The sequence below is a fragment of the Ylistrum balloti genome, unplaced genomic scaffold (genome assembly GCF_031769215.1).
Source record: "Ylistrum balloti isolate Yb309-2 unplaced genomic scaffold, AGI_CSIRO_Ybal_v1 Utg370406, whole genome shotgun sequence".
In the NCBI taxonomy this organism is placed as follows: Eukaryota; Metazoa; Mollusca; class Bivalvia; order Pectinida; family Pectinidae; genus Ylistrum; species Ylistrum balloti.
In genome coordinates, this window is record NW_026782277.1 from 579,598 (window position 1) to 651,686 (window position 72,089).

The 72,089-nt window shown below is 34.2% G+C and overlaps 4 protein-coding genes across 4 annotated transcripts; 2 read left to right on the forward strand and 2 right to left on the reverse strand.

Annotated features, from left to right (window-relative positions):
• Positions 1-2,758: 2,758 nt before the first annotated feature.
• Positions 2,759-7,482, reverse strand: LOC132554463 (procathepsin L-like). The gene is made up of 7 exons (XM_060218780.1): positions 7,340-7,482; positions 6,695-6,800; positions 6,257-6,403; positions 5,780-5,903; positions 4,435-4,535; positions 3,429-3,703; positions 2,759-2,858 (listed from the first exon to the last, which is right to left on the reverse strand). Exons 1-7 carry the CDS (start codon positions 7,480-7,482, stop codon positions 2,759-2,761), a joined length of 996 nt encoding a protein of 331 aa, XP_060074763.1.
• A 7,674-nt stretch (positions 7,483-15,156) lies between these two features.
• LOC132554468 (elastase-like) lies at positions 15,157-20,900 on the forward strand. Its single transcript, XM_060218786.1, has 2 exons — positions 15,157-15,221; positions 17,637-20,900. Exons 1-2 carry the CDS (start codon positions 15,167-15,169, stop codon positions 19,433-19,435), a joined length of 1,854 nt encoding a protein of 617 aa, XP_060074769.1. The 5' UTR covers positions 15,157-15,166; the 3' UTR covers positions 19,436-20,900.
• Positions 20,901-23,591: 2,691 nt separating this feature from the next.
• On the forward strand, positions 23,592-27,848 carry LOC132554464 (procathepsin L-like). The gene is made up of 7 exons (XM_060218781.1): positions 23,592-23,722; positions 24,132-24,237; positions 24,615-24,767; positions 25,083-25,206; positions 25,827-25,927; positions 26,975-27,246; positions 27,749-27,848. Exons 1-7 carry the CDS (start codon positions 23,592-23,594, stop codon positions 27,846-27,848), a joined length of 987 nt encoding a protein of 328 aa, XP_060074764.1.
• Positions 27,849-29,086: 1,238 nt separating this feature from the next.
• Positions 29,087-33,598, reverse strand: LOC132554459 (sulfotransferase 1C4-like). Its single transcript, XM_060218777.1, has 4 exons — positions 33,307-33,598; positions 32,486-32,595; positions 30,176-30,362; positions 29,087-29,202 (listed from the first exon to the last, which is right to left on the reverse strand). Exons 1-4 carry the CDS (start codon positions 33,596-33,598, stop codon positions 29,087-29,089), a joined length of 705 nt encoding a protein of 234 aa, XP_060074760.1.
• Positions 33,599-72,089: the final 38,491 nt, after the last annotated feature.

Here is a 72,089-nt window from a genome sequence, read left to right on the forward strand (position 1 = left end):
ACACATATTCTTAGTTGCTGTTATGGCTGTTTTATTAAGACAAAAACGAAAACATTAAAACTATATTCATATTGTGTTCGAGAAGAACACAAATAATTGATGTAATTTAACACATTGCTTGGCTCTACTGTGTCTAATTCTAAACTTGTATCAAAATGTGTTATGCTGTAACATCGCCTCAGTTAAACATAATGAACTTACTAAAACTGAATTTACATTTTAATGGTTTAGACATGATTTTTTTTATTTAGTGATATGGTTTTGGTATCATATGTAACATATAGAGGCTGTACTTAGCACAATCATTGCTAATGTTATTGCATACATCTGTAACGTAATGGCATGCAGAGTGCATTTGAACCAATGTTGGACTCTGTTGCATCTAACTCTAAACATGCATGAAATGTTGCTATTCACTATTGACGTTTGTAAAATCTTTGATAAGTATTCATAGGAACCAACAAAATGATATGATACACTTGCAAACATGTTCTATACGTGAATTTCTTTCGTAAAATGGTCGGGTAAAACAATGCAATTTAAAACATATCTAAATTCATATTTAAGACAGAATCCCACTCAAATAAGCATGTTTTCATATAGATGTGTAATCCTGAAATAATATTCTTCATCATAAATCAATGATTTACAATCATTTCTTTAATATGAAAAGAAGTAACAGCCCATGGTCGTCTTTTAAAGATTGCATGTCTGCAAAATATCTATAAAGGAAAATCCATTTCTCTGCATCAGAATTAGTTCCTTCCAAATGGTATCTAATTCGGGTATAAGTGTCCTACAATAAATACAAGCGTCAATGGAGGTCATTTCTTATCTCTGTTTCAACTTCACCTATATCTTAAAGATTAGTGGTGGACTTAAACTGTCAAGAATCTCAAGTAGGGAGATATGTTTATCAAAAACAAGTCTCCATATCTGCTGCGCCAGATGAACTTTCACAACAATGGGACTGATCATCCTTTTTATTAACCGTACTTGTCTTTTTTCAAACATGATTCATCCTATACAACCCACCAAAGAAAATAGAAAACAAAAATAAAAAAAATATAAATAAACGGGTGGATAAAATGTTAGCTCATATTTAATATTGACTAAGGACACCAAACGAAGACACAAAAACACTTCTTTGTTAAAGACAATCAAAGAAAAACTATAACAGAGTAAGACCACGCATTTCGAAAAATTATTTGTACTTTTGATCTATCCAAGGAATGTTATGACACTATCGAAATGTTAACAATGCAGTCATATAAATGAACCTAATACCAAAGTACATTCATTGTCTAAACATCCTTCACTCGTTGTTGTACTGCTTTGAAAAAACTGATATTCTGTACAATGGGTGGAACAAAAGACACATACGGGAACAACATATTTTCATAATTAAGAGTAATAGAGCCAAAAAATTAGTTAAACCGCATCATACGACTGGATCTTCCTTACAAGACTCGTCGTTGATGCTAATAGCCTAGGAGTTGACTAAGTTGACATAGGAAAATCCAAAATAATCAAAAGGAAAGTCACAGTCCAGACGGGGATAAGCAAAAGCATCATAGTTAAATAAATTTCGTCATTTTCATATATCAGATCATTTTAGAACAGCGTCAAGTACATGTGTATATTCTGAACCGTTTCACGCGCTAGGTAACTACATTAAATATTTTGGTTTGTAGGTCATTGCTTCGTCATTGCTTAGTGTTAAGGCATAACAACGTTGTCAACGTCCCGAGCGAAATCGGTCAAGATGAGGTAGAAATGATGTGTCTTGGATAATTCGCGTGTAAATAAATTATATGTTTTGAAAATATAACATAACAAATATTTGTGTTTAATGGCAAAATATAGAACGTGATACTGATAAGAACACTCTATCAGCATATTAAAACATACCCGCACATACCCGCACATACCCGCTGATTTTTGTCATAGTAACGATTGCTTTAATGGAACTGTACCCTTATAGTCTTCACTTTAAGTTAATGGCAAAATATAGAACATGATACTGATAAGAACACTCTATCAGCATATTAACTTCACCCTTGTATATCCTTCAATCTATCTTATTTAGAATTAATATATTCTTTAAACATTTAAGCAATCACATATAATGTATATTTTAACGAATTGTCATCAACGGAAGAACGTATCGGTCGTCAAATGATATTTTAGAAAGTATCTTTACAATACATCAGTTTAGATTTCAAAACTCACAGCTGGCATTTCCAACGAGTTAATCTAGGTAATGAATTAATGAAATTTGATAAAATATTTATCTTGTACTATAAAGAGTTATACCAATAATTGATAAATCAGATGTAACAAAAAATAAATAAAGAATAAAGATTATTTAAAATATTTATTTTAAGATATATTTACACTTTCTTACATATTCTTATGTTTTTTTCGCTTTTTGTATATGGACAGCACGAATTGTGTTTCACCTGTGTATATGTTACTCTTTTTCATACGATTAAAACCATTTATTCTGGATAAAAAATATTGAATTCAGAAAGTGTGTGAGGCTGAGGTATGTTCGCGTAAATCTCTATTTGATAGAACGGAAGAGTCATAGTTGTCAAATTCTCCAAACCGATATTTGTCAGAATTAAAAGTGATTGAAAAAAACATATCATGACGCAAACAATGAATATTTTATTTCAAAAATAAAAACAAAATGAAATTTTACTAACGACATTTGGAATGAAGAAAAAAATTCAGATGATAAACTTGAGTTTTTTTACACAGCTGGGTAGCTTGCTTGAGTAGCCAGTCCACACATGTTGCCTGCATTACGTGCTATTTTGAAATATCCTTCCATTCCCCATTTGGCTCCCCAACTGAAATGGATTGAAAATAATGGACATTTGAACATGATTATCACCAGTGAACAATATTATTTCAGTCTAAATCATAAGTTTTAATTGGACTTTTAACTACGTAGGAAACATTAAGGATCAAGCGATGGATAACACTGACGTATTGGTAGCAATGCTAAAGGCACACTTATTCGATTTATTATTACAATATAAGACTGATACTGTAATAGAAAGGAATGGAGTGAAGATATATTTAATAATATGTTATATAACATATCTAGATGATCCATCAAACGGAAAACGACCGATTTATATTATCAGAATATGTCGAATTTTCAAATATCAAAGCGACTGACTATTGCATAATATTAAACAACCAATGTATTCGCTCATAGCTTTACCAGGTGCAGTAAATATTAATTTTATTCATTTTGATGTAATATTTATATAAGTGTTATCTTTTTATGTTTAATTTGTAATTTCATCCACGTTTTCACGATTATTGATGGTGTGATCAATAAAAACAATACATAACATTAACATGTCATAGTAATGTGATTGATAACAACGTATAGAAGGGAGATAACTTGCCTGTTCTTCACCAGCCAGTAATCTTTGCCGTTGTCGGTACCGTATCCTACAGCTAGTACTCCGTGATCGAGTCTGGTAGAGCTACACTTCTTTTCTGTGTAGATCCCAGTTTTGTAAAGTTGGAATGAACTGTGACTAGCGTCCATTGCAACGGATATTGGTCCAACAGTTGCGACTGCGCTCTGGAGATCAGATTCACTCTTACTCTTAACATCGGTGTATCCGGTGTCTGTAGCTCCTACATCGCTTCTTTTGAATTTACAGAAAAATCCAGTCTGAAAAAAATCATACATTCTGATAACCATCAAACATTGAGAGTCAAACATTATCTGCAAGTACCATTCAAATATGCATATATAGTTCTCTGATAACATTATTCCGAAAAATAAAATCTTGTCTGTTTATCTTCGCCGTACAATAAAAAATAAATTCTAGAAATCTTGGGATCCGCCATTGTTTGATCTTAATGTGTACGGGTTTTTCTCCTTCTTTAACCTCCTTTCATCTTCATTTCGAAATCCCCGAAAATTCTGTAATAATCTATAATTGCAATATTCAAGATGGTCGTCTTTTGGACGTTTTGTTTTTCTGATCAACCCAGCACAGCAAGGGACAATAAAGAATCAAAATAAGACATTCGACAAAGATCCACGAAGTACTTCTAAAGGAAAAATGACAACAAACTTCCATTGTTTGATTTCAAAGTTTGCCCTCAGTCAGCCATTTCCTGTTTTCAGCCGTCTCAAAATCACATGGTCATAACCAGGGACCAAGAAAAAATAGCACATAAATTATAGAAAGACGTGGTGTTTTACTCACATGTTGTTTATGGAATAAATCTAAATCTTTTTTATAAACAAGAATGTCAAGATACCTTAGTTTTACAGGGGAGCTGAAATTTAAACAGGTAGTGTAAGGAAACTAGGGCGATGATGCACATTCCATGAATACCTTTCGATGACTTTATATCAGCCATGATTGTAAAAAATGGAGTATATGTAATTACCCTAGCAGTGTATGGGTACGATGACTCGGTATCAATTCCATTATTGATTTTAATATACTTGAATCCCTGGTCCATCAGTCCTCCCTTGCATCCATGGTTACCTGTCCAATGATACATATTTGAAATAAGTCACTTTTCATGTCAGATATTATTAGGATGACCAAAGAAAAGACAGGTAAATGGATCTTTTAGCCATCAAAGTTCTATTTTAAGTCAGAGAGTCATTCAAAGCTCAAAGTGAGTAATGAAAAAGGACATTTTTGTCTGATTACATACACGTATATAGATGTGTGTATACTTGTAACAACGGTTTTATACTCTTATAACTTTGTACAGGGAATACAGCAAATAACACAACTATTTGGAGAATAATTGAAGTATCCCATTTTTCAACAATTTAGATCATTAGCATTTCAAATAAATTATAGAAAGACGAAACAGCTGTGCGGTAAAGTAAAATTAAAGGTTTTAAATCTCTAGCGATTCTATACTTTTTAAAAACTTTTTTCTAATTACTTTTAAAACAGTTGTTAGTATCGAAATATCTCTCTTGTGGTCAATATGGGCCAAACCGACTAAATGTAGTGCATCGGAAATCCGGAAGTGAGAGGTCATTGGATTATATATTATATGTAGAGTGTGTATGATTTTGTCTTCAATTTCGTCTGGTGATATAACTGTCTTACTTTATTAAACTTATTTTCTGTTTTCATATTTTTAATAATTTACACAAACAATACATTCTGTTCGACTTATAAAAAGCAAACCTGTTATAACGCAATCAAGGCCAAGGGAACGTTTGGTATCTGATATAGCTATATTTGTAAAGAATTTCCACAAATTTAGTAAAATAAGTTTGCTTCAATCGTAAACTGAGGTACACGATTTCCACAGGACCATAAGTAGATCATTAGGTGTAATGTTCTTCAAACACACCCAATGACATCTTAACTTATGTGGATTGTCCCATTGCAGATTTCACCCCACTGCATCTGATTATAGATGCTGAAAATGGTTATTTAATTGCTTGTTTTGTACAATCATGGAGGAAATGATCCTTCTGGTGTCCCACCTCGATTTGATAAATAATTAAAATATGGTTTAATTTGGAAGTGTTTCCTTTGAACAACGAAGCAGGTAGAGAACTAGTAAAACAAATGATACGAGACATTTTCTATAATTCCATAACAAAATGACTGAATATGTACCTTGCCATATATGGTCTGGAAACATATTTTTCACGACACTTGAAAGATAATAATACACTGTATGTATATGGAAATGCAAATTAAATACTATCCGACTGCACACGTTAATAAACAGTAAATTAGAACGTTAAATGTACCTTCACGAGATGAGCAATCCACAAGATTCTGCTCAGAAAGTGACACCAATTTTCCGGTCTTCTTAAAGGTTTGTCCCTCGAGAGATCCAGTAGTGGAGAAAGCCCAGCAAGAACCACATTGTCCCTATCAGAAATAATTTTGCTCAGAATTATACCAATTGGAATTTGATTGAATTTATTTACTTTTTATAAAAAAGTCATATTTTAAACAAAAAAATAAGCGCAATCACCTTAACACCGTATATGATTTACATTATCTTTTTTTACCCTGTCATTGTGCGGAATGTAGAATTGTTTTATTCTATATTCTTACCTGAAACATCCATTGCAATATCTTTTTGTTCGAAAAATTATAGACGATAACATCTTGTACATTTTTTTTACCGAATATCTGTTGTTTACATTCTTTGCATTTTAAAAGTACCTTATTTCCATAAAAATCCCTTAACTTTAGATGACTGCATTTTCATCACTTACCTGATTCTTCACAGGTGTGACATAGCCCTTAGTTCTCCAGTCGACCGTATCAGGGATATCGACGTTGCTTGGAGGGAGGAAGAGGCTTCCTTCAGTAGTGTTTCTCATGATATAACCATTCATAGTTTGAACAAATTCCTCGTTTGTCTGTAAGAAAATTGCATGTGTTTATGTCATGTATTTACTTATTCTCAATCTATGTTTTGAATTATCATGATCGATCATGTGATTACTTGTAGATAATAAATTACATTTGCATAACTCACTAACACAGACCCTTGACAAAGAATTTTTTGTGTTGGTGTTTTTTGTACTCTAAAGGTCATTCTATAAGGATGGTCTCCTTGGTTTATTGTGGCGCTTGCAGTAACGTCTGTTATATATATATATATATATCAAAACGTAGAATTTCTGTTACTTCTTTTCATTAATACTTACCATGTCTCCATATTCGTTCATGCCCAAAGTGTAGGTGTGGAGACCTCGGTCATACTCCAGATTGTGTTTCTGGATCAAACGAATGTTACTTTCCCAGATCTGTCGTCTGAATTTTAAAAAATACATTCAAATTTTTCATTGGTTTTCAGACACTTGATTTTAAAAGCTAATGTTGCAAACTCCTTTTCAGAGGTGTCAATCACTTGTGTGACTATTTTAACCTATCATTCTTAGTAACTTTTCAACATTTTAGAGAAACGGCATCAATACGGCACAGGAAGAAGTTTTCCGTCGATGTTACTGAAAGTATTACATGTATTGGTTTGGTTTGAATATCCTTTTATTTTTATTTTGCCCTGAAAAGTATACCCAGGAAACATTATGTTACCCTTAGAATCATAACAAAAATTCCTCCATATCAAATGTTTATATTTCGAAGATCTACTTATTTATTTAAAACATTTTCACAATGATAATCATTGTTTTACGTTAAGTTGACAAGAAATTGTCTGTTCTGAAAGATTAAGCAACATTATATTGAAAAAAGTGAACTTAAGTGATAGTAAGGTAGAAATATATATCTGAATCAGAACCTGTCTTTGTACAGTTTACAAAACCCAAAGTTGATTTACAATTATAAATCACCTCATCATCGCCTCCCCTACAAGGTTATACTCCTTCTTGTACATGGACTTGAAGATGTCCCATTCGTCATCAAACCTGACGTCAGTGATGGGCACAGCAAGTGCTGCTACCAGCAGAGCGGCGATACAGACCAATCGGATCATCTATAGCATAACAAAGATATAACAGAGGTAATAACTCTTTGTAGCATGGAAAACATAAATCATTGATAATGTGACATAGAACAAAAAGAGAAAAGGAAAAAAAACATTCGTAGAGTAGCTGAAAAAAACCCAGTCAGTATTGATTTAGCATAGCCAAGCTAATGAGTTTCCTGTAAAATCATCAATTTTTGTGGAGACTTATTTTCGTTTAAAATCTTATTCTACGAATGCTCATGAACGGAAATAATTTATTAATTCGTGTGCACCCACCTATCGAATATTCAACAGTGACGTTTGAAGAAATAAAACAACATGAAAATAGATATTTCTACAGTTAGTAAGTTTATAAAAAGTTACTTTCTAATGATCATGTAATAGCAAAATATACCTCAGTCAGTCAGGAAAGAACGTAAGGTGCAATAATTCAAATCTAGATAAGACATATCTAGAGAAGACATATTTATTGAAGGCATATCTAGAGAAGACATATCTAGAAATGACATATTATTGAAGACATATCTAGAGAAGACATATATGGAGAAGACATTTCTAGAGAAGCGTATCTAGAGAAGACATATCTAGAAATGACATATTTATTGAAGACATATCTAGAGAAGACATATATGGAGAAGACATTTCTAGAGAAGCGTATCTAGAGAAGACATATCTAGAAATGACATATTTATTGAAGACATGTATGGAGAAGACATTTTTAGAGAAGCGTATCTAGAGAAGACATATCTAAGTACGACATATCTAGAGAAGACATATCTAAGTACGACATATCTAGAGAAGACATATCTAAGTACGACATATCTAGAGAAGACATATCTAAGTACGACATATCTAGAGAAGACATATCTAGAGAAGACATATCTAGAGAGGACATATTTAGAGAAGACATATCTAGAGAGGACATATTTAGAGAAGACATATCTAAGTACGACATATCTAGAGAAGACATATCTAGAGAAGACATATCTAAGTACGACATATCTAGAGAGGACATATTTAGAGAAGTAATACCTAAAGAGAACATATCTAGAGAAATATTATCAATGATCCTCAGTGGAGACAATATTTGACCACATCAGGAAATTATTGCGAAAATTGATCATCCTTTGCCACCGTTATGTTCTAAGTAAACTATGGTCAGTTGAACTAGTTCCCTTGATTCGATAAGTCGATATGACAGCCATATCAGTTCATTTTTATGTCGTAATAAGTAATTTTGAAATATATGGATGTCAAAAAGGGGAAAATACGTTTGTCATGTTCAGTAATGCGTTTTCGGGCTGCATTTATATCCCTGATGAACATATATCAAGTAAATTTTCGCTAATCTTTATATAGGTTCGAGCACATATCGAGCATACACTTTACGTTATCTGACTGATTACAGAGCCACATAATATTGACCTTCGGGTCAATGTATCTCTCGGCGGATAAAAAAGTACAATGTCGTTACAACGTATAGTATAACCTTTGTATGCAATATGATCACAACTAACAGTCAACACGTGATCGATTTAATAATGTTATGTTGAAAGTTTAAATTTATATTCATTTACAACCAAATAAAAAAAAACACTTTTACTTCGAGTCAATATAATCATAATTCATAATGTAAACTTGAATTCAATGAAACTAGGGCGAAATATGGATAAAGAAAGATTTAAGTGGAGACTCCTAAAAAAGTACAAGGCAAAATAAGACCAGATGCTCTGAAAGAGTAAGCATCTTATGTTTCATCGAAGGCACCCGCCATGTAAATCTTTGTCAATCCGGGAAGTATGGTCACGTTCTCATATGAGAACAAGGTATACAAGACCGGAACCAACTAGTAAATTAGCGGGCATCAAACACGTCCATTTTAATCTCGATTATGAAACATAACATTCTTTGAATGAGATCACTATGACTTCCGTAGACCGTAATAATTTTTTCATCAACCTGTAGCTTTCGTGTTACGGGTTTGTCCGTAAGTCTATGATTTCCTGAACGAAAATCGTTATAATGGAACAGACACTTTAATAACGAACCAACTGCGATTTGAAACCATCATATGTTATGGAAGACACAAGAATTCTGCTTTCAAGAAATGGAATATTCACAATAGGGAAGTTGAAAGATGTATAGTTTAATACATATCATTTATCCACTTGATATCGAATTGTATATTTAGATCGAATGCGATATGAAATATGCGATAAATGAAATAGTCTTCCTTGTAATCAATCCCTAGATATTGATAATTTTTACGGAATTACACTTCCAAGATGGCGACAATGACTAAATCGATCTGAACGAAATTTGATGCATTGAATAAATCCACTAATGAAATGCATTTGAAATAAAGAAATGCGGAGACTAGAACAGCTAACATGTAATAAAAAATGAATGGTTTCCCCAAAGGTACTCTAGATACACGAGGTATCTTAATGCTTCATTAACAACAATGCGGTTTATAAAGACCAGTAAGTATAAACAGTGTGACGTCGTAAAGGAGCAGGAAAGTGAAATATGGTCTTGTAATAGAGGTTTAACTATGTCTCTTTACAATAGCGAGAAAATATCACCGAGGTTGACAACGCATCAAATAGATCGATGTTACATTCACCAAAATCGTAATTTCGCAAAGCCGAAAAAGTAAACCAAGAATTTAAAGTCAGAAGAAGTACTGTTAAATGTACGTTACCAAAATTCACTATACATTATACATTTCAATATGTGCATAAGTGTAAAATTCACGATCTATACATGAGAACAACGATAAAAAAAATCAGTGATATTAATCAGTACAAAATCTACCTTCGTGTAATCTTCAAGTCAGGTTCAGGTCCAGAGTGAAGTGCCGTGACTACAGAGTGCAATTTATATGCATCCATATCATTTAGTGGATACACTGTGTGGGGGTTGTTCAACACGCCATTTGCTTTTGCGAGTACGCAGTCAGGTGGAAATTACAATAATGTAACAAAATTACCTAAGAAACCAAAGTATTCATGCCAGGTTTGAATAAATTCATCAACTTGAGTAGTTGTAAGGTTCAGAAGAAAAAAAAACAATGTTGGAAATTATTGACTTAGATCGTGAGTTAAGTTTTTTTCTGATTTTCTGATCAATTGTGATCATTAGTAACATCCTATGCTTCAAACGTAAGGCCTTTGGCATCAGGGACAAGTCCTAGAAGGTCGAAACAGCGGTATGTCTCAGCTTGAGATTTCTGTAAGATTGGAATTTTTAAAGGTATTTGTAAATGTTTGAGTCTTTTGTGCAGTCATTGTTTGAGAACAATATGACCTTTTGATGATGGTATACTGTCCAAAATAGTACTTCAATATTTAAAACCAAATATGAAAAGGTCATCTCCACAAAGGGATTCAATTAATAATTTTGAAAATTGTTTAGTATTTTTTTTCTTGTGTGAATATCTGAGTTTTGTTTTCGATTATAGGACCATCCAAAGACATTTCTATAGTGAATCATTTTGTAATGTTATCGCAACATAACAAAAATTTTGTGTCATGATTTATTTAACAAAATGCCAGGGAATGCCTTAGAAATAAATGCAAATTATATCAAAGACTGTATGCAAAATTAAATAGAAAAAATAATGAATACCAAAATTTTCTTCGAATGATTGCACTTATTCAATTCATACGTCAATTATCAGTTAGTGCATTGTTCATGGTGTGACATGTCATCTGTTTAAACACATGATTGACTCGGTCCTGTGACACTTCACGGGATCTCTTCCTGTTATATCTTGTGATTTGTATCATGTTGGGATCAATTGATATGCAGATATCATTATCACAAATCAACCACAAATGTTTACAATGTGCGCTCCGATATAGATAATATCACGACGGATTGAGATATTACTTATCATTATAATCATAATACTGCAAGTCACCCGGCCAAGCCAACAATCAAATGTTGTTAAGTAATTTATGTATCAATTATGATACTGAGTATCGTTGTTTACTATTGAAAAAAACGTGTTTACTAACCAGCTAGCCTGATACACACTTTATACTTTCTAGTATGAATAATATGGCGTTGAATTATTGATGTATGTTGTAACAAATTTTCCTATCTGAGCTTGAAAAGTTTTCCTACATCACATTTTTAACTTTAGCAAAATCACAACTTCATAAAAACACTTATTATAAATAAATCGGCGATTGCCTTATATGAAGCAGAAGACCTTTACTTTGTTTTAATAATTAACATGGCAGGAACATTTAGAGTCATCTATGACTGGTTAAAAAAAGTAAAAATGTGACGTAAAATAATAAAACAAACTTTCTCCCAATCCAGCTGGCTTCACAGTTTTAATGTATAGGGTGTATGTTTCTATATATATATATATGTTCATATGTTTGTTAAATTTAGAGACACACAAATCGTCTAACTCTGAGAGATCAAAGTTATTAGATAAAAAAAACATAATTAATTTGCTTCTTTTAGATATTAGCTTTTACATTGGAGGCTCACTTAAACTTAAACACAGTTCTTATTAACAACAAGAAAACATAACAACATCATTTCACCCATAATTTTTGAAGCTAGGTAAATGTATGAATAAACTACAGATTCGTGCAGAGACCACTTCAAATGTACAACTTGAATAAGAACAGGTGTTCGGCAAAGGTAAGCATCTTCTGCTTCACCGACGACACCCACTGATGTAGTTACTACAGTAGCAATACCAGCTCGTTCCTGTCACTTAACACTTAAAGTTATGTTGGGATATTTTTCCTGCTGTTGAGATATTATATAAATTCTACCGATGTCTTAATGACAAATAATTGTAATTATTTTGTTTGAAAATATAATCTCTCAAAAGGGACCCTGGTAAAGTATTTTACACATGTCACAAAGTATCTGCAAATGGATTCTGATAATTTATTTTTAACATATTTGCGTCAAATGATACTACCAACCTTATCTTAACATTATAAGGATGTAATTTATTAAGTCTAATTTACCTCTTTATCATAGTATGATATCATCATATATTAAATTTGATTTTTAAATTACATAAAAAAACCTTAACTATCAGTTTCTATCATCATTACAACTGTTCCATTTGATATCATTACTGTTAATATTTATCGATTTCCGTGATTATTTAATGTTTCTGGAGAACCTAGCTAAAACTAGGCTACAATCAAATGTCCGTGAATTGACATAAACATTGTTGTTCACATAAAAACATTTGGGTCATGTTTTCTTTTCCAATAAAATAAATTTAATTTTGAATTAAAATAATACATGGAAGAAACACCCTTGGTTCTGCAAGGGAATCAAACATATCTACCACCTACGATCATGTAGTGGCATGAAACAGTCCACATACTTTGGTTTTTCCGAAAACAAAAGATAAATACTAATCTAGCCTAAATTGACAAGAGAGTGCCAGATTGAGTTGTCTTTATGACAGTCAGAGAGATACAGCGGACATTTGATTCAATAAAAAGTTAGAGACAGAGGGAGCAGTGGGGTAATAACTGTACCGGACGACATTTTTACAGTTTCAATCATAGACTTTCCCTCTAGTATATAAATTGGTGTGAAATGAGATAGTGTGTATATGACAAATCGAATTCCCGTGTGTTTATCATAGATAAAAGGCATATAAATTATTTCCTGTAGTTTGTCTAAGATGCAATATTATGTGGATAACCGTATGTTAAGGAGTCCACTTGTGGTCACCTTCCTGATATGATAACACTTATTACTAGAAAGAAAACCCCACATGAAGCCTTGCCTTGTTTTTGGTCTTTCTAATAAGAATTTAGTTTATCTTAATCACACCCACCAAAAGATGAAGTCTTCATATTCTGAAGCATTGTACACATCTATTATTAGCTATGATCTGATATGTAGGGGGATATAGTGTTTTATGTTGGCGATTGTTATATCCTGAAGTGATGGCTCAAATTAATGTAGATAATGCCGACACTAGACTTATCTATTTAATCGTATGATTGCTAAACGGGCATGCTGTCAATGATGCTTTTTTATCTTTTCTTTTTTTCTCTTTTTCACAAATGCCGAAACAAAATTATAAAAAAAAACAAATAAAAGCAAAATACAAAACAACCAACCCCAAAAAGAAGGAAGAAAAACGAAAAAAAAAAAAACAAAAAAACAACAAAAAAAGACAAATGAAAAAAAAAATAATAGAAAAAAATCAATATCTCATTTTCTGATGCCAAGGACTTCATGTTTTATTTCAATATCTTTACTTTTGGCATTTTCCTTCAGTCAACAGGCAGTCCCTCAAAAATTATAAACATAATCACCTAATGGGCGACCTGCGAGGTTTATGGTCGTCTGATTGAAATAAACTATACATGTTGTTATTAGTGTCATGTTCGTGCAGTGGTTCAGAAATATCTCTTATTAAACCCTCATTATCCTGAAAGCATGTTTCTGTACAATTTGTTGTCAACATATGGTGTTAGTACAATTTCAAAGCTTATCATCTGTAAATAGATTGAATATAATCACAGTAATTTGTATAAGCAATTGTACCATACCTCAAACAGAAAGGCGTAAGACTTCAATACGACAGTATAGCTCTGATAAAATCGAATAGATGATTCTGTTTATCGAAACCTAAACATCACTATCCTTATACAAAGCATGGATGATCTTACATAAGATTAGATGCATATGAAATATATGAAATATGTCTTCAATTCATTTTTATTTCATAGAACCTCCATAATCTTGTATAAGATGGAACTAATGCAAAGGTATCTTTATCATATACAGCAGATATTTTTGTAAACATTAGAAAAAAGTATTCGAATGATGAAAAATCTAATTAAGAGATATGCTCACTGTGTATTTGTGTTTTGTGATGACAATATTCAAATGATGCAATGAAGCTATGACGTCGCAATGGAAACAAACGGGTCTTCATCAGATGACAGCTATGCTAAGTGTGTTAACACGTGTGTAATATTACCGAAACTTACATAATGTATGCTATTACACTAAATATAGGATCGTTAAGAGATCATCGATTTATCGTTGTCTTCTCTAAAACATCACAAATGCCTCCAACAGAGTAGTTGGTACATCTGTAGTTGTTTAGAAGATTATAAAAAGAGACTAACGTGAATAGCATCTATCAATACAAATGTATAATTAGATACAGAACAATCAAACAATAAAGCTGCACCATTGAGCTGTTGCAAAGTTAAAAGACTCATCAGTCATGCTAAGGGCCTATGTTTTGGGAATAAGAATTGAACTAACGAGAGTTATCGTTATTGTCTTGATAAAAGTTGGAGTAACGTTTCTATAACACCTTACAATTCTTATCGCACGTATTAAAGACTTAAACGTAACAAATGATATTTTAAGTAATTAAACTATCAGATAATTTCATTATCATTTCATAATGTCAAGATTGAATACAAAATTGTAAAAAATTACAATGGTTACAGCAAATCTTACTGTTTTTGTTCTCCATAAACTACATTGGCTAATAATTGACTATGTAATTGGTTTGACATTCCGGAAATATGAGTTCCTCCGGACGTTGATTAGGCATAATGATGTCGTACCACGATAATTTGTGTAATTCACTACATTTTAAAACGGCATACACATGCATGTCCCACTGTCATCTTTAGTGCTGTACCCAGCAGGCATCATCATGGGTCTCTCCGCATACTGTGTAGTGACGTCCTTAACTGTCTTTGTATTAAGAGGTAAGTCTTGTCATCATGACTCGAGTGATTATATATCATACACTGTCGTATTTGCAGCACTGAAAAATAATTTTTCGTCGGGCTGAATTTCCATGGCTTTTTTTTCAAAATATTTATTCCATGGACATTTGATTTAGTGGATAAATAAAAATATAAACAAATCTACTGAAGTAATATTTAACAGATCCTCAACGAATGAATTTATACATTAAAAATATCAACGAAAGTAAAACAACAAGGACATGTAAATTCAATTGATTCTATATTCAAGGGTATATTCCCATTATCACGATTTAGTGAAAGAACTCGTCAACAGACGGAAAACCTCGTAAAACTGGGGTTCAAAAGATGCAAGATGATGAGAATTATTCGGAAGTTTTTTGGTCGTCAAAGTGATGTTATTGAGAGAAATTGTATTTCTCTGTGCGGTGTGGAGGTAGACGTGATTCATGCTCGTTAGTTTGCCAGTTGGATATATTGTTATACCATGTTCTTTTTTGGGAACGTGACATTACTTACTTTGATTAACCAAGACTCACATGGCGGGTGTCGTCCATGAAGCAGAAGACGCTACTCTTCCAGAACACCATGTCTTTTTACTTGTACTTTTTTCAGGAGCTTCCGAGTAAACATCATTGTATATCTTGTCCTAGGGTTTTTAATCTAGGTTTGGATTTTTGTTATATTGACATTTTGGTATTTTTTTAGATGTTTCATACACTACACAATTTAATCGTGTTTCGTTTATGGGGATTCATTAACTTATACTGTTAAGTTATCCATTAAAATACTATCATAAAACAACATAAGATTCTTCATTTAATTACAGAAATGAAGATAGGTCGTGATATCAGTATGCTTTGGCCTAGATATATATATATATGTGTGTGTGTGTGTGTGTGTATGTAATTGATAGATCAAAACAATCCTTATGAATATAATATATACGGAACTGAACTGTATCTAATGCATAATTAGATGCCAAATGTCAAAAGTCATTTAAGTATACTAATCTACGGCTACTTTTTACATATGAGAGCTATGATAATTGTGAGGCATTAAGAGTTCATACCCTTTTGAACTCTTAATTCTTTTGCAGTTTAGTTTTTTGTCCGGTATTTTGTTTGTTAACGTTTCAACTTTGGATCCAGAGTCCATTTCGTTTATTACATCAAAGATGAAAATAAAAAAATACCAACATGTCGACGTAATTATGATTCAAGGTCAAATTTGATAATACTGCGGCGAAAAATGAATAAAACAAACAGACACAGACACACTCCTGAAAAAGTACAAGGAAAATAAGACAAAGTGTTCCGGAAGAGTAAACGACAAGACACTGTAAAATTGCAAGGCGTCTGTATGATGCTGTCATAAATACAAACAACTTTCTAATTGCAATCAAATAGTTGTTGGTGGATATCAGGTTTTGATATTTATGAGTTATTAATTCTATATCAGCAATAAAATCAAAACTAACTGATCTGAAGCAAATTTCGTGAGGTGGTAAAATTGAGAAAACAAGCTGCATCCCTTTCATAGCTATCTGTTGTCTTTGTTTGATGTATATAGATTTGCAATATGACGGTAACATGCGACATTTGATCAACCTTTTTCCAATGGTTTTACAAAATATCCAATAATCTTTGTCGAATGGATGTTCTTGAATAGCACTTAGTATCATTATGAACATACATGCAAGTCTCTCTTTAATAGAAAATAAAAACCCGTAGTTGATCGTAAAGCATAAATCAGTTCTAAAGACATTTCTGTGTGTTTGTGGGAGATAGGGTTGGGGATAGGGGAGAGGATTATCAGCTGTTTTGTTTATTTTATGTGTACTTGTAATCTACGAATTGTCCGCGAACTGTTATAATTGTATGGTCATACTGATTGTGCTATATTTTAATCACGAAAGGAATTGATCATAGATTAGAGATCTATTGAAAATTCAACCACATATGAGGCCAACGAAACTATCTAATTTTACAGTAATCTGTAGTACAAACTAAAACATCTAATTTTACAGGAAATTTGTAGTACAAACGAAAATATCTAACTTTACAATTTTCAGGACAAACAAAAATTTCTTTATTTACAGTAATCTGTAGTACAAACTAAAACATCTAATTTTACAGGAAATGTTGTGCAACCATGTTCTGAACTGGGATGTTTCGTCTTTGTTTGGTTTCAGGTAGACATTAGACAAATGAAAATAGATCTGCTTTACTTGAATTCATATATGTCGCTTCGTTTCTGTTGACACTATCCTTCTATCCGTTTCGGTGGACACCAGCTATAATGCATGTATGACACTGGCTATTACGAGTTCTTACACACTCTAACAAACTATTACTTTCCATTTAGAGTAAGCAGTCCCTCTCCCTATAATATCATATTGATATTTCGTTGTAGTTGAAGGCGCGAGATGGATGAACGTTGATGAGGCAGTTAGCAGATCCATCAGACACCTGGAGTTGATGAATGAGAAACGATCCATACTGGATACAACTCCAGGGGAAGTTATCAACATAGAACAGGAAACTGACCTCATAGAAAGTGACGCGGTCAACACCATAGAAGGGTCAAAGGTCATGCGATATTTTGAAACATTCCACGGGATTCCAGTTTACGATTCCATTGCTTCCATAGAGGTCGACAGTGAACACGGTACGTACACCGGACAAGCATCCGGGCAACTGCTTCAAGACATTCACAATGACGTCACATCCGTAATACCAACTCTGAAGAAAGCTGAGGCTCTGGTACTTGCAAAAATGTACTTTGGTGGCGACAGCAACGAGTACAGTAACGAAAAAGTGGAACTAGTGATATATCCTGTAGGACATGTGGCAGCATTAGCTTACAAAATATCATTTATCGCATTCAGGAATGACAATATAGCTAGACGTCGTTTCTTTCTCAATGCAAATACTGGAAAACTCTTGAAAGAAGTGAATTTACTTCCGTCATTTCAGGCAAAAACTACAGGAGGTAATACCAAGATTGGTAAATTAGAATACGGTAAATCTATGCCCTTTCTGAAAGTAAGAAAAACAGGAACAAATTGTACGTTAGCCAACGATAAAGTGAAAGTCTATGATCTTCACCATGGTAAAAGATTGAATAAGGGGGACCGTCCATTTTCCTTTGACTGTAATGAAGGAATTTCAGACGAGGGCAATGGGGCATTTTCTCCACTCAGCGATGCTTATTTCTACGCGAACAGAGTTTTCAAAATGTACGAGGAACTAGTGCATGCGCCTGCAATTAAAGAACAGCCAATTCAAATATGGGTTCACTACGGTGAAAATGCTATCGTAGCCCAGTTTTCTGGTCCAATGCTCCTGTTTGGGGATGGCCGGAAGGATATTTTCTACCCGATGGTTTCTGCAGACGTCCTAGGTCACGAAATGACACATGGATTCGTAGAAGAACATTCAGATCTTGAGTACAGTGGTCAGTCTGGAGCAGTAGATGAGTCGTTTGCGGACGTTGCCGGAGAGGCGGCCGAAGAATTTATCTTTGGAAGTCACGACTTCAAATCTGGTGAAGACATCTCCATGGGTTACACAGTTCGGGATATGTGTAATCCAGAAACAGACAGTAGGTCCATTGACCATGTTAATGACTTCAATGACGATTTAGATGTCCACTACACTAGTGGTATTTTCAACAAAGCGGCGTGCTTGCTGGTAACATCGGACGAATTCGATATATTTAAAGTGTTTCAGATCTTTGCGCATGCCAATCGTTTTTATTGGCATCCAACATCGAATTTCAGCGGGGCCGCTTGTGGTATTGCAAAAGCCGCTTATGACCTAGGACATAATACCGACGAGATAGCAGCTGCGTTTGAAAACGTTGGTGTTGAAATCTGCTCAATGGAGAAATATACAAGAACAATTCACACAGATATCACTATAAAAAGTCTCCAGGCAAAGGGTGACGAAAAAATAGTATTTAAATTCAATATCAGGTCCGGAAAAAGCTTCTTGATCTATACTATGAATGGGGATGGAGATATCGATGTAACTATAGATTCGAAACGCAAATTAAGAGGTGCAGCCCCGCTGTATTCATCGGATTCAAAGGGAAACCTAGAAATGATCAACGTTGATTTAAAACTGATTCGAAAAGGCTACATCACTTTAAAACCAAAGAAGAAAGGAATGTTTTCAGGCGTGAAATTTGACTTACGTATCCAACACTGAAAAATACTGTACATATAATTGCTATTGGTTAACTTTTATATTTTGAAGATCTCTCCGGGAAATACAATTGCTATTTACCTAATATGCTACGTCCTGTTTTAAGTACCTTGTACCAATGTGTTTGTGTGTGTGTATGTTTTTTTTTTTTTTTTTTTTTGAGTGATTTGTATTTTCGCTATATTCGCGAATATTAGAATAATATTTTTACGTATATTAATAGCTTCATATTTTTGCACTTCTGACAGTTGAATGCGAACGACCCTGAAAAGGTATAGGATCACCTGCCCGACCCTTTGATTTTCCCCGGGTACTACGGTCTTCACCCACAGAAAGACCCCACGAGCGTTTCAATCCGTGCCAACAATAGTGCTTTATATAAGTAGAAAAAATGGTCTCGCAATTAATGTAAAATAGCGAAAGTTTACTCTTTAAATAGATTAATACATATGTGAAAAAAGGAACCAAACAGAAATCACACAGTTTGCGGGATCGGCACATTCATCAACTAATACAATCAGATATACCTTCACTTGGCGGATATTAGTAATTGAAGACTTAACCCTCAAGTACGTTTCACATCTATAGCCTTATAAGCGATAAACATTTCGAAGCGGCCAATGTAGTAATTTTATGTTCATTTTTTAATATTATTGACAACTTATATTCAACACAGACATAATGCAGGGGAGATAAATCTCGTCTGAAATCCTACATCGTAATATCAACGAAGGGTTTTATCGGAGATAAATAATACCACATACGATTAGTGTTTATATTGTCGACAGTCCGCTAGCCATTTGTGTTTTCATACAATGATGCACTTTTGTAATGTTCGCATTTCAATAACTAAATCATGTTTACAGTGACTTGTGAACTCTAAATAATACTGTTTTTAAAATATTGTTTGTGTATGGTAATTTGTAGTGATACAAATATCAATCGGCGACAAGACCTCTTTTTTCGAAGTGTATCAATATATCTCTGATGTCATGATTTCAAAGGATTTGCCTTTCATGTCAGTTTCCCCGGAAATAAACTAGTTTTAAACATATAACGAATACTTAACACAATCAACTCATCGAATTTCAACTTAATTACTTAAGCCAACTCAACCCAAAAAGTAACTACCGAATTCTTTCACATTTACTTAGCTCCCTGATTTTCTTATATCTTTCGCACAGACGACGTCCTTTGCATCTGACATTTCTCCTAATTCTATATCTCTTCACTGTCCCTTTAAGCTGCCTTTATAATTATGTTATTGTATAATACATTTATTAATATTTCTGTCTGTGGAAGTTACAAAATATATGTCACCATGCGTAGATTAATGATATATTTAATAAGAAACAGAATAATATAATGATATATGTCTGTAGCCCTGAGCTGTTTCCAGGTCCAGTTCCATTCTATTCATCTGGACAGGCGTGTTCCTTATAGACAATGGAATAAAGTTTATATCAAATACACGCTCGAACTAATGATGTAAAAGAAAAATGGATGCAGTAATAATATTGCTCAGAATAAAATCTATGTCGAAAAATCTTTTTCCCGGGTGCGTGTGTCTTTATATGACACGTGATGGAAAATTGAATAAAGTTTGTATTATATAAACGGCCGTACTCTTATAATGTAAAAAGACATAAAGTGGAAGCAGCAATGACCCAGAAAAAATCTATGTCAGCAAAACGTTTACCGTGCCCATGTTTGCCACGTGATAGAAAATGCATTTAATATAAAGATAAAAAGTGAAAGCAGTTTTTAAATCCACCGGATATTATGAAAAAATGTGTTTATTACGTGAAAACGTGAATAAACCAGGCTGACAGGGATATGATTTGTAACTCTCGTTCACGTGGAGACAACGACTTTTAATTTCATACGTATAGCCTTGTGTGTATGAGACAGTTTTTATTTAAATTTAACTGTAAACCAAGCATAAGTTACATTGTTTTGAAATCAAACAGAGGATATCGTAAATCTGATATTAACTTGGCATCTATTGCAAGGCGCTATGCATTTACATTACATTGCTATTCATAAAAAAACAACATGACGAAAGAGAATGACGATTAATTGTTAATCGTTGTACAATGCAGCGATAATGGGACCAGGTGTTCAAGAATAGTTAGAGTCTTCTTTTTCATCGACGACACATGACATGTAAATCATGATTAGTCCAAGTCATCAAATTTGCGTTCGTCGCAAATGAGAACAAGGCATAAGTATCAATTCACTGAATGTATTGTGGAAAGACAATTTGTTAAAATCTCCAGGATCTCAGGATTGAAAGAGATGTGTCCGCAACAAAACGTCAGGATTTCTGAATAGCCCGGTGTATCCATTTCGGAATCACTCTCAAAAGGAGACATGCGAGGTGACACATTTTTCCTCGTTCAATTACCAAGGGCGTTTTTTAAACCAAGTCTGAAAGAAAGGTCTCCACATCAGCATGTTGGTGCTCGTACTGATCGTTCTCTCAGAGCTGTATTTTAAACCTTTAGGTATTGACAGTGAACAAGTTGAACGTCTATCGTCAAATGCTTGATTTATCTCAATGCAGGTGTAGTTGAATCGCTAATAAACAGTCTTCTAAATAACAACAACAAAAATACAACTGTTTTTCTTAATAACTTTAGCTATTTTGTTGTTTGTCTTTTTATGATTCAATTGAGCGTTGATTTTATTATCTTAAAAAAAAGATTATTAGGTTAAAACTCACGTGGTAGATATTTTAATATCACGTGACTCACACACCCTGTTATCGACTATAAAGATAGTTGGAAGTCTAAGGCCCGGTATCGCAGGCAGGATCTCCATTGGACAAGGTAAGAGACCTGAACACTTTACACATAACAACTTTGTATAGTAGTAGTATTAGAGCATTATTTAACAAAATCATCAAATCATAAAGAATAATTTAAGAGCATCTTTCCAAAAAAATAAATAAACTTAAAGGTGTTAGCCATTTCAAGTTTTATCATATCTACAATGATATTCATCAGAGAAAAAATGTATTTCATTCTATCTAAGCTTAGACCAAAAACAGTTGTTTGTTGAAAGGGATAATTATGGAAGAAACCACTTCAGGGATTTTATTAGATGGAACAATAAACGTATTTCAACATCTATTAAATTTAATGATGAATTTCATACCACACAAGAAAGCAATTCAAGTGAGTTACTTTTTTTCATGGTAAAATTTCATCTATCAGTAGACAGTAAAACGGAATGTATTCCTTAGCTCTTTAATATGAACTAAATATTACTAAACCTCTGTGCCAGAGATTATTTATCAGTTTTAAATTTCAAAAACATCTAAGAAAATAAAATGCATTCAGATTTTACAAAATATCATAGAAGAGATTTTATGTGTTTAAACAAAGTAAGCGGATATAATATTAAATAGCAATTAGTGTTTACTTTGCTAATATCACGTTTATCCTCAAAAAACACAGAATAAACAAAAACAACAACAAGACCTGTTTCGTCGTAGTTGCTAATGTAACCGCAAATCTAATACGATCTCTGGATGTGTACCAAGTTGACAACGGAGACATTTCAAAAGTTAGGTTTGACCCAGTTCACAATACCAAACATGTTGTGCAAACCCCGCAAATGATAACAGGAGATAGGTCAAACAAGTTCAATAGCATTTCTCTCGTGACCTCTTTATCTGTGACGAGAAGATAACGTTTGACAAAGTATCTTGACCTTGTTTCAGTAATATTCCATAGGTTAAACAGCATATTTTCCCCTGGGGGATTAACTAGAACATGGCAACGGTCTGAAAATTAATTGATCTTATAGTTGCAACTCCTTCCGTCTTTGAAAAAAGGCGTTGTCATAAGCTTTCTTTTTATGTTTTTGTCATTATACATCAGCGATATTTTAAGATAATAAATGTGGACATCAGTTGGAAGAATTGGAAGAGATAGCATTTTAATACAAATTGCTGTGACCATCGTGATTATCATACATAGACAGAGAAAAAATACAATTGAAAAAAAAAAAATATGTTCTTCTTCTTCTTTATATATAGATATATAAGGATGTATTTTTTGGTGTATACTTAATGTTTTTAACCACTGTGAATCTCTTCATAAACATTTGATTTGGTTTTGTATTAAGCTATTTAATTTCGTTCCCCGAACAGATGTACAAACTTCTACTAGTAGCGGCTCTAGTGGTCTTATCCACGGCCTTCCGGGCAGAGCTGGACGGAGAATGGGAGACGTACAAGACAGAGTTCAACAAACCCTATGGAGCTGAGGAAGAAGCTAAGAGGTCAGATACCACATAGCTCTTACTCAGCACTCATCAGATACGTAACGATATCAGTAAAATATCGCCAGCTTTAGAATCTTAATTATATACGTACACGTTAAGATTTATTATCATGGGTTAACATTGAATTGCCTTTATAGAATATCTTTAAGTGACAAGCATAGAAAATGATAAAGCATAATCACCAATTACGATTAAGGAAATAAAATAGTCATGTTGTTAACCAATTATAACATGAAACAAAAACAAAAAAATATTATTGAAAAAATTGACATGTTTGACTTTGTCTTTTTGGGGGATGGAAAAAGGACGGGAAAATATAACCAATGATTCGTCGCAGGCTACATTTCAACACAAATTTACTGCTTATAGTTTATGTATTGAAACTAACTAGTCTGTCCGTTTACAGGAGAGTGATCTGGGAGAACCACCTCGACTACATTCAAAAGCACAACCTGGCAGCTGATAGAGGGGAACACACATTCTGGTTGGGCATGAACGAGTATGGAGACATGGTAAGACATCTGGGGCTACGTTATAAGTCACACATCGAGATCGCCAGGTTTTTTTAATGCAACAAGGTTTCGAAAACTTGTCGATGCCTAGTTATAATGATTTTTTTGTTCTGTGAGAGGTCTTATAGGAATGACAGATCCGCAGATACACCAGTTTCTTATTCTTGTCAATCAGCATTTGAATTTGTAGAGGAACCTACAACACAAAAATACCTTCGGAAATGTATTATAGATAGACTGAAAATTAATTAAAATTAAAGTGAATGTTCAGTATTATAATGTACTTTTCCACCGTGAAATGTCGTGTCATGTTTTGCCTGATTTACGATCTGTTGGTCTATTTTACTTACTTTTATCCACTCTGTCTTCACTACCAGACAAATGAGGAGTTTGTGAAGACAATGAACGGTTACCACATGAGGACCGAATCTGTCAATGCCCCGACCTACATGCCTCCCTCAAATGTTGGAGATCCACCAGCCTCCATGGATTGGCGTACACAGGGCTACGTAACAGCCGTTAAGAACCAGGTATGGTTTCTAGAGTGTGAATCGGTACACCTTTACTTGATATGTGTATGAGTTTATCCTATATAAGAGATAGGATAGTTTCTGTTCCTATTTACATGCTATGCATCCTAAATAACATTACTGTGATAATTTTGCAATTTATTCATTTATTTTTTTCATGTTGACTCGACATTGAAAATTTTCCTTAGTACATATCATGTAATGTCATGTGCTCCTATTCCGGATAAGCGAAAAAGCAATGTTCGTTTTCTATGGTTTTAGGGAAGACAATTTGTGTACATAGAAACATTTCGATATTCTGTTTGTCCACTATAGGGCCAGTGCGGTTCATGTTGGGCCTTCTCCACAACTGGTTCTCTAGAGGGTCAACATTTCAAGGCTAATAAGTCACTGACATCTCTGTCCGAGCAGAACCTGGTCGACTGCTCCAGGAAACAGGGTAAGGGTCGACTATGTACAAACAACAATACAGTATATACTACTTTTTATACAACTTTTAGGAAAAGTATTTTCCTGGAGAAAAAAACGAACATTGTTTGTTGAAAAATGACAAGTTATTAACCTGGAAAAAAAATAATCAACGATATTTCACAGTAAACATAGAAATCAACCTTTCAACCAGGAATAAGTAGAACTTTATAACATAGAATTAAACAGCAAACTGCATCATGTAGTTACTTTGTTATTTGAGGACTAGTCACTGATGTTCAGAGTGGGAGAGTGGAAACATAGTAAGCGACTAACAAATATTATATGACAGATTTAGAAGAAAAACAACATAGTATATATCACTATGGTTACTGTAGTATTTAAAAGAGTCCAGAAGAAAGGACACAATAAAGTAATATATATTTATAAGTCAAATATCTAATTAATCATTATAGGAAATGATGATCAATTGCCAATAGTAAACATCACTTTATTACCATAATTATTCATGATTATATGACAAAGTGAATATCCACATAAATGATGTAACTGGACATTATCAAGGGAAGTTTCTATGGCAGAAATTATTAAATTTTAGTGTATGAAGTCATGTTTAATTTTCCACTACAGGTAACCAGGGCTGTGAAGGAGGATTAATGGACCAAGGATTCAAATACATTAAGGAAAATAACGGAATCGACACCGAGGAATCCTATCCATACAAGGGCGTGGTCAGTAATATAAGTAAATTATACTGTTGGTGTAATTTGATAGAATATAATTACAACCTAAAACAAAATACACCAGGGAGCAAGTGCGCTACTTACCAGCAAATTGTCAATCTTTATAATATCTCCGTATGATTAACAAGTCTTTATCCATAAACTAGAAATCAAAACTTACCATCTGATTGAGGAGCAGAGAAATATTACCATTTAGGAACACCTGGTCTTATTCTCATTGTGTTTTGTCAGGAATCGCCTTGTAAATTTCAGTTGTTCCTATTTGCCCCAGTTTCGCTGAGGTCATGCTTTATTTAATACGCTCCTAACATGTCCGTGATTTCCTTGTTGTGTAAGTTTGCAGGAGCCAATTATCTTTCCTCTTTGGTCTACATACTAATAATGTTGTTATCATATATTCTTGCTTTCAGCGGTTTTGAGACAAAATTTCGATCGAGTTGCTGTTGTTTCATATGATACTATTATGCATAATCTACCCATGGTACTATTATAAAATGATACATATATGTAAGTCATATACTAATTTGTTTATCATACACGGGATATGATTCCTGAAGATTGGCTATACAGTATTTCTATGACAGTGTATGCTTTCACTCAGGGAATATCAGGCTTCGGCACACATCCCATGTTATGATATCTGTTCAGTGGTATCAATCTATGGTTTTTGCAGTGCCATACAGACAAAATCTTAATACAAAGAGTCTGAAGACTTTTTTTCTATGTACTATATTTTAAAACTCAGAATATACTGGTTAAAGTCAACTAAGAGAAATATCGAATCATAATTTTGTGTAGCCAGAACTGAAGTCTAACCTTGAACTAAATATGAACTTATCTGGGACTTAATTAAGGTATGTAAATAAAACAAAGAGTATATTTAAATAATGACTATTCTTTATTTTTGTCGTTGTAGGCCGCGGGGAAATCATTCTATGCAAGATGATTCTTAGGATCATTTCTTGAATCTCTTTCGCAATCTTCTATATTGTCTTTCAAACACTAAGTATTAGACATTTGATCTTATTCATACAGAACGGTCAGTGCAAGTTCACACCAGCTAATGTTGGAGCGACAGACACCGGGTTTGTTGATATCAAGAGCAAGAGCGAGTCAGATCTCCAAAGCGCTGTTGCTACGGTGGGACCCATCAGTGTTGCCATAGACGCCAGTCACATGAGTTTCCAGCTGTACAGAACAGGAGTGTATCACTCATTCTTCTGCAGCGAGACCAGATTAGACCATGGTGTTCTTGCGGTTGGCTACGGAACTGAAAGTGGCAAGGACTACTGGCTGGTTAAAAACAGGTAAGCAATGCCGATGACATCGGAGTTTTAAACTTAAAGTCAAATATTTGCTGAGACATCAATACTACATAATGCTTAAAGCAAATCCGAAACATCTTTCACGGAGATCATGGATTGGTCTCAGATTTTGTCAAATACTTAAATTGTCCAGCTAAAATATTTTTCGCGAATTCATTCAATCCTCGAAAAGGGCCGAAAGTGTAAACATAAGGTATGCAATGACCAGATGTTAAATACAATGGTTTACATAAAATGTGTGCTTTCGACATTTCTCTCCACTTACACACCCTCAGATTATTGCGACAATATCTGACCGACCAAAGATAAACAAGCCATACCATGCAGTGTTTTACAAAGAATCTATATAATGCAAGGTTGCTATCTACCGTAAAGTCACTAAACGTCCCAGTGTATTTTTTCTGTAGTCTTCAAGCAAATTAGGATGAATTTGAAAAATGTTTACTATTATATAAAATAATATTGTTACTTGTTCCCCTTTCAGTTGGGGAGAATCATGGGGCGAGAAGGGATACATCAAAATGTCTAGGAACAGGCACAACAACTGTGGAATTGCCACTCAGGCGAGCTACCCAACTGTATAGAGTGTGAAACAGATGATGACAGAACAAAATTGAATGTAATTGTGACAAATATTAAGATTTTTTTATACAAAATAATAAATAATGTTATACTTAATCTGTGTTGTGTTCTATCTTCCTGTAGTGTCTTTTTATTGTGCATAAGACATACAGCTCTATAACAACCCTTAATTAACAATAATTATCTTCATTAACATGTGTGTTAGACTTCGTAGATTAACAAAATAAACCAAATTGCATCATATAACGATTATATCTTTTAGCTTCCCGATGTTCATTTAAATAGGTAAGTTATTAACATTGAACTTATAAGGGGAGCATTTTTATCTGTTCTGGGTAGGTAACCCAGTGCTTCAGTTGTGGGTCAGTTTTCACTTTTTATGTATCGGTATACATGTATATAAAGATGTCCATATATTTAATTAGGCTACATGTAACGTAATGGAGCATTTTTCTTTAAAACAAGTGGCCCATCTGATTTGCATGGCTTCTCTCGTTACGTAAAGCTTTGTCCCTCTATCTTATCCTACTATTATTATTGCATTCTTAACACATAAAAGTTCATTAGAAACATCAATAGGTAAAACACTCAGCGATCCAAAAGAAAATAACATTAAACAAACCAAAAAGTAAACGACAAATGCTAAATCTTTTAATGGGTATAATAACACAAAGATAAAAATGGTACGTCATAGTCTATTATATAGACCAACATCTTTCAGGTAATGTAGAATTTTACAAATCTCAACAGCTTCAAAAAGGGATTTTAGACATGTAATGTTACGATAAAAACATTCTAGAGTAAACAGCAGGTCAACGCAGTCCAACAAAAAATGTTTAACGGTGAATGGCTCATAACATCCTATGCACCGAGGTTTATCTTCGTCTTTCAATATATGCGAATGCGTAACTTATACGATATAAAAGTTTGGTTCAATCGGAGTTTAGATAAAAGTCATTGGCAGAAAGAAAATATTTTTTAAAATTACTATTTCTCCCCTTTTAGGCCCCATTTATGAGGCTCTATAGCCTTCATTTATACACAATTGGTTCCCTTTTCCCCAATGATATCACAGTTTCTTCGGACCAGATGTAGTAGAGTGTTGGATACTGACACAATTGTCACATATGTACAGCAAACTGTATGTGAAAAAAATAAGATGACTACTAATTAGGTTAAACGATTTATTTGAACAAATTTCATTATGTTTAATTTTACACTACAAAAATGGGTTTGTCCTTCATTCATATACAAAACTGAGATCGAATGGCATGCCAGCCATCTTCTCCAAATAAGCTTCATCAAACAACTCATTTTGTTTTACTGTCAGTTTTTGTTTCCAATCACCGATAACCCCTGTAATTAAAAAAGACAAGTAACTTCTAAATCAGGTAAAGCTATGAACAGTAACAATGGAACAAAAAGGAACAGTTTAATATACATTAGCTTATCTTGGTCGGGGGAATATACCTGCATCACAGAACATTAGGACAAAATGTTATATAAATATATTAAACCTTTATATCTATTCAACATTGACAGGAAATATATTCCCTATACACCCTTGTACATCATAGAAACAAACTGAATTTATAGATAATAATACGAGGTTTTATAACGTGTTACAATATCCTATATCAGGAATCGTTAACTATACTGATATTTAATATCAAATGAAAGAAGACTGCCAAAAGTACATGAAAAACCTGTAGGTGATCAACGAATTTCAAATAGAAGTCAATTTTGTAGGAAATTAAGTAAATTCGAGTAACTATAAAGCATGGCTTTAATTGGCCAAACTACGAACATTACATATCACTGCTTTTACTTCTAGATTAATCAATTCATATCGTTTTTAACCAAAATATAGAGTACACCCAGATCATTTTATAATACATTCGCCACGTTTCTTACACATACTAATTTGATATCTAATAGTCAACATTAAAACATAACAGTTCGCCAAATATCTAATAATTTAAAAATTAATATATTTTCCACCTCTTAAGCTCCCTGTTGTTATGTAAATGTGTGAGGATTATGGGTGTAAATAAAATTAAAAAGAATTAATCCTGCTTCAATAAGGATATCAATAACTTTATGTGGATGTGTATGTATATACGCGTGTGTGAGAGAGGTGTATGTGTATGTGTGAATCATGGTGAGAATGCAGTATATAGCATTGTATATGTTCTTATTACATGTATTTATATGTTCAAAATAATTCCAAAATGAACAAAGAATTAAACGAGACATTTAGCTAAACATATTATACCTGATTTCAAAGGAGCTAATATAGCAAGAGACAAAACATGTTCATATTAATAACCTTTTCGATAAATTGGCAATCTTCCATCGGTGACCCATGTCAAATATTTTGATGTTTTCCCTTTTTGTGTATTGTGTTCCTTCCTCATATTCTCAAATGTTAGGGTCTGCTCCACTTTCCTCAAGAAGTTTTCATCGTAGTCTGCTTCCAGGAACTTTGCCAATTTCAAAATACTTGAAAACGGATTCTAAAATGAAAGAAAAAGAATTAATAAATATATTTTAAAAAATGACACTCATGTTTATTATAAAACGTAATATATTCATATTTACGCCATTGTCGGAACACACTTGCCACATATATCCAGCAGTGAGAGAAAACAGCTGTATTTCAACACGTAGTTCGACAGAATTACTTTCTGAATATACTTGAATATTTTATTTAACATTATTACAGCTGTTGACAAAACTGATTTTATATGTTGTAATGAAAGAATTTATTTAATAAAATTCTTTAAATCGCTGTCATATCCATTAAAGTTCAGAGCTATAATTCAGCGTACCATCAATGTCAAGTAAACGAAGATTGAATCACAAAACTGTTGAAGTTTTGATAACATGATTTTCATTCAACATTACAGAAAAAAAAGTCGGGAGCGGAATACAACATGGGTTCACCAGAGACTCGCCACTTTTGTCTTTGTTCACTGTCACCAAAATACAGCTCATAGTTTAGGATACTGACCATGTAATCTTTATGTACTGCACGTGTGTATAGCCCTGATAAGAACAATATGTGTTGAAACTTTAAGATAGTAACAAACACATCCACCTTTAATGAATCTCAAATAAAAGGGAGGTATGAACAAACGAAAATTGGTACGGAGGCCTTTAGAGAAGTACAAATAGAACAATATTAGATGTTCCGGAAGAGTAAGCGTCTTCTACTAACAAGCATCAAACACGCCAACTTCATCTCGCTCATGGAAACAGAATATTTCCTAATCACATAATAATGACCATCAAACCTCCCCTATAATCTTGATCAACTTGTATTACTCGAACCCCCGTGCTGTATGTTTGCTTTCGCCGACTTATTTCAAGTTCATTTCGCAAAGAATATTTCATGTTGTATACTACAGATCAAAACATTACGTATTGTATTCTTTCATTTTTACCAGTTGTTCTCTATTTACCTGACGTAATTTTCGTAATAACTGAGTGTTTAGATGCTTTCATTTCTTTATCAGAAATGATTAAGTTTAGATTTTAGTTTAGATTAAATAATTTTATTTATTGTTGTACGTCGGAACGATTTGCTTTAACAAATTCCAAGTTATGTTAACATAGCTGCTAAGTGAAACTATAAATGAATAATATTGCTTATTTAGCAAAGTGTCCTGAAATAGACAGTATTTGAATCGAGTTATCGCCCTTAGTCCACATACACCTTGGTAACAAGATTTAAAAGACTTACATTATAAGTTCAGTAATTCATATTTTTTATTTAATAATTGGTATTCAAATGTTATCTACCCTTTAAGGTTATATAAAAACGACGTCCTTGAACGCAATGGTTAGTGACTACATGAAAGGAGCATACAAGAAAAAACGCCATGTCAACATAATCAAAATCCAAACTCGAGTTCAATAAAACTAGGAACAATGGAACTCTTTACATTGTGACTGTCTGCCTTTAATGTTGAATTAATGTGTGACTAGGGATGCGACTAGATATTATTTCAAAGATATATTTTTTGTCCAGTACTATACATACATGATTTTGTTTTCCAGTGGTTTTAGAATTATCTGTCTACAATACTTAGGAGTGACTGTATATCACACACTACGTCGCAAATCCATGCATCGATAACTACGTGAAAATGTGCTGCAATCTTCACTACGTCATTATTTTATGTTGCATAAAAACAAGAAAATACCAACTTGTCTACAGAATCGTAATCCAATTTGAATTTAATTAAACTAGCGTAAAGTAGGGAAAATTGCAAGTGGACTTCTGAGAAGTTCAAGGAGAACAACACCAGGTGTTTCGGAATAGAAAGCGTTTTCTGATTCATCGCCGACAACCACCATGTAAATATTGGCCAGTGCAAGTGAGTAATATCAAAATATCAAATGAGAAAAAAGGTATAAAAAACGGAACCAACAGGCAAACCAACGACCATCAAACACGTCATACTAAATAACGCAGACAGAAAGATAAATTTATCCTTAAATATAATTGATTACTAGACATGGAGTGTGATGTCAAAATAGTTTAGCATGAATTATTTCGCGTCATATTAAATTCATTATTAAAAATGAAAAGTTAAATTTGGTCAACATACAGAAAGAGACAAACAGTTCATACCCGTATTAAGTCTTCATATCGTAAGCTTAGACATCGCATGCGCGGATTTGACTTCTTGGCAATTTCCCATTCTTTAACGTGGGTGAACCAGGAGGCTCCGCAGGTCGGCACTGAGTATCAATATGATGAGTTCAATATGAAAATATTGTTTCTGATTAACAACACTGAGTCATGCATAAGATTTCCTGCTTTGCTTTATGTGTTAGAAATACTATACCATTAGTGTTTTCGGTAGTCAATTAATGCAATCATACGAACATTTGCAATATTTTGTTTTTGTTTTTGTCACGAAATTCTCTTAATGCTTTCTATCAACAATCAAACGGTTACAGTGAAGTATACACACACGCAAAAACATGTTTTCTCTTCTCGAAGGCGCATCACCCAAAGTACATGTATATTCCTTCTTATATTTTATAAATTATACATCAACTTTTAACCCCACACTAAATCGGGTGTTGATAAAAATACGTATGTACTCATTTGTTAATAATAGGTATATACATTTTTAAAACATATATTAGATTCCAACACTAGTGCTGCTTGATTTCAAAAGACTCATTGAACAAGAGAAAACCCCATATACCGCATACATCAGAATTTTCGTCCATATTTAACTTTTGCCCTTTCACAAATGGCATGAAATAACAAGACTAATATTTGAAGTAACAGATGAAATTTATACATTTTATTTTTCAATGTTACCACTGAAGAAAATAGAAGTTTAGTGCAAATGTGAGAAAATCCCAGGGGCGAGTATTCTCAATATTAAGATACAAATATATACACATATAATAACAACATGAAAATATTTTACTTACATCCGTCTGACACGAACTGGTGAAAAAATCCGTTGAAACTTCCCTGAAATAACCTGTTGTTGAGTCTAGATTGATATTCGAACAAGGAACAGAACACGTCCTTTGGATTTCTGGTAACGTTGATAACTTTGATATTGCCCTGCTTTGCTTCTTCCGGAATAAATGGGTAGGTTAGATGGGTGGCATACGTACGTACCGAACCCAGTGTATTCATTTGTGATAAATTTTCAAATTCAAGCAGAAAAGGTGAGCCTGCATATTCGAGAGAACGATGTTGTAGCTGACAGATCATGTTGTACACCCAATGAGTACCTGAAGTTAAATAAATAACTGAAGTGTATTAAACATGTTTCCTTTTTTCATTTGTTTTTCTTATACCAGACGTCATATGTCATAGCGTAAGGTCTGTCGCCAAACATGTTGTCGGTCGTCCAATGGTTTCTCGTTGCAACGTTTTCCCGAGAGCATCTTTGAGAAAGGGAACCAACTTGGTATATAAGGTCGTTCTGCTTCACATGGGGTCTGTTGTGCATAAATGAGTCACTGCTTCAGATTGGTTGGTGTAGAATCCTATGTGCAGGACAGCTACAAATTTATTCAGAATTATTTTATGTTAGTTTTTCTAAGTTAATGTATATGTAGGTATTCTAACCATGATAAGTAAGAACAAGGCTTAGTGAACAACTTCCCATAAATGGTGGGTTTTGAGTCCCACCTTCCCCAAGACTAAGGGAGAAGGATTACAAGTCTTTTTATCCGCGTACAAAATGGATCAATTGATCATCTTTGGTTAAAGGATGCTCAATTCTGTACAAAGGTTGCTCCCGATAGGTGTTACAGAGAACAATCTTTATAATGGTTTTCTTCTCTTGGGATGAAAGTCTCATGACTACATCGAGTTAGAACCGGATTGTTTTCAACTTTTCTTCCGTAGGTCAGGTTTGATTAATATTGTATAACGTCCTATCAAAGCTTTTGTCATTTAAGTACAGCCTCGAGATGTATGTGAGTTGCATGTGATGCGTGTGCGTTTCAGAGGCCACAGTATGTTGCTGTAAGCCTTTTTCCTGATGGCGCGGAACCGAAGCCGATTTTATGCTGCTTACCACCTGAAGTTTACTGTCGAAGTCCCATGAAGTCATCACAATCGGTCGCATTACAAAATGACCAACCTGTCGTTGCTCTATTACATTGACTAACGCTAAACAGTAAGTAGTAACTACCACTATTATAGACTTTGATATGTCTCGACAAATAAACTGAAAACAAAGCCTTATTCTTAGGTATAAATTGCATGTTTTTGAAACTTCATCGTCTATTTTAACACTCAGTGGAATAGAGATTTTTGTCAAAATAGCGGTTCACACTATGTCACATATTAAAATAAAACATGTTAGATGGTAAAGCAAACCCCGAAAGTCCATAGGCTGTATAGATGCCATACCCAAACTAGCACACTACACATATAGATTACCTTCGTGCTAATTTTTCAATATTGCAAACATTCGTGGATATATAAATAAGTATTTGTTTGAATTAAGTTGTTCAAGTCATGTACATGCACATGATATCAATAGAAATAACATGTCTAAGTGACATTTTACAGTGTACCGCAGGCTACATAACTTTATCAATCACACTTACTATAGTATTTATCATGTTTGCGCAAAACTTTAACACATGAAGATAATTCAGTTTCATTCGTATGTATCTCGCTTGTTTATATATGTATATATAAGGCCTTCATGATATTGCTGTATTTTTCATAATATCATGTATTGTGGATCCTACTAAAATCAAACATGATTTTGTACAGTCAAACCTGTCGTAAAGTTCATCTTTATACAAAGGTCTATAAAGATCACATTTTGGTTCACTGTGTAAGGCAATTCATATTACTTTTCTCTGCTCCTTTGACTGCCATTTGTAGACAGGATTGACTGTTTATTTGAAATCTAGGGCTAGTACACTTCTCAATTTGATTTTGGTGTTTCATTCGATAGATTAACGGTCTTATTAGTCGTCTTCAGCATTTCAAACTTAAGGCCATATTTGTCGCTGATAAATCCTTAACGGACGAAATAGCTGTATGATGGAGTTTAGTCTAATTTTGAATTTGTATTCAAGCTATTATTTTTTTCGTATATCAAATACACATAAGGATAGCTAATAAGGATTCATTTTAATGACAAGGGACTGATTATACTGACAAATAACTCGTTACAATGACAAATAACTCATCATACTGACAAAATGACAAATTATACTGACAAAAATATTGTTACACTGACAAATAGCTCGTCATACTGACAAAATGACCAATGACACGGGGAAAATGACTCTTTACACAGACAAATGACTCATCATACTGACAAAATGACCAATTATACTGACAAATGACTCATCATACTGACAAAATGACCAATTATACTGACAAATGACTCATCATACTGACAAAATGACCAATTATACTGACAAATAACTCGTTACACTGATAAATGACTCCTTATACTGACATGACAAGCTTGTATTCTGTAACGAATGATGAACCTGCGAGCATGTATTACATGTATCACCCTCTTACCTGATTTAGGATATGAACACAATAGGACGTCGTCTTCATGGAACTGCAGGGAAGATATTTCAGCTAGTGTGTCACTTATATTTCCAGACATCTCTGGATGAAATCGCCTACCTTTGTGTTGCTTAAAACCTATTGTGTTTCCATCGTTATCTACCACAGTTATTACATCCATCTTCTGTGCGCTTCCACATGAAATAACAACTTTAGATTAATCTAAGGTAAGAATAGTACACCTCAAGTTGATGAATATAATTGGTAATTTAAACGCAGCAGATGTCTCACTTTATTATCATGTATGTATGTCCGTTAAACAGCTTTTAGTAAAGCAGTTGTTGTACATCGATATGGCATTTGCAATTCAATATACATTTTTACAGCATTTACACAGTATTAACTATTTGATATATCTATATGGCTACATTATTACCTATCTTATATATACATAATCGCAGTATTTAATATTTCATATATCTATCATAACAGTATTTACTATTTTAATATATCTATATTGCTACCGTATAATATACTATTTTATATACTATTTTATATAACAACTGTCTTTTTCGAATCCATGTAGTTAGATTTATTCAATTATGTTTCGATAATACTTAAAATATACATATATAAATGAAAAAAATACTCTCACGCATACATAAAACACCCTTAAACAATTATAATTAACATATGTAACGTCTTAAACAATTTAACTTACTTGATGGTATGAAAATCTTAGGATTAGATTTAGAATACCCAGTTTTCCGTCGGACATGTAGATACTGCTGTTTATCATGAACGTATTAAGATCAGTTAAAGATGTTGACCCTTTCAATGAAGTAACTCTAAGGACAGTGTTAAATAGCTCTATCACTGAAATAATCCAGGTAACATCGGTACGATAACGTCTTGCTGTTGATTGGACAAGACGTTGTAAGGGTCCAGTCGGAGTTTTACACATTTGCAAGTAAATTATGAGTGTGTACAGTTTTGGTGACGACAGCAGCCGAACGTTTGTGAAAAAGAGTTCGAGTGGTCGGTAACGATAATGTGAAATAAGCTCATAGCGAGGACACAATATTTGTGGAAAATTGGGAAAAAAAAAGAAACAAAAATATCACATTCAATCACTTGTAGATGGTAGAGATATTTATTCTGAAATATATAAACTGTATGTGATAATAAATACTTAAAATAAAATTCCATCACAGAAGTTTCTAGTCATGTTAAAGTTGTAATACTGTAATGTAAGAGCAAGCAAATTATCAAATATTCACCACATTTTCATTAACAGGTGTTTTGACTTACCCTCTCTCAATAACCGTGTATCTACAGAACGTTGCACTGTTACTTTAAAAGACTTTATTACTTCTGCTGAAGATAACTAAGTCATAAGCTGAATAAATATTCTTGTCATTGACCTTGAGGTAAAGGTCAAAGTGACCCAAAAGAACGGTACTGCATATCACATTCAAGTGATAAAGGTGTTCATCAACTTTCATTAAGATATTTGAAAATAGTATAGATGTAATTGCCTGAACAAGAAACTAACAAAAGATCCAGGATTACTTTTACTAAAACAATATTTTCCCTTCACTGATTTCAAGAGAAGACATAATCAAAAATATCCAGAGAGTGAAAATAAACTATATGAAACTAAGTATCATAGAAAGCAAAAGGTCAAAGAGCGTAATGGTCATCTTAGTATAGTCATACCAAAATATATGAAACTGTTCTGTAATTCTATTGTGGTTTAGATAATACAAATTTTCAGTTCAAATTAATCACAGCAATATCAATGTTTTGCAGATGGCTTGTGGTACAAGATAAAGGATCACAAATGCAGTTGCAAGCTGGCCAGGATCAGTCCATAATGCCAGAATCTTCAGGGGTCGAATATATGTTTCAATTTGAAAAATGGTAAATCCAGTAAATCAAATGATTTAGTTCTTCATAATAAATCCATAATGCCAGAATCTTCAGGGGTCGAATATATGTTTCAATTTGAAAAATGGTAAGTAAATCCAGTTCATAAACGATACAAATGATTTACCGTTCTCGTACATAATAAATCTTAAGTTAAAAGTTATTTTTGATGTAAAATCGAGATTATCAAAAACTGCATTGGTGATTACTAGGAATGACAATCTGAGACGTAGTGTAACGGTATATCTACAACATGGTTAGCATATTTTTTATTCATTCTTTATTTAAATACTACAAAGTTGTTCATTCTGGCATCTTCACTCAAATCCACTCATCTAACTGCTGATACTGCAATGTTATTCTATTGGTTGACGAGTTGAGCCTATTAAAGATGTCACAGTAACATTGGCCTGTGCTGTTTTGCACAATATTGGGATTGCCAGAAATGACATTGAAGGCCTTCCTGAAGAAGATGAGAGTGGATTGTATTCCCATTGTCCCTCGCGTTTTGAAAATTTAAGGGAAAAATATGTAAGAACATACCGTTGAGTGTAAATTAATCTTTTCATCCTAGTGCACTACTAGCGCACGCGATAAAGACTAAAAGTTCACACGAAAAAGATTACAGGTGCACAAAACCAACACAGGTGATACCACAATTTCCCGTACAGATGAATGGGCCGTTCCAGAGCTACTTCAGCAACCAGAATACCTCATCTGATGAAACCCAACAGGTAAAGTAGCCATTTCATCAGCAGGGGTCTTAGTGCACTTCTAGTTTACATGTAGTCTATTTTTCATGCACTTGTCTTAACCGTGTGCACTACAAGTGAACTTTGTGTTGATTCAACGATTAGTCTATTCAACTCTTATAGCGTTATTTACCTTCTTCATAAAGGAATTCTCAATCGGGTCGCTTAAGCCGTCGCAAAAATCCCTCAGCTTAAGGAATATTTATACAAGGCAAATTTGAGGAAATCTCAAGGATGGGAACCTTAACCTGAGGAAATCTCAAGTTGAGATTGTTGAATACAAGCGGGGCCAGGCAACCTTTAGTAATGCAAAAGTAGTTTCCAACTTAATGAATATGTAGGCGATACGTGTCTGGCGTTATTGAAGTAGTGACGTATAGAGTATTACTTCCAAGTCTCCCAAACTCTACGTTTGCAAGACCTGAGCAGACGCCTCTGAATGCTGGAATTCAATAGCGTATATTTCGGTAAGTAACCCTTGTACAATGTCATCGTTGGCAACATATAATCAGATAATTGTTATATAGATTCGATCAGTAACATAAAAGTAGTAACATTATATAAACAATATTATTCAATAGTTTTTTACATACGTTTCTAAAAAAACTAATGGGATTTATTCAATAATCGTCATCGGATTTGTTTCAAATAGCTTGATTTTCAAGAATCTTCCTTAAATTATACGTTGCATATTGCAAGGCTTAGAAGAATTAATCTTCAACTAAATGTAAATTTATGTTCCGATTTCTACAGTCGAACCTCGTTATCTCGAAGTCCGCGGTATCAAGGGAAAACTTCGAGATAACCGAATTCGATTTAATCGAGTTCGAATGTGCTGTGTCAAGTAAAGCAGCGACCAACGAAATGTTTTAAATTATTATGATTATTATTATGATAATCTTAACAGCCCGTCAACCCATAAACGATCAACAGGGCCACCAAACGGTAAAACACAAGGTAAAAGACAACTGTTAAAAATCTTAAATGGGTATGTTAACACAAAATATCAAAATGGTACATCATAGTCTATTATATAGACCAACATCTTTCAGGTAATATAGAATTTTTAAAATCTCAACAGTTTCAAAAAGGGTTTTAGACATGTAATGTTACGATAAAACATTCTCGAATAGACAGAAGGTCGATGCGGTCCAATAAAAATATTTAGCGGTGAATGGCTCATCACATCCTATGAGTCGAGGATTAACTTCGCCTTTCAACAAATAGGAATGTGTAAGGTATGTATGACCAATCCGAAGACGGGCCAGGACAACTTCGTCTCGGTGGTTGTCTCTATAGCCTGGAGACCATTCACCGATAAAAGGTGTAACGGAGTGCAAATTGTTATTGGGATATGTATTCCATTGCTCCTGCCACTAAGCTTTTAAAATTTGTTCAATAGATGGTTTAAAATCGGTAAAATGAAGTTTGAAAACAACAGGTGGTAGCGATAAAGCTTCCTTTGCGGCACGATCTGCTTTCTCGTTGCCTGGTATTCCCATGTGCCCAGGAACCCAGCAAAAAACAATACAAACGTTAAAGGCAAGATCATGATATAGAATTAATGTATTACGAATGGAAATATTTTCTTTTATTTGTAGCTAAACGTGGGTGTATAGTGTATATACGTCTTTTATGTAATATTTTATCTTCTCACAGTATGACATTGATACAATCAAAATCCACGATCACGTGATGGCTTAGAGGACAGGTGTGTTTGTACGTCGGGGATTGTATTCTGTTGATTATATTTCTCAATTTGTGTCTATTGTCAAAAATTTTTGTCAGTAAGTACTTGGAACTCTTGGTGCATAGATATACGGAACATTGTGTCTGTTCTTCTGTTTATCGTTGATATATTTGGTTTTCTTTGGAGGACAATGGATAAGCCTACGCACGGACTCACCGTAGACGGAGCGCCGACACGTACATGTACCTCTCAGGTGAGCGGTGTTGAAACTATTTTGATTACTGAAGACCAAGCTAACATTTATTCATCCCCCGTTCATACTGGAATGAAACGAAATACTCCAGATACTTCCCCTAGTCCTCATTTTGTGGATAGCGTTTCTAAAAAAGCGCAATTTTCTGATACACCGCCCGGTCACGCCCAGTCTCCCTGGCATTTGGGACACACAGCAGGGCAGTCTTCTCCACAACCTGATCTCTCTATTAAAACTGATGTGATTAAACGTTTGATTGATGAACTTGTTGGTCCCGTGTCACAATCAGTTGCCCAGGTGTTGAAGACTACCTTGATAGATGAGTTTCGTCCGATGATCGAGAGCGCTGTAAAAGTGGTTCTGGAATCAAACGACAGTATAGGTCGTTTCATAACTAATTGTGTGGACAGCAAAATCCAATCTGATCCGCATCTTGTAGACAGGGAAGCAGAGGTAAAGAAAATAGAGGTACACGAAAAGGAAATCGAGACTGAAAAAAAGCGATTGATCTGCTTGAAAAGAAAGTTGCAAATCAAACTAGCATTATGGATGAACATGAACAGTACTCGAGAAGAACGTGTTTAAAATTTCTTAATGTTCCTGTACCTGAAGGACAAACGAGCTCCACATTCGATCCATTAAAAGCTGTACTAAACATATTAAGCAAACTTGATATCGACATGCCTTCTCATGCTATATCTAGGTGTCACATCTTAGGTCAAATTACTGATGCCAGAGTAACAATCATCGCCAGGTTTGTTCGTTACTATGACCGGCAGATGGTGTTCGAGAGGAAGAAAAAGTTAAAAGGCAACGCCCACCGGACTATGATCGTAGAGTCACCGACAAATGATCGTCAGCGAGTTGAACAAACTTCGACGCGACAATAAAATTCATTCGTTTTGGACAAGAGACGGAATAATTTTTGGAAGGAAGAGAGATCTGCAAAGACACTGGTGTTAAGTGTTCTTCAATCAGCCGTCTAGTTCCAGACTATGTGTATGTACCGCGCGTAAACTCGAGACATTCTTAACTAAACAAAAAAAATATTTTGTGAAATTCAATGTTTATTATGAATTCTCAATATATATATATTAAGTAATACTTTCTATATCTCATAAAGCTGGTGAATTGAATTCAATGCTCTGGTAACACGTGGCTATTTGGCGTAACACGTGGCTTTTGTTATTGTTGTCAATGAGCCGCACGCGGGCTAGAGGGGCGTGGCCTTAGCTTGTTTACCTTTTTCTATAGTTGTTCAGCGTGGTGTGAATAAAATATATAAAGTTACATGCAGAGCATTAATATACAAGTGTATATATATATATTAGTAGTAACGCTAGGGTGAATATACAGCCCAAGCTAACCCTACGCTTTTAGCACTTTTTTTTCAACCAGGGTACGTATGTTGGCCTGAATCTGTATGCAAATGAATACATTTCAAGGGTCACACTTCGGGTACCAGCCCAAGCACATGATATATGTATATATAACTAGAAAACTATATATATATATATATTGTATTATTATAAGTACATATGCAAATAGCGTACATGGGCTACACATCAATTCTAGTATAAAATATTGGGACCAGTCCAAAAGTATAGTATGATTTTATTATGTTAAATACTCGGGGTAAACATTGAAGCTCTATATGCAAATCAAGTTTTTGACTCACTGATGTGTCGTATGCGCATGCTTAATGGGTACCAGCCCCAGTGCATAACTTGTGTTTATACTTTTTTGTTTTGTATTATTATAAATACATATGAACATAGCTTACACTTCAGTTTTAGTATAAAGTGTTGGGACCAGCCCAAATGTAGAGTATAATCTTATTATGTTAAATATCCAGGGTAAAAATCGTAGCTCTATATGCAAATCAAGAATTTAGACACACGTGTCGTATACTAATATATGATGGGTACCAGCCCAAGTGTATACTTTTTTGATTTGTTAAAAAACCTGTCTAGTGCCGACTTTTACTTGATACGTCACCTACTGAGTGGTGGTTTACGATACATCTAGCGTCTGTCATGGCTATTATTATTGTAAGGGTCATATTAGATAGATTTATAATGATATTTGTAGTCAATTATTGAAATTTAGGACAAAATGTCAAAGGTCAGAGGTGTAAACGAGTACATGTTTCGTGGATAATGTGGTCCAGCTGCTATACGTTAGTATATTAATAATTAATGTATAAGGCACTTTAATACGTATACTCGTTACAAAATATATTAAATCTATTGTCTGGTATTTAGTGTATTATGTAGTCAATTCGAAAATAATACCAAGTTGTTTGCTATTACGCGTACGTGAAACCAGTAAAATGTTTTGGTTGACAATTTATTTACTTATCAGTCATTCATATACTCTGAAATTTGGTATGTATCCAAAATTAATATACTGGCAAAATTTTGTGTTGAATTTTGATATTCGAATTTTGCTTTTGTTGATCCTCGATAAACAATACATGTCTTTAGTACTATATATATGATACCTGGACAGCAAACATATTTTAAGGTTGATAAACGGATTTAAAAAATTGAATAATAAATGAGCACGAGTGTTAAATTCTTTTATTTATATGAAGTGAATGTCTTAAATTATTCATAAACATATCAGAGTTCTGTCTTCATGGAGAAGGAGAAACCACGTGGTCTAACTTATAAAATTTTATCCTAAATTTTCACTGAGAAAAGTAAATTTTTAAAACCAGCTTAATCCTTTTGAATGAATAAAATGAGTACAAAATGTTCCTCGATACATATTTTTTGAAGTTCGAAATCCTGTATTTTGATTATATTACGTCATTTGACATCTAAATTTCCCCGACGTTCATATTTTGAACATTTTAGAACTGTATTTGATGCAGTCATCTTTAACCATGTTTGTGTTTTACGTTTGTTTGTTTGTACATAGTGTTTTTGTGTATAGTTCTTTGTTATCTAGAAAAACTGTGTTGCTGGTTTGTTGTACTTACACACCGAAATCTTGCTGTGTCTTACAAGCTAATTTTATGTTTGCTGATCGCCTTTTTGGAAGTAATTTTGTGTTTGATACTGGTTAATGACATAATGAGCTATAGGTCGGCGATTGGCACCTTTTATTCTAAATTCTATGGTGGCTACTTGGTCAAAAAAGTATGTACGTTATTGTATTTTAACTTAAAGTCCTTTTTCGATTTTATTTTTGTCTTTTCGTCTAGATTTTTTTCAATGATACACTCTCTTGTCCGAGTCCTGAACTCATGTTTTCTTAATTTCGAATTTACCTTAGTTTTGTTAATTTTAATGCTATCTCATATGGATGTTGAGTCAAATCCTGGTCCGAAAGAATTAACTATTTTCCATTTGAATATTAGAAGTGTTCGAAATAAAATTGAGGAATTGATGGATCTGACTGATGAATATGATATCATTTGTCTAACTGAAACCCATTTGGACGAGCATGTTTCTTCTGATAATTTGATACTTGAAGGTTTTCACGATCCAATTCGTTTAGATCGTAACTTTGCGGGCGGCGGGATTCTTGTCGATCTCAACGACAGACTCAAATTTAAACGTTTACGTGAGTTAGAATTTCCGGTTTGTGAAATTCTCTGGACCCAGATAGAATTTCAGCAATCATCCATTATCATATGCACTATTTACCGACCAGAAAACTCCGGTAATCTATTTTGGAATAATTAATCAGTAAGCAAGGCACTAGATATTTCTCCAAACTTGGTAATCAATGGTGATTTGAATGTAGATTTCTTAACAATTCAACCTAGACATGTTTTGTCAGAGTTATTAATAAATTATGGACTTACAAATGTAATAAACGTACCTACCCGAGTTGGTAATACTAGGGCCAGTCTACTTGATCCTGTTTTATTAACTGATCAAGTCACATGTATCGAGGCATATGTTTTAGCAGTCGATAGATCCTTAACTGATCACGACGGTAGTTTAGTATCTATTGAAATACCTTTAAATATGAAACCCGTGTATAAGCGCAAAATTTGGCTATATAAACATGCAGACTTTGTTCAGTTTAATAACTTGATTTCAGAAAATAACTGGGAAGATTTATTTTCAAACTTTGATTCAGTTCATTTGGTTTGTGATGATGGTTCTACTGATTTTTTTCTTAGTTTTGCTAACACCTGTATACCGACCAAGGAAATTACGGTTAGACCCAGGGATAAGCCTTAGATGTCATCTGAATTGAGAAGAAATATAAGAATCAGGGATAGGATACGTAAAAAAAGCAAGGTTATCTCGTAAGCCTGTTGATATTATGATATTTAAAGACCAGCGTAATAGGGTCAATAATATGAAGAAGCATGCTCGCCTAATTTTTTATGAAAATGTTAACGGTATTGTTGAACAATATTCATCTACTGATCCAAAATCGTATTGGAGATTAATTAAACGTCTTTTGAAAAATACTGGATCATCTCATGAGATTCCTGCTATCATAAGTGCTCCTGATGGAAATATTGTTATTGATAATGCCGAAAAATCTAATATTTTAAATACCTACTTCTGTTCTATTATTGATGTTGCGGATGAAAATGTTGAAATTCCTATAGTTCAGGACAGGACAGAGAGTCGTCTCCACACTGTTAGGATAGAAGCTTCAGAGATCAAAGACATTTTACGAATATTGAAACTTGGAAAAGCTTCAGGAAGTGATGGCATTAGTCATCACATGTTGAGATTCACTGCAAATACTGTCTGTAAACCGCTAATGCTACTTTTTAATCTCTCCCTTACTAATGGAGTTTACCCTAAGGCTTGGAAAAAAGCCAATGTTATGCCTCGTTATAAAAATAAAGGAGACAAACACGACGTTACAAATTAAAGACCGATTTCATTATTATCTGCTGTTGGTAAAGTTTTTGAAAGAATCATTTTTAAAAATGTTCATAATCATTTGTTAAATAACTCTCTTTTTTATGAACACCAATCGGGATTTATGTCAGGCCATTCAACCGCTTAACAATTAATTGAAATTTTTCATAGAGTTTGTTTAGCTTTAGATGAGAAGAAGCACACATGTCTGGTTTTTTGTGACATATCGAATGCCTTTGATAGGGTTTGGCATCAGGGCCTTCTAATAAAATTAAAGTCTTATAGTATTTCTGGAGATTTGTTGAAAAGGTTAGAAAATGATCTCTCTCATAGATATCAACAAATTTTTGTTGGTAATTCTGTCTCGGATATAGGGTTCATTAAAGCTGGAGTCCTCAAGGGTCAATTCTTGGTCCGTTGCTTTTTCTTGTTTATATCAATGATATTGCTGAATTGTTTCAATCTGCATCACGTCTTTTTGCTGATGATACCTTTCTAAAGCACACTTCTTCTTGCGATGAAATGTCTACGTTACTGAACCGTGATTTAGAAGCATTAAATGTCTGGTCCAAAAAATGGTTAGTAAATTTTTATCCAAGTAAGTCTGATGTAATGTTTGTTTCAAGTGCTAATAATCTCGAGGATTTTGAACTACAGTTTGATAGAATATTTTTAGAATTTAGTGAAATTCATAGACATCTAGGAGTTACTTTGAATGCCAAGGGTAAGTGGGGAGACCATATTTATAGTAATTATGTTTCAGTTATGAAAAAATCAACGTTTTGAGAAAATTTAAATATATTCTTAAAAGGGAAACCCTGTCTAGAATTTATCTTACATTTATTTTACCTATCTTTGAGTATGCGTCCGAAGTGTGGGACGGATGTACTAACGACAAATGAAATATGGAAGAAAAAGCCCAAAGAGAAGCGGCTAGAATTATTACAGGTTTGCCTTCCTATGTTAATAATGCATCATTATATTATGAATCAGGTTTGGAAACACTTTTAGAAAGACGTAAAAGGCGAAAATTGCAACTTTTATATAAAATGAAACATGAAAAAACACCAAATTTTCTAAATGTTTTAATGCCACCACCAACGGTAGACCAAATAAACCCGTATAGCCTGAGAAATAGAAATAATTTCACTTTACCTAATTATAGATTATCACATACAAATTTGTCGTTCATCCCTTCCACAATTCGTTTATGGAATAATTTAGATTTATCGGTCAGGTTACAACCATCACTTAGGCGTTTTAAAAAGGCTTTGCTTTCTGGTCAAAGAGAGTTGACTCCACCCCCTTATTTCAATTATGGAGAGAGAAAACTAAATATTATTCATGCAAAATTAAGACATGCGTGCATTTCTTGAAATTATGATCTTTTCCGTGTGAATCTCGTGAATTCTCCAATGTGTTCCTGTGGCTTTGCCTGTAAAAATAACTATCATTTCTTCTTCGTTTGTCCAAATTACCAAAATCAGAGACTTACTATGTTAAATGACTTAAATATACAACGTTTTAATCACATAATTGATATTGATTTACTACTTTTTGGGGATAATCAATTACCTTTAGATATTAATATAGACATTTTTAGAATAGTACAAATTTAAATAAGGGCCAGCAATAGTTTTACAATTTAAGTTACTACAAACCAGCATTGTATATAGAAAGTTCATTAGTTATTATGTTTCTGTTGTGTCCGTTATGCCATCACCTTAAAATTTATATAAATGTTAATCGGAGAGGGCGTTGATAATGTTGAAATAACTTGTGCCCAATCCGTTGTTGTCAAACTTTGGCAAATAAAATATGATTAATCCATAAACCATCAAAATCCGCTTCATGTTTTCGAAAGGACGTTTCTTCATGTGTCTCTCATCGTTCTACATGAAGTATACATTTGCACCACACCAATAACCTACAAGCAAATAAACATCCTTTTTATTGATGCGAGGTGTTACATCTTGATCGACTCATAAAATAGATACATTTCTAATTTAATATCAACCTTTATAGAAACGACATATATCATTTCAACAAATATACCTGATTTTCTTATAGTTCACAGAACTTACTGGACAAGTAAATAGCTTATAAAATGTATACTGTACTTTCAGAATTTTCGTGGGGAAATATTTCCGCTGTTTCGTAGGCCATTGAAGTGATTGAGGAAATGTAAAAGATAAAAAAAAATGAAAATGTTAAAATTTTTCCCGCGTTATAAAGTGTGCTTATTAAAGTAATCGACTCTTTCGATTGAAATACTGCAAGGAACTTCCAACTAATACAGTTGTTTCTAACAAAGGACCACTTGATTTTGAACGCATCAATAGTTTTCGGATCTCAATAAATCAAAATTTGAACATTAACTGCTCCATCAGCGATAACTGGAAAACTTTGAAGGTTCTTGCGAAAATTTGATATTCTCTTACATTCAAATAGCAGAGTTTTAGATTATAGATTAGTCTTCTCTCGTAAATACAAATGAGAAATTTAACCCTGGAATATAACTAAGTATGCGATAGAAAACACGAACGTTCGAAATGCAAAGGCGATTGATTTTATTTCGAAAACACAACCAACGTTTAGAGAATTTTCCTGTATCTGGAGGAATGAAGATTTCCGAAAATCAATCGATTTTTTTAAAATTTTTTACTCTACAGCCTAAGCATTCTTAAGTATTGGTAAATATTTCAATTTATAGAAATTTAAACTAATGCACCTTTCAACTGTTTGGTTGCTTTCGACCAGAATGAATTTTATTTTTTCTCAATCGCTTCCTAGATCCCCCTCCCAGCGCCACAACTCCCTTTTTGAAATCTTCGCCGGAAGTCTATGGTATTCACAGAATACTTTGGCATCACAATTTTGTTATTCCGATTTCCATGCACACGTGAAACGTTTTGCCGGGATGCATTATGATATTGCATTGTCCGTTCGTCCGTTGAAACCTTTTTATTTGTCGGGATATCAAGATATGGATATGTTTTCCGGAATGGCAGAACAATACGACTATATTTATTAGAGTTATTGCCCCCTGTTTTCATTATGTTACTCTTACCGATATCTTTCAAACGTGTTGGACCTAATCACCATGACAAGTTATGTTTTCATCACCAGCGGTTTGTTTCAACTGTATTTCAAACGGTTCCATCATCTTGTTTTTTAAATAATGATAAGTTTGTTTGACAGTCTCGTCTCTTAGTTACCAACCGATTTCTCTCAAACACGGAAGGCCCAATCGTCATGACATAATGTATTTTCCCGAACGTCAATTTCATTATGCTTTATTGAGAAAACTTATTACGCCTTGATGTGTTGAAAATGGCACTCTCGTGAGAAGATCTCTCAGTTTCTTTTAAACTTTGTGGGCCTTATAAATATGATATGAAATCCTACACGACAATTCGATCAAACAGTTTAGAACGAGTTATTGCCCTTTCTTTTTTAGTATTTGACCTTTTGTATGAGAATCTCTACTCAGTTTTAACCAGCTTGTTTAAGATTTAAGAGGTTTTAAAATCACAGCACTAGATTGTGTTCTGATGGACAATATTCTGATTCAACAACGTTTCAAAATGTCATGGTCCTTTGTTCTTTCACATCTAAATTCTGCCCAGACATATCTACTTTCAATCTTCAACCAGTCTCTTTAAAACGTGATATGTTTCATTACATCATTCAAAATGTACACAGAAAACAATGGATATAACAGACTCATACGGACCATCCATACTTTATTGTCATTTGCAGCTTTCTTAAGAAAAATTGACAAAACATCCGATAACCAAACCATACAATGGAGTTCATTTATATGTGGATTTCAAGAAATGTTCATTTGTAAAAAAAGAAATCAATAAGGAAGAAACAAACATAATTAAAACAATATTATTTGTATATTTCTTAAACTACAAAAAATACAGAGGTAACGATGTACAAACGTTTACATTCTGAGGTAAATCACACATTTAATAAAAATTAGGTCTGTCGCCACCACGGACAATTTATCAACCTCTAGCATTTTCGAAGACATTCGTAATATAATTTTAAATTTCATATATTTTTTATTGTAGAAAAATGTTGTGCCTTGACAAGTCGGAACCCGGGCAACATTCAACGTCACCATCATCATGGTGAGATTCTTGGTCATTTCTGCACGTGTCGCTAACAGACTATATTTATATCCAAAAATGCCGTTAACCCTATCAACGGTAACAACTTCATAGTCAATGTTAACATAATATATCACGGACATGACACGTGACAACTCCTGTCGTAAGTGTGCACGCAGGATATCATTGTCACCATTCTTGATATTGACCTCAGAATGTGGCCAGGAACGGGTACAACGAAGCCAATTATAAACAAAACCAACAACACTTGAATTAAGGACCCTTTTCAACAAATTTAAAACATGTGTATTGCCTTATTGCCTAATAAATTATTCTTACCATTTTTTTTTTTATTTCTTTTAAATTTTTATTTATTTATTTGCAGAACTTGATGACTTTATATCTATATCGATATTCTAGATTAAAGATGATGTTATGATCGTATGCCTGCAAAAAGGTATCGTGGCGGAGGTAAGAAGGACAACTCTCGCTACTTCCATTTTTTTTTCGATCTTGATGTTATGCAGTTTCCAAAAAAACATCAATTATTTCTTGCTTCGCGCTAACTTTCATTTTCCTATCGATGAGAACCAAACAAACTCATCCAAGCTTTCGTATTTCAAAATTAGCCCATAGAAAATTACTATAACTTGATGAAATCTAAATGAGAACACTTTTTGAAAAAAAAAAAAGTTGTAGAAATGTTTCTACTGATTGTTTGGGTTCGGTATTTTTTCTTGGTATTTCACAAATAGATTCCCTCCTGCTTTGGTTACCAGCCATCATCGAAAGTGTCTATAAATAGGACGCACCATCTTATATCCAGTCCTTTTATATAAATAACATACATAATCTTGAATATTTCATTTCAAATAATTAAGACACATTTTTTGGGCAAAATTTAATTTTTTCGTTAAATATTGAAGCGTCACGATACCTTTTTAAAAGCATCATAACGGCGTCAGACAATTGTTTTGTTCGTAACAAGCGAATATTCGTATAAAACAGGTTCGAAATAGGCGTATTAACCATAGGGTTTGTATAGCACTGTAGCCGGAGAGCGAACGCCATAACTGTATCTTAATGCAAGTCCCAATTGGCTACTTATTGTAATTTCCGTCTTGACATTTCAACTAGTTATGACTCTTTCCCCATCTGCGTTCGTTTCGTATCAATAAATCGTCATCTTTTTTTGGCATATGTCGGTATTACAGCGTCGCGCAATGCAGCACTCTTGTTACAAATGTCGGTACCCAAGTCAGATCACAGCTGCAAGAATTAAGGTTTTTGAAGTAGCTATGCACTTTCAGTCAAATTATTTGTGGTGTCATTGCTCACTCTACTTTCCATGTAAACGATGTAAAATGTTTATGTTTGTTACATCAGTGTCTTCTAATTACGATGTAGATGTGAATACAATTCTCTTCTGTGTGTACAGATGTTTAGTTGCCTTTCTAGACCATGCAGTAAAATACAGAAGAATATTTAATTAGGATCTCTTATGTCCCCTTACACATACGAAATCGGAGAAACCGCTGCCATTGATACCAACAAATTAGTTGCCACTTTGGACATGTAGGGACATAAAGAAGGAAAGTTTGTTCACTGTTTCCTTCCACTAGTAAATCTAAACTTATAACCTGAAGTAGCACAGCAGTGTAGTTGTAAATACGCGAACTCTATGTATTGGATCGTAAAAACAATGAATGAAATAAACAAATCCTGGAAAATACAATGCTGTGTTGTCTAGATAAAAGATGTTTAGAACCATCACAGTGTTAAGCTTAACAGGTTGTACCGATGTCCGTGACGTTGGCACGTTTGCGATAATGACACATTTGAGAGGGAGGTGTCAATCAGCTGAAAAATGAAGCTGGTTTTAGTGACCTCGCGGGGATAAACTGTTGTATTTTGTGGTTATGAAAAACAGACCAATCACCTCAGCGGCCTCGTTATCACACACTCCAGTGTCAGTTTCTGCCATTTAACGGTGACAGGAGACGACGACTTGGTAATGAGAATCCTTATAGAGGATGCTAGGAAACCTATTCTGGTACTTCCGGTGTTGGACCCTTGGCACGTATTCAGATATCTGTTTGATATAACCACTTATAGACCATGTAAAATACGTCTCGATTTGAATTTGGTTCTCTTTTGATTATTTCGATTTGTTCACGTAAAAGTAGCACACTAAATAGAATTGTATGTTCAAATGGGCCAACATAGGCGCCTATAAAACAGCTCACCAAAGATTTACAAAAGGCACACAAGTGAATATTTTAGAGTGAGATACAGTAGCGCTATATAATAAATTATACCTCCAGGGCTCGTCAGTGATGCTAAGCTTATGCCTTCATATTGAAGGAGGCGACTAATGAAAACCACTATCGAGAATCAAACACGTCTATTTTTTATCGCATGTTGAGAATACTTCCCAATGATAACATAACAACCACTCTCGCCATTTTCATCAACCTTTCTTAACTGCTGACCAGAACCAATAATTCAACGATTTATGCTGATTAAGATAAAGGGGAGATAATTTATACTAAATTACATTTACTTCACAATGCACTAAATAAAAAGTAAAAACGAATAATAATTTATACGTTAAAAAAAATTTCCTCAATAATCGTGCATCTTTTCTGAATTTGAAGTAAAATATTTTCAGTATCAGATATATATATTTAATGGAATGCCGGAATATTAATGGTTATTATGATACAGAGGATAAGGGTATGGGTTATCTCAAGTCTCACTGAGGTATGATATAATTGTTTTAATGTTTTGTCTAGGCATATGGTAAACTGAATGATCTTATATAGAATTTACATGCGACGCAATCTGAATCCAATCTTAATAACCTAAAAGAAAATCATTTAAAACTTGAATTTTAAAGATTAAATAAGATTATTTTCAGTCGAAAGCTTCACTTTTGAAGATTTAGTATTCATGTGCGATACATGTTGAAACATTTGTACTCTAAAGCATATTCATTAAATCTATTTTTGATTCAAATTTGAATAATTGTTCCTTTTTATTTTCCTTAATGTCTTCTAAAGTTTCTTACTCAATATTTGAAAGCAAGATGAAAAATTGTGATCACTTGTATATTTAGATTACACCTCATTGCATGTTGCAAATCGAACCAGTTTAATTTTGAGCAAATACAAAAAAGTATAGAGAAATATTCGATCTCTTTGTGTGATATGAAGCTGAGTGTGTTTACGGTTAGTTTGCAAATTCGCTCACTTTTGTATAACTTGTTCTCGTTTTAGTACGTGAGATTACTTACTTGGACCATCCTAGATCTACATGCTGGTTTTAGTAAAAGACGCTTACTGCTCCGGAACATCTGGTCTTACATTCTTTGTACTTTTTTTATCGTCAGTGTTTTTGTTTTATTTTTTGCTTGTTCATGTATTAGCTTAGTTTATTATTATTGAACTAGAGTTGGTTCTAAGACTTTGTTAACATGTTGACATTTTCGTGTTGTTTTCAAATTACATATGGGAGAAACTCGAAAGGGGAAAAATAACAGGGTGTCGTGTTTTGATGATACGATGATCTCATTGATCTTATTCAGGAAACAGGTTTTCCAGAAATACAGATTAAAGGAGATAATGAGAAAACTGTATGATCGTCATAACAACATCATTAAGAAATATCCCATCGGATGTGTTTGGGTCGTTAGTATACTCAGCGCTTTCGTTGAGTTGAATATTGTTTCTTATTTGAGAACCTGGCGTTGTTTACTTGGTTTCACAAAACCTTATGAGCCAAATGTCGTCAATGACGAGAAAGACGTTTACCATTCCGGAACACCTGATTTTAGTCTACGCATCTTTTTCAAAAAGGTTGTTTTTGTATACATTTTACCTTGGTTTCATCGAATTCGATATTCAATTGTCTTCGATGTCTTCGGATCTTGTGCAGGTATTTAAATGTGAATGTCTACATATATGTGACATTCTATTTACATGTATTTGACTTCTTTGTTGTAAATTTCTTCTGCAGATCAGTCTCAGGAAGGATTTGTAGTAAAAAATAAAACAATACTAATAATCAATGCACATCAAGGTTCTTAAAAGCTTGATTGGATTAAACCAGTTTATTAGATATGAATAAAACAAAACATTACAAGATACTTTGATATGCCACGGTATGTAATAGAAGTAGGATTTATATTTTGAACGCTAAGTTTGCTTTGAATACCAGTGCTTGTTTTAATGACAAAAATCATTTTTTTAAATAACCAACAGACACCTTTAAGTAGTTGGAGTCTGGATGAGATTAGGTGAATGTTAGGCGGCTATGTTATTATGTCCAGATTGTAACATTTTGGTTTGATGACACTATACTTGTCTATGTTCCGCGTAATATTGCAGCCGATGCTGCGTCGAAGGTTTTTCTTGGGTATAATTATGAAACATTTTAGGGTTTATCCATTGAAGATAGGGGCTCTTTTCTGTAATAACGCCATTGTGACGGAATCCTTGCATGATGCACAGTAACATTACCACAATCAAAGATATTCATTTTGTAAATCGTATGCGAAGGAATGCATATCCTTTTCTTTCCCACGAACGTTTCAATAATTATATAATACCCAGAAGTTACGTGTGCATCCTGAAAAAGTCTCTCGCGATTGTTAGAGATAAAAGACCTCCTTAATTGTACCGTTTGTAATAGATTTCGATCCATTGTCCATTAGACACAAGCATGAACGAAATTTTCAAATCACGGATTGTAGTCATTACATGTTAAACATGACAGAAATGTCTGTAAGACACGGTCGAGGCTGTACCAGAACATCTTTTGAGAGGTTAAATGTCAAGTACAATGTCGGTGAGATATATTCCGGAATCTATTGTAAATAGTGAATTGTGTAATTTGGAATGTGTTTAGTATATAGTACCATCGGCCAAAGCACCTAAAACACTCTATAAGAGGTGCTTAGGGCGAGCACAAAGTCCGTGGTGGTGTCTAGGTTCATCCTATGTATATACGTCATCATTATGTGTGACGGTATCAACTTAATAGGAAACGCGATTTCTCGTTTTATTGGCAGGATAAACGATATTTATTGTTCTCGAACACGTTATCGTAGCCAGGGATCCTTTCAGGAGAAATGTACTACTTGAATAAAGTAGATGCGTATAATAATAGAGATGTAAATTCTTGCGTCCACCATTGTCTTATTGTATCCTGTATATGATGTTTTGATGCAGTATACACACAATATACATATTTACTTCTGCAATCAGTCTGGTACGTGTAGGAATATCTATCTTGTGTAAAACTCAGAACGTTCAATATTTTCAAAATGTAGTTAATCTGGCGATGTAAGTAGAGCTTCCAGGGAAACAAAATATTTCAAAAATATCGCAGGGCACATAACTCGGTGACTTAAAATGACAATAGACCAATAAGTCTCCTCTTGTTATCTTTTGTTGCATTATCAACAGGACCAACATGATCCCTGTGATATTGGCGTGATAAACCGGTATTCTATAGACAAAGAATCCGTCTTGTTGATGTTCTGTCATGCCGGTTATATTATCTATATATATTTTAAAGTCTAAATCTCCATGTCGAAATTTAACTCTAGTGAAATATCGATATCATGAATCGATAACACGAACACTCACTATTCCGTCACGCCGGATATAATATTTATTTATATTTTAAAGTCTAAATCTCCATGTCGAAATTTAACTCTAGTGAAATATCGATATCATGAATCGATAACACGAACACTCACTATTCCGTCACGTCGGTTATATTTATATATATGTTAAAGTTTAAATCTCCATGTCGAAGTTTATCTCTATGTAATCAGTTGTAAAACTCATCTTAATGAGATTGAACAAAATGTAACACATCTAGAATTTGACACAGTGGAGTCAATTAATAAATTTAACAACATTAAACATCTCATACACATGTTTCTTCCTTCCACGACTCGTCTAGCGTGCTAAGGTTGAAAAACAGAAATTGGTACCCTGATTGCCAAAAATCTTAAGATGTAAAGATATAAGTCAAAAACTAGAATGTTGACCTACTGAAGCAGAAACTTCCATGCAATAACTGGTAATCATTAACATCAGATATATATTATGACAATGGATAGTTGAAGACAGACGGTAGTCATTTTTATTTCTATGTTATGTACAGTAGTAGGCCATTTTAGATGACAATGTTGCCGCTATGACACCGTAATGGCATGCATCATTACAAAGTCCTATGGACATCATGCAGTGATGCTTGTCAAATTCATAATCTTCATAAAAGGTGCTTGGCATCTTGATAGAGTGTTTATAATCTTGCAGACACTGTCAATAACGACATTAAATAAGAGAAACAAATAAAATTACACCAAATTTTAGTTTTTTTATTTGCATGACATCTTGTGTGACGCAGAAGCATTCACAAAGCACAGTCCTAGTAGTTTTAGCTTTAGGTCGACTACTGCAAAGGTACACTTCCAGCTTCGCTGCAGTAGTAGTACCTGAGTGCTATACGGAAGAGCTTTCCTTCTCGGGTTTCACGCGTAGCACGTCCTATGATTTCCATTTCTTGCATCATTGTTTGGTCTCTCCATGAACCTGCCCGTCGATTGCTTCTTGGTCCAGGTCTGCGATCTGGAGTTTTGAGAATCTCAGTCGCATTATCTGATGTAAAATGTCGCATGCTTTCGTAATCAAAATACGTTATCGGCTGTTGTCTGCAAATGCATCAGTAAACATCGGAAGCGCATGGCAAGTATCCTAGATGCGTTTTCGACCACCATTCTTCCACGGGATGTACGATAATTGAAGACTCTTTCGTCGTGCTCAAGGTAACGGTGGGAGTATGGCTTCGTCAGGTATGTAAGCAGAGGAAAGGCGTCATCTCCCACAGTAAAATATGGTGTATCTTTGTTATCATTGGGTAGACACTATGGGGGTGGAAGACCAAGGGTTTTCTGTCGAAGAGCAGGCTCCAGGGTGAACTCGTTGACGACACCAGCATCAGACATGGATCCTCTCGCACCAACTTTCACCCACAAAAACTTGCCGGTGGTTCTGCCTCAGTTGAAACCTCAGGCACTCCAGTTGTAGCCGCTGTGGTGGCATCAACGCCATTTCCAAAATCTGGAAAGAGTGCTTTTTGTCCAGAAAATGATAATGAAAAGAACGGATTTCGATACATAATATTCTAGCTGTGCCCTACGGTGACCGCATGGTTGCCGCACGGTCGCAGTACGGTCGCCACACGATATTTATAACATCGTGCGGCAACATAACGGATTCCGCAAGATCAGCGTAAGTTAGCCGTATGTTTTTTTTTAAATATCTTACGGTGACCGTGGGGTGATCTTACGATTTTTAAGAACCAGGGACGAGTGAAAACGTAAGTCACCTTACGGTCATCATAAGGTCACCTTACGGGCACCGTACGGTGACCTTGAGGTGCAGATGCGGCGTCTTTGCGGTCTACAGCGTCTTTGCGGTCTACGGCGTCTTTGCGGCGTTCCGGTTTTTGGGAAAAAAAATTACGCGGAGTTAAAAAATTCGCAAGCGTTACGGCGAGTTTACGGCGAGCAAAAATCGTGAGTTCACTGTAAGGTGACCGTACGGTCATCATATGATTTGCGGCTTACGGTCGCCGCAAAGGCGCCGTAAACTCGTCGTAAGCCATATGTGACTGGGGTATTACTGGATTCTTACCAATACTTTTTACTTAACGTAACTATTGTCTGCAGTACAATTTAACTATTTCTTCAATGTTTATGTCTCATCACTTTCGTAAATGACATCAACAGTCATACGACTTTTCCCTGTTGTAGGAAAGACCCTGTATTAAGTTATTTGAATAGATATTATTGGTCTCGAAAAATGAAACATCTCTTTATCTTTATATTTCTGTAGACCAACATTACCTAATTATAACTAATACTATCAGGTGCTGTAAAATTGTAAATTTTCGTGTGATTTTATCTTCGTTCATTTCAAAGTAACTCTTAATCTACCAATTCATATCAATGAACTGCAGTTATAAGATAAGATATTTGAAGTACAATTATTCACGGCAATAAGTGCCTACAAAAACAGGATTGGACAGTAAACATTATTACATTGCTGTAGAATCTTCCTTAAGCCATACCACTCCATACCACCAGAAAAATTAAACTAATGAAAATACAGGATTTAACAAAAAGCATTTGTACCTTTCTATTGTATTCGCCTTACACCATCCCAGTCTTTCCAAACGCCCATTTTCTTCTGTATTTTCTGCATGATTAATCAAAACATCTCCCGTCTCCTCAGCATGGTTCTTTTGTATTTTTTCTGTCTTTTCAGTGCAGTTTTTCGTATTTATCTATCTCATCAACAAGATTATTCATATTTCTTCTGTCTCATCAGCATTGTTATACATACTGTTCTCTGTTTCTTCAGCAATGTTATTTATATTTCGTCTGTCTCATCACCGAGGTTATTCATATGTTTCTGTCTCTTCAACGTTGTTATTCCATACTTTCTTCCATCTCTTCAGCATTGTTCTGTGAATGTCGTCTGTATGATTTTCTCCAAATGGAAGTAAACTGCTCTTTCCTAATGATAAATAACGAATGTTTTGTGACCAGACAAATCATGGCTACGCTTTGTCTGTGGAAATGAATCGTCCGTCGGTACAGACACTATCAATACATGTCCGTAACACACTATTCCATGATTCTATTAAGTCATATGTAAGCCTCTATATGTCGGGTCAGACCAATGGATCAGTCTATAAGATTTCATTTGATCGACTTGATGGATGTTTTCCTCGTTCGATATCTATCTATCGGTTGTGTAATTTATACTGCAATATCGGTATTTTCGTCTCAGAGCCCTTTAAACAAGTGTTTTAATAACCTGTAGCAGTACGGAACAGTCAAGAACATCTAAATTTAGAGGGAAAGGCGAGTTAAACACCGATAAATTCGGAACAATCCGCCAGTCATCAACTCAATTATCAGAGAATTTTTTTAACAAATGTAGTTTGAATGTAACGCACGAGCGTTGACACTCATACACTATATAAAATAATAAAAATATGTAATTTCACCGAAAATAAATAGATATCATTTCGTCAAATGAAACTACACTACATTACACAGTTACCGTACCTTACGATTGGTCACGTGACCTAAAAATGAAGCAGCTCAGATTTTTTCACCGGCACACCCTTCTCCTATATAGTATATCGAACAGCCGGATTGTCATTTGCGTTAGTAAATTATTTTAAGTAGTCCGCATTCCTATGTAGGAGCAGTTGTAACTGGCTGAAGATATGTTGTCATTCACGTCATAATCAACAAATGTGCCAGTAATGCAAACGTTCTTTTTAAAACACAAATCTACATAATATCTGGAAATTTTGAAACTGCTCTATTGTCTACAAACATGACACATACACAGTAAAATGTTGCGACGGCACTATTTTTGAGTAGTTTCAATGCTGCTCTCGAAATGTCGGAACTCTTCAGTGTTTTTGATATTATCCATGACACATAATTAACAATTAAACACATCGCAAAATAAAGATCGATATTTTTCATTTTGACATTGCAGAGCTAAGTCCTTTTTTCTCCCTTTATTTCCATAATGTTATCCTAATTGCAGAATACAAAATCCTCATCAGAAATGCAGCATACTTCTACAATACGTCCTGTCCAACCAAGACAGGCGGCGTTGTTCGAGATGTAGAACCAGTAACAAAGTTGTAAATTTGCAGTACATTCAATCGTTCATGCTAAACATGTTTTTGTGTTTGGCATCATACGGAAGCACTAACATTATATATACAAATGACACCTCACAAAATACATAGAAAGATTGAACAACACGCAAATATAGTGATATGTAATTCGGTTCAAACTACACATGGACGTTGTAAGCAACACGACGTCATTTCAACAATGTATTTTTTTATGAATTCAACAGCTAGCCGCGGACTTGGGAGCAGAATTCGCTCCTGTTCATTTTTAAAGAAATGTATTAGTGTACTTTAATTGGTAATGTTTCTTTCCATATGAAGCTGAAAATAGATAAAACATTATATACACTTTGACAAAATATCAAACCATCCACCGTTTTAAATAAATATGCGCCGTTAAATGTTTTGAGTGATAAATTTGTTTTTTAAAGTGCATCACACTGAAATGCCATAGTCTGGATAGAAAAACCATCAATTATCATTACTGCTTTACTGCATTAATGTTGACCTTCAAGAAGACAGCAATAGATATGGAAATATCAGGGTTACTTTAATTTTACTCGACACGGAGACAACTTGTCACCTTCTTCGCATTCGCATGTGTTCATTTCTTTTGCAATAGCAAAATATATCACTTAGTAAAACGAACACTTGTTTCGGAAAATAACACAACTTTATTCGTCACTATTAATGCAACGCAGATAGTATTAAGGATTTTGCTTCGTATGAATTTGTATCATTAAACTTCTCTTCAAAACCTTTAATCGTTTCAAAGCGTTCCCATTGTATGTGTGTTTTCGGGAGGCTGCGATGTGTTGGTGAGTCTTATTGTGGCCATGATTGGTACTTTGTTAAGTATGTTATTAAAATATATGGAATGGGATCAAAACAATAAAGATGTATTAGCAATAGACTTGAAGCTTAATCACAGGGGTCATACAAGTTTTAGCATCTAGCGGTTTCCAAATTATCGGTGCGGGTTAACAACATGCGTTTTCTGGTTATATTTTTCGTACATAAGCATATTCTTGTGATAGTTCGGAAATATAGTATTACCTGAGCTAAGTATACTGCCGCCGTCCTGAAGCAGGACATTCAAAATCGCCACATTATATTGACAACGGTCAAGCAGGTTCTTATACTAACAACGTTCTGAACATGAAGCAATGATTAGAAACTAAAACTTTCATTGCAAGGGCGATAACTCCAGATTAACGCCTTGAGGCAGATACAAGAGTGAAAAAAAGAGAAAAAAAATCAGGATCTCAATTTTAGTAACCACTTGCGATCATATGCCGACAGTATGTACAGCTCTCTGTGAAAGACAGACTAGGTTTGGTCATTGCGAAGTTGTCTTCGGATCGGTCATACATACCTTACACATTCCTATTTGTTGAAAGGCGAAGATAATCCTTTGTGCATATGATGTGATGAGTCATTCACCAATAAATTATTTTTTATTGGACTGCATTGACCTCCTGTCTACTCAAGAATATTTTATTGTAACGTTTCAAGTCTAAAGATGCTTTTTGAAAGTGTTGAGATTAATGAAATTCGAGGTTATCCGAGAGATGTTGGTCTGTATAATGGACCAGGTTTTACCATTTGAATCTTTTGTGATAATATAATCATTTGTTGTTTTCAAACGTCATTTTACCGATTTTAAACCATCTATTGAACAAATTTTAAAAGCGTAGTGGCAGGAGCAATGGAATACATATCCCAATAACAAATTGCACTCCGTTACACCTTTTATCGGTGAATGGTCTCCAGGCTATAGAGACAACCACCGAGACGAAGTTGTCCTGGCCCGTCTTCGGATTGGTCATACATACCTTACACATTCCTATTTGTTGAAAGGCGAAGATAATCCCTTGTGCATATGATGTGATGAGCCATTCACCGCTAAATATTTTTATTGGACTGCATTGACCTTCTGGTTACTAGAGAATGTTTTATCGTAACATTACATTTCTAAAATCCCTTTTTGAAACTGTTGAGAATTGTAAAATTCTACATTACCTGAAAGATGTTGGTCTATATAATAGACTATGACGTACCATTTTGATTTTTTGTGTTAACAAACCCATTTCAGATTTTTAACATTTGTCTTTGACCTTTTGGTTTGTTTAATGTTATTTCCTTGTGGGTCGCTGTGTGTTTTACCGTTAGATGGCCCTAATGACCTTTTATGTGTTGACGGACCGTTAATAATGTAGTAATAATAATAATCATCGCGCTGTTCAAACATGAATAAAAGTACAATGCTTATGGAGAGGTGTATATTCGTACGTCGTATTAAGTTGGATAAGCTTCTTGCGCAAAAACCTCTCACATAAAATCTGCTCTTTTTAATTTTTTTTTTATAACATTGTTTCGGTATGATGAAATTATTATCAATCAATAAATACTAAATCATCAACAATATTTGATGTTAACCTCAGATTAGGTCTTGACATCGATCCCTGATTATGGAGTCGTTATCAATACCGCACTAAGCAGTTCGAACAACACATAGAATATCCGATTCGGCGCAGATTATGGGACTATTTGGTATAGTGGGGTTTCTTCTGCTATGCCAATGGCAAGAAAATTATAGTTTTTTAGGGAATGCATCGCGGATGTGTTGAGGATATCACAGTATCCCTATGTGCTGAAACAAGACATGAGTCCAATTTACGATATAATTTCCTTTAATACCCGTTTGAAAGTTCTGTGACATTTTCTGTAAATTGGCATCCTGGAGATCAAGCTGTGTCGCTCTTGTGGAATAATTATCGCTCGATGTCAGCAATAGGTTTCGTGCTAAAGATCCTATACCAATTCGAAACAGTGGAGATTGTATGATCAAGCCAATTTACCGTGGAATTGCCCGAGTAAAACCCGCAGGCCATATATAGAATACGAAAACGACATGGATGATAGTCTTTGTGACAGGAAAAGGTCCCGCTTGATGCCAAACATTGCTAGTTGTTTAAGCTAAGAAAGCGATACAGACATTTTGGAGATTAAGACGTTTTAAGCTCGTTATTGATAATGGGGAAGCGGGGGTATACAGATTACACATAATACAACACGATGGGAAAAGTGAAATTTAGTAAAACAAGATAATCGGTTTTATTGCCGATTTTGAGATTTACAAATACGTTGAATTGTCATTTGTTTAAACATCTGGTGGTCTGTGATAAAGAAATTAGAGGTCTCGCTTTTCTGGTGTTTGGTGATTGGACGCAAAACATTATTCAATTTTCAGAACAGTCTTTTCTAAATTTATCGATTAAATGCATTCTTAATAGAAATTCAATATTAAAGCGACATGAATAAAAACATATGTGTTTTTTGGAAGTGTTGGGAAGCACATTGTCTGTTAACCGACTTATTTTTGTTGTCAATTAACCGTTTTTGTAACTTAGACAATACATATCTATCAACAATATCTTATTAATTGTACAACAGATATCACTATGCTTTTGCAATATGATTTTTTCAAACAGAAGCAAAAACTATTTACTTATCGTTATCAATAGAATTAAATTATTTGTGCTCTGACACGTAACACTGTTTGCATAATCTTAAAATCTATTTAATTCCTGGATTTAGATGTAAAATTAATAAACACTTAATTCTTGAAAGCATACTTCAATAAACACAAAGCGGCAAGTTCATAGCATATACATGTGTATAAACATTGACAGCGATGAAATGAAATAAGGCAATTGCAGCAACTTTCTTGGAAAACATCAACTCACAATAGTGTTATATCACTATAACGTACTTATTCAAAGTTATAAATTGCTATTAGTGTCAGATTTATAAAGAATTATAGAAAAGTAAATAAAACATCGAGAGTACAACACTCCTAAAACTTAGCATAGAATGTAAGCAAGTCTTATATTTTATATCATTTAACATGTTTGTAAATATAGTCGTGCCACTTGTAACTCTAAATTTATATTATAGGGTATTATTTAACTATGTGTTTTTTGTTCAATCTTTGAGCAATTGCGTTTTCAGTAGAGTAGAATACGTTCCTGTTAGCTTCCTTGTGGTACCTAGGAGCTGAAGCCGACTTTGCTACCACATTCAAGTTTACTACCGAAGACACCAACCAGAACACCTCCGCCTGGTCACATTACACTGTCAAACAAAACAGTCGTTACACTGCTACAATCTACAATGCTTACGGTTACACAAGGAGGATAAACTACCATTTTAAAAGACTCTGTTATGTTTGTTTTAAGGGAAAGCTTCTGAACTCTCTTCCTTACAGGAGTGAACGCTTAATGAAAGGTCGAAAATTACGTAATGTCCTAGTTTCATGAATTTTGTCAATAAAAAAGCGTGTTCATAGAATATATGTATTTTTATTGTAATGTCTTATTTGTTTATATTTCTTACTGTACATACGCAAGATATCCTACCTTCTATGGTAAGTTCGGCTGTTTCACTGATAATCAAAACAGATTTTACAGAATCATTACAACCACTCCATGCTGATTACACGACTGAATGCCTAATTTCAAATATAACTTATCTTGCCAAACTGGTAGTTTAGGGGAAATAATATGGAAATTGAAAATCGGTATCTGGAATCGATAACAGAATTTTCTACCAGAAATTAATGTGGTCAATGCAGTTCAATAATAACATCAGAATGCAAATTGGAAATGTGTCGAGAAAACCAAATCAATCAACCCTATATAAGTCTATCAAACAAATGTTTTCAAATAAACGAAAGTATTGGTTTTCCCAGTTCAATTTAAGCTATAAACCAGTGTGAAATTAAAGCCATCGACCGGTCATACATGCACATTATTTAATCAAGTCTGGATTAAATGAGTTCTGGACTTGTCAGCTTCAGAGATGTTTGCGAGGTACGTAAAATGTTTTTTTTTTTATTAGGAAGTTGCGTAATTGAAATATGCTGTATTACTACTTCTTTGCATGGTGCTTCTACATGTGGCACAAGCCACTATACAATTCTATTATAGGCAAGACTAACAGCATAGTGTAGATCGCTAATGTAGAGCCTAGGAATTGTACCTTCTGGTTCTTTGGATTATCGTAAGAGGCAGCTTTTGCATTTTCTTGCTTCTGCCGAATGTCTTCCTTCATACGGCATCACTTTGGCATTTAGTTGAGTGTGGCCCTATGAGGAAGGATTTTGGTTTTGTCGAATGACAGAGAAAATGGTAATTACTACTCTTTAAGGTAGAGTTACGTTTGGTCTATCCCTTGTTAGTATATTGAAACCGATTTGAAGGAAAGGAACGTTATAATATGTGAAACCAAGCAAAACAACGAACCTGCAATTAAACCTGTGACCCTTCATGTCCTAAATCGTCCACATTGACAAAGCATTTCACGTTAGTCTCAAATGATGTGGTATTTCGGTTCTAGAACTTACACGTCATGATGATGCAGTGTGAATATAAGCAATATTTTCCAGCTGACAATTTTGTATTTCGCGGCGTAAAATCGACATATGTGGTTTGTAAAGAAGTCATTATGTTTCACTGAAATAGGCAAGGTCAGTAACATAGTGCAGACCTGTACACCGACAATATATCATCACTGTGACTGTTAACTTTAACATAACAGTAACAGGCATTTTTTGTTTTTATAGTCAGATGACAAAACTTCATGTAATATGTCCCAGGAATCTGTGATACAAGGCACTAATGAACATTTGCAATGCAAACCCGAGTATCATGTTCATAACGTTTAGCTATAGAGATGTCGATAAGCATCTTATATGGATACTGTTAGTGCCAGCATGGAGTTACCGTTATCTGTTATTATGTCAGTGATTATCTCGCTATCAAACGACACCTTAAAGAAACAGACCTGTGGTTTTATAATCGTGTTGTTTTCACGGTGAATAATTTCCAAGCATGTGATATAGTGACTGCTTAGTGAAATGACTTTTTTTTTAAAAAATGTCAAAATTGACAACGGACATTATGGATTTTTCATATCACTTAAAAGCAAAATTTTTTTTTTTCGTTTTAACGTTTTAGTTAGAATAGATTTATGTCATTTATCAAATTAAATTTAAGTAACGATGAACATGGCACACTTAGGAACTAATGATTTTTCTGATTTCCCATCATGATCCTTAACATTGACAAAACAGTGAGATATATGGACACCTACTGGTGAATGGTTCGATGAAGCTCTAACTCTGTTCAGATGACTTTTTTGGAATTAGGCTGCTGATGCCTCTGATGAGACATAAATAATGTGGTGCTGTCTAGTTCATTTTTCTGCATATAATATTCCACCGTGATATTTACAAGTGAATTGGCTGTACAATCTGTAAGATTTGGTAACAATGGAGTGATCAGACACCATCCAATACGTTTCTGTTTATATATTATTTTCTTTATTCATTTATTTTCGTTTATATTTACATTTAATATATTTATATATGTCTAGTTATTTATTTTGAGGAACTGATCTATTAACCGCATGCTGTCGTGTGCAGGTAAAGATATTTCAGGGCAGCTGCAAAATACAATCTTTCAGCAACAGCCTAATGCTCTTGGTCTACTATTGCTGTGGCGAAGAACTACGGCCAAAACAACATCCATAATCACTGTTCATGGACAATAGACGCTTTACATTGCCACTGTACCAAAATTACATAACTCTGGCTTTGAAGTATTGAACCGACAACGGGGTAGCTGATCAACGAACATCGACTTCAATAAATCTAGCAGGAAACGGGAAACATACGGTCAATAACTTAATGTTCCGTGGCTTTGGGATAAATAACATAGCGTCCCTCATTTTGGCGAAAACTCAACTCATAGGCCGCGTCCTTCAACGCCATTCACTCGTTGAATCCATGTTAGGTAAGGACAGTCACCCTAGAATGTGAATGTGACAATTGGCCCATTGTAAAAAAGTCTCAATGACTGAAATTTATCTAGAATGTTCATTTCTGGTTAATTATAGAAAAAAAGTCTACACACTCTGAAATATTGACAATAGAACACGTTACTATCAAAATCACCAATATAGTGCAGCATCTTACCTCCTGTTCGCCAGAGAGTAGTAATTATTCTGTTGAAGACGTATTGTTTAACTTAACACATCCTGCGTAACAACTTAACATAGCTATATGTGACTGTATCATTTTAAGACTTTTACAGCCCTACAGTGACATCTAGAAATACCTTTTCGGTTGCGAGACTCTGAATTATTTGTGTATCTTCACACACGTGTTAACGTATAATCTTAAAACATTAATTTGAATTTATCTTCCTCACAGTGAAGACACGTTATGCAAATTAGAATGACTCCGAGAGTACCATACAGTGTATTTCGTTCATGGGTTTTACGCAGCTGAAAACCCACAATCAGACTATCTATCTGATACATCACAAAACTGCTATTTACATGTATCATGGAGTGCATAGAAGTTAAATATCTCCTATAATGGAACACATTTATTCAATTTCTTCAAGGTTGACAGTCTCAGATGTCAATTCACGTTCACTTAAGTTGTTTAACTTTTCTTAAACTCAAGGATGGTTTGATCGATAGTCGACCCATGTGTACTGATTGATTGATACGTGACCACAAACCACCAGGTGCTCGCTTTATGGTCCGTTATGTAAAAAAGTCAAGCGGTTCATAGACGGGTTAGAGATGACCAATGGTTGAAAATGAAATAATTTAAATTGGAAAAATAAATCGTTATCATGTTACAGCTGTGGGTTTGTTGGAAGAGAGCAGAGGGATAAATACTGAGTTTTAATTTTGCTTGTAACACTCTTGTTCTTTAGTGGTAACGCAAACAAAACAACAAGAAATTACCATAATATTATAAACGAAAACCAAGAAAACTAGGGCAAAATATGAGCAAAAAAGGATTTTTTCTCACTAAGGTTTAGAACCATCTATTCAAATGTTAGAATGCCCAAATAAGTCCGAAACAGAAGGGTAATCTCTCGAATTGAGTCTGAATTGGAATGTCTAAAGTAATGTTATTTTCAAATATAAATTACTGTTATTGCCGTAAGATCAATAATCCTTTTTTGGTATATATTTGAGTTGAACTTATTGCTCTATGAGCCTTTTAAATACCCTATGAATAATACTTACTCAATGGACAATTTAAATTTTCTACTGTATTTGGATTTCGCCGAAGCATGAAAAGCAGCATAAGATAGATGTATAGTTATATATAGTTTTATGGATTTGTATTAAGATGCATTATTTTCTTGTTTGTCTTTTGTGCAACCATAATAGGCCAAAACGTCAACAATTTTATTTCAATTAGCAAATGATGGATTGAATAAAAATAAAAAAAATAGCTGCAATTAACAAAAGTGTGAATACAACCCGACTGATTGTTCTCCAACTTAAACGTATATATTAAGCGATCAACGGGTTCTCGTTCCCTATTAGCTGGCAAGTTTATTGTTGTATCATGCTGGTTGAAACAAAGCGCAGTAACACAGTGATGTCAAATTGGTATCCATGGGAATTCCCAATCAAATAATATCAAAACCGAATGAGGACGAAACTGCTTAGTTCATATTGTTTGACATCCTTTAGATAGGTAATGACCTGTAAGTTCGGCATCCACGGGTATGCGAGCTTTATGTATGTACAAGTGTTGAATATGTGTCTTTGTGGGAGGTTTTAACACGTCCTTATAACCATCGTTGTTAACTGAAGCTGACGAAACTAAGTGCACAGATTTTCATTGTAGCATATTGATATAGAAATATCATGACGGAGATATGGTAGCAAGACGTCACATTCGCTCTCATTGCAGTGATATATATTACGCTTGGCTTAACAGAAGATTCTCCACACTTAATGACAATCCGACTTTCAGTTGCATCTGGGATCTGACTTGATACAATGTACATAGGTTCAAAAACCGTATTCCATCACCAAGGTTTTTTTCATGTTTAAGGTTTAATACTTGAAATTGCAATAGTAACACTAGGTTCCAGAACTGGTAAACAACTGGGCACCATTCAAAAAGAGAATAAATCTTCAGATTGGAGCTCGGGAATGAGCCACCTCTTACGACATATGTAGATCGATTACAATGATGCTATTTCAACTCTTAAGAGATTATGAATGTAGTATCCTAGGACAACCCGATAAATGTTAACAGGTGACTTCCACACTTGTAAAGGCCTCCATACATATCTTATGCAGTCTCTTACAATAAAAAAAAATCGAAGCATGTCTGACGCCAGACAGGAGGGTGGTGAGGATTGACAAAAAATCAATCCGGTACGCAGCCCCATGGCTTCTCTAAATCCGGAATATATGGCTACTACATGTCTGATGAATGTTATGAAGCCCAGGTCGTCCCTATGTAAAAGTCGGTTTTACTTTTTTTGACCACGAGTAACAAATGATTGTCAGACTTTGCTAATGACGCGTCAGTATGTAGCGTATTGAAGTTGCCTTCAAAGTCTGTGTTTTATTCCTGATTTGACGAGTATCATAACTATACAGGATTCTGATGTGTATATGAAAGGATTTGTTCTGAACAGTAGATGTACAAAAAGAAAGTTACATGAGTTCTTGCAGGAACAAAATCGATATAAAATGGCAGCAATGAAGCAGGAAAGACGTTCAAAATTACGTTGCATCAGTCGATCTTCGGATATGTATGTTGTCCGACATTTCTACACAGTAACTTGCACTTATGTTATATTCGAGATTGCAAGTGGTAACCATTTGGGCTAACATATTGACGGTATGCACAGTGTTTGACGTTTACGCAAATCTTGAAATGTACCTTGCATGAGGTTATTTTACCTTCCCATCTCGACATTACTTTCAAACATTTTATCTTGTCCTCGTTCGCCTCCTAGATTGCAACAGTTCGGAGTTCTAGTAGGACGAAACAGCTGTACGATGCTATCTGATATTCTGGTGTCTTTTGTTTTCTTTGCTTTTCCTGTCATGATAATTCCATTATCATATTCATAATTATATCTGCAATGTTTTACAAGATGAATCCTATTTGATATCGAATTATTATATTGAAGAACTATTCGATGACAAGTATGATATAGAAGATAAACCTTGTCAACTAGGGGTTCGTTTCTATACAATTTACAAACATGTCACGTATACTTTATTATACTGAAACCTTTTGAATCCTATTAGGGGCTTCGCCCAGAAGAGCTGAAACAAATTAACACCACTGTCACTCATAGGATGAGACGAGGACCATGTTAAATACAAAGAAACTATTTCAGATCATAGAAACAGTTTCGCACGCAAGTAGAAATACGACACTTGTTGGTAATAATATAAAGTCGATGATTTCGTGACGTATAAGCTTACAAAAGAGTAAGATGTGATTCGAATATTCGAGTTAATTTTAGTTTGCATTTCGGATTGCGGCGTCCCTACATACAATTTTACTTACCTACGAACTATTTCGTTTTAAACAAGATTTTAGGGATTCGTTTGGAATTTTGTTAGTCTCTTATTGCTTTAAATCACACGCGAGAAAGCAATATCGTATATAAATATCTGTGTTTGGAATTTCAAATTAAATGAGGTTTAATCTTTTTTTCCCTCGCTTTCGACTGACAACCTCACCAAAGCTAAAAAAAATCGCATTACAAACTTACGTATATACAATAGGAACAATACACGTTCTATGGTATAGCAGTAGGACTGAGGTATGACTTTTATAGTTTCTTAACTTGGAGGATCCATTGTCGTCATCTTCGTTAGCGATCGGAAATATGAACATATACATACTTGGATTGACCAAGATTGAAATCTTAGGTGTCGTCGATAAAGCAGGAGATACTTACCCTTCCGGAACACCTGGCCTTATTATCCCTGTACGTTTAGAGGGCTCCGTGATTTCTCTTTGAATTCGAGTTTGAATTACGATTCTGATGACATGTTTCAATATTATTTTTAAGACAATTTTTGTTAAGACCTCAGGCATGATAATCAAATTCAAGGATTGTTAAAGTACAGTACCACTGTCCTACTATCAGGGAGGAATTGGTAAATGTAAAAGTATTGTATTACTTCAACACAAACACTAGCATTCTTCATTAAATCATCATCTGTTTATATTGATATAATTTATTTAGAAGTAATGTATATTTAATTCAAACATTTATGCAATAAGAAAGTATACCTGTGTAATATAAACAGCAAAAGAGTAAGAACAGAGACCACACATGATAAAACTAATTCGCCAGACAGACTGGTTATATACATTATTAGTTACAAAATAAGTCGACAAACAGGTTCAAAATCGTAGCCTTGTTTTTATGTGTTTTAATAAAAACAAATACGTTAAGTATCAATAAAGAAAACATGCATGATAAAAACTGTACCTGAAAGATCTGGCGATTTGTTAATCATCTCCAACAGTTAAAAAGGTGAAGAAGAAGAAGAAGATGTAATAAATTGACTGTCATTTGTCCGATTAATAAAAAGAACAAACAAACTTCAGAGAACACAAGAAGATAATTTTAACATCACTGTGATATGTCTTCTAACACGTGTTACCTTGCTATCAGAAGATAGTGCTTAATGTTTCCATTATAAGCTTCAAAACAGAACATGTAAATGTATTTTGATGCATTTTATCTACCCTGCCAAAGTTATAATATGGTTTATTAATAATAAATAAAGCTACAGATTTCCATTTGTCTACGAGTGAAAGAATCGATAAAATCCATATCATTTATAGCGTAAACCTTATAAGTCTTGATTTTTATTGACTGGGATTTATTTTGTGATTTTACCTCGCTAAGGCCATATTCAGATGCTGGCCACTGACAGACGCTTTAACATAGGAATTACAATGAAATATCATAATGTGAACGTAATATAATATGAAACACTACTGGTCAAGCCAATACTTGTGCATCCAATCCATTACCTACCTGAACTGGAGTACGATATACTATTTTACATGCTTTTTCATGTATAACCAGGGTATGGAACCAATTTCCGTTCGTAATGGGACCGAGCACGACTGTACACAATGTATCAGCTCTTATTTGACTCTAAAATTCACGCATTGAGTCAGCAGGTATAGGTTGTAAATATTGTGTCTACGGATGGAGGAGTAAATTATGTCTACAGACGTTTTTGCATGGCTGCAAAGCCAACATTGATTAGCAAAGTACTATTTTATCCGAATAAACACACCAGTCTCTCTCAGCTGACAAGTGGATTAATTATGAACAGTTTGAGCGACTGATATGTATGTCTGTATGCATTAGTAGCATATTGTCCCCGAAGCACAGGGTTTGGGTAATGCTTGATTTAATATTAAAGTAGGTCATCTGCCAATGTACGTTCTGTGCACTTTTAACTAAATATACATAGAAAATTAGATAAGCATATCTTCCGCTCCTGGTTCGAACAAATTTGATTTGACTCACGCATTGATATCATTTAACAAAGATCTCCAAGCGTTACCGTGCGCGAGTAAAACATCACTAGTTTGACGACGAGATTACTTAGAATGTCGGTCAAGGATAAGACAGCAAAATAATGCTTGTATTATATGTTACCATGCAGCCTTGGTGTTGTGACCAGTTTATCAAACTGCAGAGCTTCACCACGTCCACTGCAGAACTATATCACGTCCACTGCAGATCTATATCACGTCCACTGCAGATCTATATCACGTCCACTGCAGATCTATATCACGTCCTCGGCCACTGCCGAGCTATATCACGTCCACTGCCGAGCTATATCACGTCCACTACAGAGCTATATCACGTCCACTACAGAGCTATATCACGTCCACTGCAGAGCTATATCACGTCCACTACAGAGCTATATCACGTCCACTGCCGATCTATATCACATCCACTACAGAGCTATATCACGTCCACTGC

Excerpts from the sequence above, each read along its gene's own strand:
- LOC132554463 (XM_060218780.1), bottom strand. The coding sequence starts at position 7,482 with ATGATCCGATTGGTCTGTATCGCCGCTCTGCTGGTAGCAGCACTTGCT. Across the intron at positions 6,801-7,339 it reads GTAGGGGAGGCGATGATGAG|ACGACAGATCTGGGAAAGTA; the intron begins GTGATTTATAAT and ends TTTAAAATTCAG. Across the intron at positions 3,704-4,434 it reads CGTACCCATACACTGCTAGG|ACTGGATTTTTCTGTAAATT; the intron begins GTAATTACATAT and ends GATTTTTTTCAG.
- LOC132554468 (XM_060218786.1), top strand. The coding sequence starts at position 15,167 with ATGGGTCTCTCCGCATACTGTGTAGTGACGTCCTTAACTGTCTTTGTA. Across the intron at positions 15,222-17,636 it reads AACTGTCTTTGTATTAAGAG|TTGAAGGCGCGAGATGGATG; the intron begins GTAAGTCTTGTC and ends ATTTCGTTGTAG.
- LOC132554464 (XM_060218781.1), top strand. The coding sequence starts at position 23,592 with ATGTACAAACTTCTACTAGTAGCGGCTCTAGTGGTCTTATCCACGGCC. Across the intron at positions 23,723-24,131 it reads GCTGAGGAAGAAGCTAAGAG|GAGAGTGATCTGGGAGAACC; the intron begins GTCAGATACCAC and ends GTCCGTTTACAG. Across the intron at positions 24,768-25,082 it reads TAACAGCCGTTAAGAACCAG|GGCCAGTGCGGTTCATGTTG; the intron begins GTATGGTTTCTA and ends TGTCCACTATAG.
- LOC132554459 (XM_060218777.1), bottom strand. The coding sequence starts at position 33,598 with ATGATCTGTCAGCTACAACATCGTTCTCTCGAATATGCAGGCTCACCT. Across the intron at positions 32,596-33,306 it reads CCAGTTCGTGTCAGACGGAT|TGCCGACCTGCGGAGCCTCC; the intron begins GTAAGTAAAATA and ends ATTGATACTCAG. Across the intron at positions 29,203-30,175 it reads ATTGCCAATTTATCGAAAAG|GGGTTATCGGTGATTGGAAA; the intron begins GTTATTAATATG and ends TTTTAATTACAG.